This window comes from Pseudophryne corroboree, chromosome 11, assembly GCF_028390025.1.
Source record: "Pseudophryne corroboree isolate aPseCor3 chromosome 11, aPseCor3.hap2, whole genome shotgun sequence".
NCBI classification, from domain to species: Eukaryota; Metazoa; Chordata; class Amphibia; order Anura; family Myobatrachidae; genus Pseudophryne; species Pseudophryne corroboree.
Genome location: NC_086454.1, coordinates 343,848,532 through 343,920,620, shown reverse-complemented (window position 1 = coordinate 343,920,620; position 72,089 = coordinate 343,848,532). Strand labels below are relative to the sequence as shown.

At 47.2% G+C, this 72,089-nt stretch overlaps 2 protein-coding genes across 4 annotated transcripts in view; both read left to right on the top strand.

Moving 5' to 3' along the window:
* Nucleotides 1–2,074, top strand: part of DEF8 (differentially expressed in FDCP 8 homolog) — a 16,603-nt gene extending 14,529 nt beyond the window's left edge. For all 3 annotated transcript variants that reach the window (XM_063945934.1, XM_063945936.1, XM_063945935.1), the window contains one exon: nt 1,183–2,074. In XM_063945934.1, the coding sequence (XP_063802004.1) occupies nt 1,183–1,279 (97 nt within the window). In that variant the 3' untranslated portion in view covers nt 1,280–2,074. The remainder of the gene's footprint in view (nt 1–1,182) is intronic.
* A 27,987-nt stretch (nt 2,075–30,061) lies between these two features.
* LOC134969768 (AFG3-like protein 1) lies at nt 30,062–69,754 on the top strand. The gene is made up of 16 exons (XM_063945933.1): nt 30,062–30,240; nt 32,577–32,664; nt 32,849–32,946; nt 34,284–34,433; nt 36,452–36,520; nt 36,845–36,969; nt 42,215–42,485; nt 44,671–44,808; nt 44,904–45,057; nt 45,230–45,337; nt 52,354–52,479; nt 52,582–52,692; nt 53,775–53,890; nt 60,750–60,950; nt 68,336–68,530; nt 68,961–69,754. Exons 1-16 carry the CDS (start codon nt 30,148–30,150, stop codon nt 69,159–69,161), a joined length of 2,244 nt encoding a protein of 747 aa, XP_063802003.1. The 5' UTR covers nt 30,062–30,147; the 3' UTR covers nt 69,162–69,754.
* Nucleotides 69,755–72,089: the final 2,335 nt, after the last annotated feature.

Genomic DNA, 72,089 nt, shown 5'->3' with positions numbered 1-72,089 from the left:
CTGTACTTGGACCAGTGCTTTTCAATATCTTTATTGGTGACATTGCAAATGGGATTAAAGGGAAAGTATGCCTTTTTGCAGATGACACAAAGGTATGCAACAGGGTAGACACACCAGGTGGGGTAAAACAAATGATTGAGGATCTAGGTAGACTAGAGGAATGGTCAAGAGTCTGGCAATTACAGTTTAATGCCAAAAAATGCAAAATCATGCACTTGGGTCTCAAAAATCCTAAAGCTAAATACAGTATTAATGGCACTATACTGGAAACTACTGAGGAGGAAAGGGATCTAGGAGTCACTATTCCAGATGACTTAAAGGCAGGTAAGCAATGTAACAAGGCAATGAGGAAGGCTAGTCAGATGCTTGGCTGCATTGGGAGAGGAATCAGCAGCAGAAAGAAAGAAGTAATAATGCCACTGTATAGGTCATTGGTACGGCCTCATCTAGAATACTGTATTCAGTTCTGGAGGCCATATCTTCAAAAGGATATTAATACATTAGAAACTGTACAAAGGAGGGCAACTAAAATGGTGCATGGCCTACATCACAAAACATACCCAGAAAGACTAAGAAATCTCAATATGTATAGTTTGGAGCAGAGAAGAGAAAGGGGGGACATGATAGAAACTTTCAAATATATGAAGGGTTTTAACAAAGTCCAGGAGGGAAACATTCTCCAAATGAAGAGAAGCAATAGGACACGAGGACATGCACTGAGACTGGAGGGGGGGAGGTTCAGGGGAAATTTGCGGAAAAATTATTTCACAGAAAGGGTAGTGGACAAGTGGAATAGCCTCCCATCAGAGGTGGTAGAGGCTAAGACAGTAGAGCAATTTAAACATGCATGGGATAGACATAAGGATATCCTTACAAAGAAATAAGGAACAAATAAGGTTAGTGATAAAAAAAAAAAATAATATATAAAAAAAAAAAAGGGGCAGACTAGATGGGCCAAGTGGTTCTTATCTGCCGACAAATTCTATGTTTCTATGTTTCTATGACTCATCCTGGAATATGGGTCGTCTTGCAGTATAAATCATGGTCACACCCATACCTGGGAAATCTTCATTTGCTTCTTGGTAATGTTAAGAGCTGCTTTGCTAATGAACTGAACAGTAGGATTCTGATGTGTTCATTCTTGGAATTAGAAAAAATAAAACGGCTTCATTTCTGTTTCAGAGACTGCTACTATGACAACTCAACCAGCTGTCCGCGGTGCATGAGGCTAAACCAGCGGAAGCAGATACAGGAGCCTGGACAAGAGGCATGGCAGTAATGAGGCCTAGGCTCTGCGACGAGCAGGAGAGAGACATGAATTGCGAACAGTCCGCTGCTGGGATTTATAGTGCTTTGTGGTCACTGCTGTGCTGACAGAGGTCTCTGGAACTTAGCACAAAAAAAAGCAATTAGAAACCTAGATCTGAGGACTCTCATTTTAGCCTCTATGGTCCTGGGAGGTCTATGACACATTCCAGACTCCTGTACAATGGCCGCCTCCCAGATTATTCCTCCACCATACTATGGAGACCTGTCAGGCTTCCTTCAGACGTTCTACAGAGATGAGAATGTGCACTTATTCCTCATGTACACTGTCTGTGGTGCCTTATTGCCACATTACACATGGTAGTCCTACAGTGGAGTCTACTGCTACAAGACTTGCCTCTCCTCTAGCTTTTCTGCTGGGAGCTGAGGGCTCTAGTGATGAGGTCTTTCCAAAGACTGCAAAGCGGAGCAGGCGTAGTAGTAACCTGCTCATCCCCTTGAACTCTGTTTCTGGACCATGCAGTTTGGGTCTGCTTCTTCTACAGGGTGGACGGGCTCTGGCGTTTCCTGATCCGTGCAGATCCATCTGCAACAAGGGAAGTCTATAGGGCCTGCTCCAATGGTCTCATGGAACACTAGGTGCTGGGGTTATGTTCTTCTTCTTCTCTTCGTAGCACTTTACTGAGGAGGTGCTAAGATGACCCGGGGGTTATAAAGCTAAAAACGGCTAATGCACATAAAACCTCTATTTACACACTATGTTATACAATGGATGTGGCGACATGAATAAATTATTTCTTGCCACTTTTTTTCTTTTTGTCAAAAGGTTAAAATCAAAGAACCACACACACAGTCTCACACGCACATCATGGTGTGTTCTTGGATAAAGGGCCTGATTCTGTCCGGCGGTTATCAGCAGACTGGACAAGAGCAGCATCCGGCAGATGACGGAGGATACCAGAGCGGATGTTTGCGCCGTGTGTGGTCGCTCCTCTCTAGCCGTGAAGTGGGAGTTTCTGAGCGGTTGTTGGTACAGACCCGTGTTGTGGGCATATAGCTCGACTTCTGGGAATGTTTGCGGCGTGGGTGGGATGTATGTGCCAGACGGATCTTGTGCAACCCTCATGGGCTGGGTGTAAGTGTGTATGCCACGGATAATGGCCGTAGCACTGAGGATGCTCACGCAGGTGAGCGGATCCTGCATTGGCATAATGTTACTTGTAGCATTGGGGGGGGGGGGATTTGCATATGTCTGCACTTAGCGGCCAACACAAAATCAGGTCTCAAGTTGGTGCTCGTACAGATGGAGTCATCCTCATCTTGGCCTTTAATAGGATTGAGCCAGGGCAGTCGGACTTAATCCTCTGCTGTAATGACTTAATCCCCTGTTGTATTCTCTCTGTATTGTATTGCAGCTGAAAACAATAGAGGAAAGGTTTATGCTAATAAACCTTGGTGCACTTAGGCGCAGCAAAGAAGCCTAGATGAGCCTGGCTCCAGCTGTATATTATAGGTAAACCAGGAACTGTTGCATAATTTAAGATTGATCCCGTGGGCAATTTTCAGGGCGGTAAGGTGGCAATGGGGGTCATTCTGAGTTGATCGTAGCTGTGCCCAGCACAGGTGTCAGAAGCTGTTATTAGAGACGGTGCAATATTCCCTTCTATCTCTGTACAAGCCTCTTGTATGAGCAGAACATGAGATGGTGTTGCATGTAATTTTTTTCTATACTCCCCTGAAACACTATTCAGGTCCCAAGGTGTGCGAGACGGATCTGGCTACATCGTCCATCGTCATTCTACACCTAAATCACTTATCCTCCAGGGTCACCATTTCCATGGGACAGTTGTTAATACGGCCGATGTTTAATGTACCAATTGCATGAATATAAACCATGTCCATAGTGCAGGTAAATATACCTCCATACTGTCCTGCCATAGCCGCTTGCCCGGCATTACCGACAGTAAGGAAAGGTAATACCGTAAGGAAGACGGTGAGCTGACTGCGTCACCGATGACTGAACTGGGCGACGCGGCAGCAGGAGCAACCAATGATACTGTATCATTTCACTGTATCATTTCTCAGTATCCATTACCGGGAGTAGACTTCCTTTTATTCCGGAAATGTACAGCGCTGTCATGCGGAACATAGCAGATAATAAGCAGAATTGTTTTGGCTATCACATTTTTTTTTTAAATAAAGTATTTTTATTTCGAAGGAGAGTAGTTTGCATACAGACATTGCATAACAGGAACACATTAAACACGTAATGACATGTCCTCATCGGGGAACAGCATTCACTTTCGACTTATTTTCAAACTATGTCATTTGCTCATAGGCGCATAGGAATGTACAGTTATATATACCATTATTTTGCATTATCCGTACACTCTAGTATTCATGAAATCACATTATACTTTGTTTTGTTCCCCCCCCCCCCCCCCCCTCAAATATAACTCTTACGGACAATCCGTCCGAGTAAAACCCTTTAAAAGAGAAGAAAACAATCAGAAACCAAACACAGAGAACCCCAGAAATAAAAAAATTAAAAAAACAAAGAGACAAAAAACATTATGGGGAAGAGGACGCATTGGGGGATACTAGCACTCTAAATCCTACCCTGTCCAGATGGGCACAGAGCCACTCTCTCATTCACAACCCATTGGGTGAAAAGGAAGCCTATGGCCCTAGAAGATCATAACTTGGCAAATCCAGGACCTGTTAGTAACCCTATCACCATTAAGTTGTAGGGTCTGGGACGGAGTATATGGATTCCAGCCATGGAGACCAAATTCTTTCAAATTTAGCGGAGGCATTGTGTTTCATATAAATGTATCGTTCCTTAAAAACAGTGTTGTTTATTAGTGCCTTAAGAGCGGGGAGTGTAGGGCCCTTAGGGGCCCTCCATAGCCTCGCAATGCTCACCTTCGCCATTGCACATATGTTGCGAGCATATAGGCCCTCTGGACCAGACACAAAGTCAGAGCTACCCATTCCCAGGATGCAAAATTGCGGAGTAAGCATGGCCTCGTCCACCCCTGTGTTCCCCAGAATCGATCCGACCCCCGCCCAGAAAGCCCGCAGCACCGGACAATCCCAAATGAGGTGCCAAAAAGTACCTGCAGTCATCCCACACTTAGGGCAGTCACCCACACGACCCGTCCCGAATTTGGCCAGTCTGGCCGGGGTCATATATATTCTATGCAAAAGGAAGTATTGTATCTGTTGATACCTGATGGATTTGGTAACCGTGCACGGAGTTTCCAAAGCAAGGGCCCAGTTCTCTTCATCTATGGGGCCCAGATCCTGCTCCCATTTGACACGGAGATGTGTCAAAGGATCTATATGGAGTTTGGCGAGTAGATAACCATAAGCATGGGAAATCATCTTAACTCGACCCAGCATACTTACAAAGGTCTTAATGGGAAATGGTATAATTTTAGGGGGGGAATTGGGACTGCAAGGCATGTCTGAGCTGGAGGTATCTAAAAAAATAGGAGTTAGGCAAATTAAACTCATCTTTTAGTTGTTGGAAGGATTTGAGCGTATTATCCGTATAAAGGTGTGACAATGCTAAATTCCTTTGTCGTATAAATAACCCTTATGAAGCTAAGAACACTGTACGCTGCTTACTTAAGAAATACCGTAATGATACGCTATTTGCGTAACGATCGCTCAGCCGTAGGCGAGACGCTCAAGCGTCACGTTCGCTCACGGCCCAGTGATCACAGGACACGTTATTGGTTATGTCTAGGGGAAAGATTCGCTGTAACGTAGCATACGCTAGAGACCACGAGGAGGTCACTAGCGGTGCAGACGCTCACAACACTATACCTTGATATTAAACCTTATACCGATGAAACACACAGAATACCTTAATGTGAGTACAGGGTGTAAATGCAACCTTGTGTAACCTGACTATCTACAAAGCTGTTTGAGCGTCACCGACGCTCAAGTGAACACTTAACACTATAGTAAATACACTGATACTGGTTTAGGGTTCCAAAGCCTATAATCTGTATTATATCTAGTATACTTGTAAAAGAGTAACACAGTACAAATGATACACTACAATATAACAAAGACTTCCTAACCAAACACCTAACTAAGGGATAAACTACAATGCTATCCTGGTCTAACACAATACAATACAATAATACTACGAAGTATTTAAGAGAAAAAGAGGAGAGGAGAGATAGAGAGAGAAAGAGAGATATTGGCTCACAGAAAGACAATGATTACGGAGAGAACTTACGCACAAAGGGTATGATCGCCTGCGCCTCGATATCCAGCTCCCGATTATCAGCAGATAACCGTTGATGAGAGAGTGAGAGCTGGATGTGGTCGGTCTGCCTATTTATGCCCCACACACAATGCAATCTCCTAGTCCCTACAATCCTACAGTTTATTGGACACAGGAATTCGGCCCTGTACTGTAACCAAAGGTCATAGGTTGATTCATACAGGTGGGCTGTGCTGATTTCCAACAGCTCAGGTGGGTGGGGAACTGGGTTTCCCGCCGCATACCTGAGTATGTGCAAATCATAGAAATGGACATAAACTTCTTATGTCCATAACTATTCGCACGAGCGATTAATACGCTCCAAACCAACACCGGAATATTGCTAATTAAATACTCTTCCGATGGGTATCAAACACTGCTGTATGACTCCTGTTAGACCCTTCGTGCAATACAAAGAGGGATTCCTCCGCTCAGGGACATTCTATCTAAACCAAACTTACAGAAACTATTGAGGGGAACATGATCTATAAACTACATTAATTGTGAACTTTTGTAACGAATGAGTCGCACGCTACGATCACATAAACTCTACCGTAAATGCGCATACTGCGCGTGCGAGTGCACGCTATTGCGGGTATGCGCTTCCACGGGAGAGCGTACGCATGCGCAGCACGGACCAGTGTGCGGTGCAAATATGGCAGTGTGCACTAAGACATTTTTCTGACTTTGACAGTCCACCCTTTGGCAGTCAATAATAACTGCCACAAAATATTTAAGGAGAAAAATGTAAGTCAGGGGTTAATTGATTTCTATGGTGGGGAAAGGAAGAAGAAAGGAGTAGGTGTGAAAAGGGTATGACCTAGTGAGAAAGTAGAAGCATGTGTGTATGAGTCCATGTTTGGAGGGTCATGTATCATCGTGCCGTACGTGTGGTAAATCAAGCTTCGAGGTATTGCGAAGTATACATTTGAATTCCTTCTTATCCTGTGGTACAGGTCTGTGGATGGGCTGTCAAACTTTACCGAGCTCATTTCGGCTGTAGTTGTAACAAAATGGGGATGCACATTTTAGTTGATGATACATGAATTGGGGGGGGGTATGTGGTTGCTGCTATCTGTGCCTGTATTCCCTATCGACTATGTGTGTTATTGCCTGAGGGTTGCAGAGATGAAGATAAAGAACACTTACGAAAAATGCAATGATATTCTATGTCAGGGTAATGTACGTTCGTCGATTGAGGTCTTGATTGGTGTCGGTTGATTGGAGTCTTCTTCTTTGTGCTTTTGCTCATAAATCGTGAGTAAAGCATACAACGTCCATGGATTTACAAAAAATGTTGGGCTAGCGTGGTTTTAAAGTTCCTAGGGAAACTGGGGTACCCATGGCATTGTCCATCAAAATCTTGTTTATCAGGTCGTCTGCTCTTCTTCTTTCCATCTTTCCGTTGTCGGCCCCTTGGCTCATCAAATCCTTCGTCTACGTGGGTCTTTGTACCTCGGAGGAAAACATAGAAATGGGTGAAAGACGGACCGTATACTCATTACATCATTACGTCATGGTTTCTAGCATTGGGTCATAAATCAAATCCAGGTTAATTACAGTTTCCTCACTCCTTAAGCTCATCACTTTCGTACTTTGCTTGCACCTCATCAAAGCCTGCCCGCATCTAAATATCAATCCAATAGATATAACAACACCTAAGATACACAGGAGAAACTTTCCAACATCCATTATGACTCCTTGAGCCCACTCTCCCAAACCGGAGAACCAATTTCGCGGGTTCAACCATGACACCCAACCAGTCAGCTCATTACCTACAGCAGCAAGGGTGAGATTGTGTTTTCGACGAAATTCCCACTTCAATTGGAGAATATCATCCATCTTTTGGTCTATGACCTCTACCGGATCCTCGGTGCTATTTGTGATATACGTGCAACACTTTATGCCGTACTGTGTTGCCAATGTAACACAATATCCGCCTGTTACTGCTGTAAGATAATTAAGAACCATCCTATGCTGAACTAGTTCTGTTTTGTAAGCTTGAAGTTCTCTTCCAGTGTATCTAAACGTGTCATCATACATTTCAGTGATATTATCTAACAAATTGGCGAGTGCGGAAATGTATTTATAATTCATCACTCCTCGAGCGGTGCGAGTGAAATCTAACGCTACCAGAACCTGAATCCCGGTGGATTCATGGATAAGATCAGAGGCCGGATGCTCTAACCTTTCTGACAGTTGTCTTTTAACAAGGTGCTCGTAGTGAGTGTGAGTATAAGGAGTTTGGGCACCACGGTGTATGTCCTTCATTTTGTCATGTGTAACAGTCATTACTTCAGGCAATACTTTTCCAATATAACACAATCCTTCAGAGTTTGGGGCAAGCCACTTGTACGCCTTTCTCCCGCATATGAAATATGCATCATCGGGGAGAACATAAGGGACGGAGAAGGACATGACCATGTTACAAACCTTCCAGGTGAAATCTCCTGACCCTAATTCTTCCATCTGTCTAATGCACGTATCAGTTTGTACGATATGTGCACAGTATCCTGGTGATACCTCTCCAACTTTAGTAATCCTATTTCCTAAGGTATATCGATACCGGAATGATTTTCCTCTACTGGCTATGTGGCGTACGAGTTCTGTATCTGTAGGCATTCTATCTGCTCTGTGTGAAAAGGTCATGGTAAGGTTGCTCCATGACACTTCCCAATTTCCCGGCTTACGGGGATTGGAGATATTAAAACATAAGAGGGACCTATCCACATGGTATTGGTGGAGCTTCAAACTAGGAGGGCTGGAGATGTTAAACCTCCGGTCCACCGGTCTCCCACCACTTAGCTCAAGTACCTCCCCTAACGTTAAAGGAAATGGTACTAGCCCTGATTTACTGTGACCCTGAGGTACTTGAGAGCATACCCAACAATCTGTTTGGTTTAACACGTTACCCACTAAGGAGTGATAGTCACTCAATGGATGCCGGTCCATATGGATATTAAAACTGGATTGGCATTACTTTGTTACAGAGCCTACAGATACAACTTTCTTTTTGAACTAACATTCCTTCACAGTTGTTTACAGATAACATGGTTGTTAGATCGTGCCCGGTACTCGCCTTTGCTTGGTGATTGGGTTGCTATTGGAAATTTACACCTCCGTCTCAGTCATCAGGACCTTTCTGGATCCTTTCTCGACCTCACTGGTACTCTCACCGAAACAGACTGCTCTGGTCAACATCATGGTTAACGGGAAAAATCCATATCACAGTCTCTTGGGGCAAGTCCATCTTACAGGAGGAGAAAAGAAGAAATTTGTAAAGGGGGTATAAGAAAATCAGTTTGAGGGGGAGAGAACTTGTTACGATAATAAGTTCTCTCGTTTTGTTGTTCTTTTTGTTCTGCTGTCCTCTCAAAAGTGTTGTCTCTCAGTCTTCCAAACGAACATTCTGGTGATGCAATATTCCTTCCTAACCGACGATCTTTCTGTAAGGAGCAAAAATCTGGCATTACCATTGGTCCAACTGAGGGGTGACATAACATCTTTAAACCATGGAAACATGAGTGAGAAGAGAGAGAAAACAAAAAAAACAAAAGAGATAGAGAACAATTCATGTGCATATATACATTACATAACCCGACAATAACCACCAATAAGAGAAGAGAAACAAAGCATTTTTAAACATTGTAAGAAAACATTGTTAGCATTAGAAAAACATTGTCAGACTTATTAGGCTGTCATATCTATGTGTCTACTGGTCTCCTTGAGCAGTCCCTCCCCACCAGCACCTGCATTACTCCACTGTCTGTATCTGGCCAGAAATACATTGTGGCGGAGGTCATGCTGGGGTTTGGTAGACTTCTGCAAGGACCAAGTGGGTATGCAATGTGTGAATTCTTACCACTACTCGTCAGAGATGGGGATAGAGAGAGAGAGAAAAAAAAAACATTTCACAGATACATTTACAACGTTTCACCTGGTCATTCCTGTGTCTTCAGGGAATGACCTCCCAATTTATTAACCGTTACCTCAGGCTTTCCATCAGTCCTAATGATCACCTTTCCTGACTATATATTATGGGTGTGGCCCAAAATTCTTCCTATATGATCCCTGCTTGTAATTTGGTGTGTCATATTCATGCTCATTTTCATGTCTAGGGGGTCTAACTTTATGTGGGTTATTACAGTTACTGGCATAATGCCCTTCTCTTCTACAATGATAACAAACCCTGGGCTTCCTCCAAGTGTCAGTGAAATGGGGTCTTGGCTGATTTGATGCCTCCTCAAACGCTCGGATGCTCATCATCATCAATCGTTTCCCCTGTGCTTCCCTGGTTCCTTGGTTTTTATGATTATGGTGTTGTCTTTCTCGTGATCTACAATCTCTTGCAATGTGTCCCTTTCTATGACAATGGTAACAGACTACCATATCTGGATTTCTCGCAGGGGTGTGGGGCTTTTGTTGGGGTGGTCTTGTGGTTTGGGCCTGTATTTTTGCTGCCATTAACTTATCTCTTTGTGACCCTCTGTATCTGGTGATATTCTGATCCTGATTGATGACGGCCTCTCTTAGTGCAGTCACCGAGATATCTCTCCAGTTTGGGTTGGTGGTCTGTACCCTTGTTTTTAATTCATCTTTTAAACCATTCATTAATACCTTAACCGCTATTCTTCTATGTTGTGCATTTGTCTTGATGTCCGTGATCCCAGTGTTTCCAGCCATTATTTGCAGTGCTCGATTGAAATAATTAGAAACATTTTCCCTTTCGTTTTGTCTTATGGAGAAAATTTCATTCCACTTGACAGCAGCTGGGAAATATATTCCTAACTGTCGGTTAATCTGCCTAATACATTCCTGATTGTGTTCCTCCGTACTAGGTACCTCTGTGTTTAATTTACAATCAGCAATGAACTTTTCAGGGTCAACCCTGGAGGGCAAACATGCCCTCAGCACTGTCCGCCACTCTTTGTTGGTGGGTTCTGTGGCGTTTCCTAGTTCTTTTATAAACCTTTGACATTTGGCTAGATTTTTCCTAGGATCAGGAAATTCAGACACAATTGATCTCAATTCGGTCCGGGACAAGAGACAGCGCATTGCACTGTCCTTGACGGGAATGGTTCCCTGATCATCAGTCTTCCCATTGGGGACTGTGATCACCCTGACAGGACTAAACTCAATTACATCACCTTGTTTTGGTCTTACAATATGGGGTACATTTGTTTGTGCGTGATATAAAACATTGTACGTACCTGTGGACACGACCTCACCTGACCCTCCGTTAGGGGGTTTGATTATTGCCTTTACCAATTTGGTCGTGTCCACCTGGATGTCTTGTAGGATGGCTTCTGGAAGAGGTGCCGACATCGTTCTGGGCTCACTTTCTTGTTGGTAATCCTGAGGGAAGTTTAACATGGGGTGCGACTTGCACAGGTTAACATTTGTAATTTTTACACTTTCATTTTCATAAACATTATTACATTTAACACTTTCATTCTTAATACAGTTACTAAGTGCATTTTTATTGTTCCACCCTTGTGCTTTTCTCTCCGCAATCAACTCCTCTCCCGATGCCATGTCTCTCCTCTCAAGATAAGAGTCAGAAAAGTCAATAGACTCTCTTTGTAATTCACTTTCCTGTTGCCATAACTGTAAATATTCATAATGTTTATTTTGTCTCTTCGTTAGTTCAACGAGACTTATCCTCCTCCTTAAATTTTGTAACACCTCTGGACTGAAGCTACCTATTCTTGGGAACTTGTCCCTGTCTTGTACAGTCATTCTTTGCCATTCATCACATAAAACCTCTGTGTGACTACCGTATTTTTCACACATAATGTATCTTGCCGACCCAACTGGTCGGTCCTCCGAATCAACCTGAACCTGGGTTGATCGCCCCCTACCGGAACAAATGGCCCCCATAATCTGTAGGCGTTGCTTATTCCTCCTTGGATCTTTTATCTCAAGGTTTTCAGCGAACCCTTACAAACAAACCAAGATGTCCTTGGGCAGGCCGGCGGTGGTGGTTTATCAAGTACCCCACTTACTTCTCGCCCACGTTGGCCTGTGCCGCAATCACTGTAACCAGAGCTGTGGTACCCAACCCAGGGCCCCTGTAAACCTTTAGTTTACTGGAACATATGAGGGTTACCCGCAGGACACTTACTCTTTCCAGTAAAGTTGGGGTTGTTAGATAGTTCCTGAGTGACCAGCGAACTTCCCTTCCAAAAATAAAAAAATTACACAAATCACGTCAGAATGTACAGATAGCGTTTGTGACCACTTTACTCTAATGGTATTAGGTCAGATTACTAACTACTGCACACAATAACGTGCGGTCCAATCGTTCAGTATACGAGCACTACTTGTCATGTACTGAAAGATCAATGGAATCGATGTTTTCGGCTGCGATTCCTTCAACCAGAGCTTGTATGGCCTATATGGGTTCTGCACCAACACCCCAGGCGTTGTGCCACTGGACTTTTATAGCGGACCTTTTTGTCTATTTACCTGTTACCTTACGACCTCCTGGTCTGTTTACCTTATGACCTCCTGGTCTGTTTACCTTATGACCTCCTGGTCTGTTTACCTTATGACCTCCTGGTCTTGATACCTTATGGTCCGCTATACTCTAATGCTCAAATATTATTTTAACCAGGGATGCCTCCCTGGCCACCGTATATGTCACTTACACGTATGTTCCTTAACGAGTACCCGACTTTCCTTTTGGTTCCACCTTAAAGTTATATAAACTTTTGTATACAAAACACACTCACTCAACACATGTACACTTTTGTTTCTATATCTATTTCTGCGCAGAAATTGTCTTCAGGCCAAAAGTGTTACCAATTAGGAGCAGGATCTGTTAAACTAAATTTCAGTTTTCCCAAAAATAGATTTGCGTTATTTACCGCGTCGCGTTATCTACCGCTGTGCGTTACTTATCGCCTTTGCGCTAATTATCGCTTTGCGCTAAAATCCACTTTATCACAACTTGAGCTACGTGGGCGTAACCAGACGCTACGTTGCGTAATGTACGCTGCGTGCGTCTGCCTTTTGGATTGCGTACGCTAGTCTTTGTTAGCGACACGTGTACGCAATGCAAAGGATCCACCGTAACACAATATATATACTTTTATCAATGTAAATGATCCCTGATCATCTACCGCAATCCACACTGACTGCCTTGTATCTCAGACAAACCGTGTGTTTGTTCTATACTTTAACTATTACCTCTACTATTAAATAACAGCAAATCTCCTTTTAGCCCTTTCTATCAACTATAAAATTTGGCAAACAGGAATAGTGATATACGAAAAAATGAAATAGAAATGCAGATATATGCGTGCGTACGCAAGACAAAAGAAAAATAAACAGTTTTAAAAGACACAAGCGTTTTGTTCTTACTTCCGGTTACCGGATTCCTTCAGCACTCTTTACCCAAGCGAAGCAGACGCTTATCCCGTCAGCACTGTGAGACAACCTCCCACCCTTTGCTGGAGGGATAATGTCTGCTGATCTACCTAGTGCAGATATGAGAAGTATAGGACGAGCCCGCAATTGACAATGCTAAATTCCTTTGTCGTATAAATAACCCTTATGAAGCTAAGAACACTGTACGCTGCTTACTTAAGAAATACCGTAATGATACGCTATTTGCGTAACGATCGCTCAGCCGTAGGCGAGACGCTCAAGCGTCACGTTCGCTCACGGCCCAGTGATCACAGGACACGTTATTGGTTATGTCTAGGGGAAAGATTCGCTGTAACGTAGCATACGCTAGAGACCACGAGGAGGTCACTAGCGGTGCAGACGCTCACAACACTATACCTTGATATTAAACCTTATACCGATGAAACACACAGAATACCTTAATGTGAGTACAGGGTGTAAATGCAACCTTGTGTAACCTGACTATCTACAAAGCTGTTTGAGCGTCACCGACGCTCAAGTGAACACTTAACACTATAGTAAATACACTGATACTGGTTTAGGGTTCCAAAGCCTATAATCTGTATTATATCTAGTATACTTGTAAAAGAGTAACACAGTACAAATGATACACTACAATATAACAAAGACTTCCTAACCAAACACCTAACTAAGGGATAAACTACAATGCTATCCTGGTCTAACACAATACAATACAATAATACTACGAAGTATTTAAGAGAAAAAGAGGAGAGGAGAGATAGAGAGAGAAAGAGAGATATTGGCTCACAGAAAGACAATGATTACGGAGAGAACTTACGCACAAAGGGTATGATCGCCTGCGCCTCGATATCCAGCTCCCGATTATCAGCAGATAACCGTTGATGAGAGAGTGAGAGCTGGATGTGGTCGGTCTGCCTATTTATGCCCCACACACAATGCAATCTCCTAGTCCCTACAATCCTACAGTTTATTGGACACAGGAATTCGGCCCTGTACTGTAACCAAAGGTCATAGGTTGATTCATACAGGTGGGCTGTGCTGATTTCCAACAGCTCAGGTGGGTGGGGAACTGGGTTTCCCGCCGCATACCTGAGTATGTGCAAATCATAGAAATGGACATAAACTTCTTATGTCCATAACTATTCGCACGAGCGATTAATACGCTCCAAACCAACACCGGAATATTGCTAATTAAATACTCTTCCGATGGGTATCAAACACTGCTGTATGACTCCTGTTAGACCCTTCGTGCAATACAAAGAGGGATTCCTCCGCTCAGGGACATTCTATCTAAACCAAACTTACAGAAACTATTGAGGGGAACATGATCTATAAACTACATTAATTGTGAACTTTTGTAACGAATGAGTCGCACGCTACGATCACATAAACTCTACCGTAAATGCGCATACTGCGCGTGCGAGTGCACGCTATTGCGGGTATGCGCTTCCACGGGAGAGCGTACGCATGCGCAGCACGGACCAGTGTGCGGTGCAAATATGGCAGTGTGCACTAAGACATTTTTCTGACTTTGACAGGTGATTTATGGAAATCACTGATTTAGGGGCCCAAACTTCCCTCCCCTCGAGCGCATACAGTTCAGGGAGCCATTTAGAATACCAGAGGGGGGTGTCCGGGTCCAATCCATCAAATTTCAAAAGAATTTTTAGTGCCTGCCACACCTTCATGGCTTGGTATATAAGAGGAGGGAGGAACCGGGCCAAGCTCCCACTCAGCAACACCTGCAGGGGGGATAAGTCGGGGAAGTAGCATTGGACAAATACCCAGTGTAGAGAAGTGACGCCAGTATCCTGTACCCATGCACTAATATGAGACAGCTGAGCGGCATAGTAGTACATCTGAAAGTTTGGCAAGGCCAGACCTCCGTCGCTGCGCAGCCTGGTGAGAGTGTTCAGTTGTATTCTAGGACGTTTGCTAGCCCATATTAAAGAAGACAGGACACTATTCAATTTTCTAAAGAAGGATGGATGAATATATACAGGGGATTGCAGAACCACATATAGAATCTTAGGTAGTATTATCATTTTTACGAGGCTGACCCTGCCAGATACAGTCAATGGAAGCTTACACCAAGTCTTGGATTTACGAGTAATTTGTTGCATGATCGGATCAAGGTTCAAAGGTGTAAAGTCAGAGGGGTCATTGGTTACCTGAATCCCAAGATATTTAAATTTCGCCGTCCAACATAGCGGTAGGGAGATTTTAGGAGCAGCAGGGGGGGGGGGCAATCACAGGCATAATAGAGGACTTAGACCAGTTAATATGAAGGCCTGAATATACACCGAACTCCTCAATCAATTGCAACACTGTAGGCATAGACCTGGTGTAATCCTGCAGAAACAACAGCATGTCGTCAGCGTAAAGGGCAATCCTATCCTCACGAGGGCCGGTATGAATGCCCACCACGCCTGGGTGGGACCTTATTAGACAGGCCAAGGGTTCGATGGCCAGGGCAAACAAGGTTGGGGACAGAGGACATCCCTGCCTGGTCCCGCGAAACAGGCGGAACGAGGGAGAGATATAGCCATTCACTGAGATCCTGGCAGTTGGGTGCTGATAAAGCAATTTAATCCATTTTATAAAATTAGGCCCGAAACCCATAGCTGTCATGACCTCCCATAGATAGGACCACTCGATACTGTCAAATGCCTTGGCGGCATCCAGTGAGACCACTACCGAGTCAGAGGGGAAGTCATATGGGATTTGTAAGATGGTATATAATCTACGTAGGTTAATAGAAGTGGACATCCCTGGCATAAAGCCGGTCTGGTCGGAGTGGATAATGGAAGTAATTACGGTGTTGAGTCGAACTGCTAAAATCTTTGCCAGGATCTTAGCGTCAGTGGGAATCAATGATATCGGTCTATAGGATTCTGGGGATCTAGGGTCTTTTCCGGGCTTCGGGATCACTATAATAATCGCCTCCGCCATAGAGGGGGGAAGTTGATCATTAACAAAAATATCAGAATACAGGGCGTGAAGCCTAGGACCGAAGAAATCAATGTGGGTCTTGTATACCTCTGAGGGGATGCCGTCATAGCCCGGTGCCTTGCCGCTGGGAGACAAGCCAATAGCCGCCGTTACCTCTTCCAGAGTTAAGGGTGCCTCCAGCATCTCAGAGGCCTCCGGGGGGAGTGTGGGTAGGGGAATATTACTTAAATAAGCGGAGAGGTCTGATGTCGAGTCTACCAGTTGTGAACTGTAGACCTCAGCATAGTAGGAGCGGAATAGCTGCGCAATTTCCGGCGTGGTGTTCACAAGGGCGCCATCGCTACCGGTCATCTGAGCAATTGTAGAACCTGGGCGGTCACTGTGCACCAATCGAGCCAACAGGCCACCTGGCCTATCGCCCTGCATGTAAATATTAGTAGCCTGAAATAGAAGCGAGCGCAAGTTTTTATCAGACAGATGAGCCACCCATGCCGACTGGGCCGCCAGCCAGCCTACCTTCAGCGCAGGGGTGCCATCCACCAAGTATCTAGATTCCAAATCCCTGGCGTCACTCTCAAGGGCTCGCTCTCTCTCCCTGCAGGACATTTTGAGGGCAGAAATACGTCTAATATACGTTCCCCTTAGGAATGCCTTAAATGAATCCCAAACCACTGTTCCGGGGGCCGAGCCTACATTGTCAGTAAAGTATCCCTCCCACTGAGTCACCTGGTCAGAGCAGTCACCTATTTGCAGCAGCCAGGAAGGATGCAGTTTCCAATAAGATTGACCCCTCTGGCTCACCATAGCGAGAGTCAACACCATAGGGGAGTGATCAGATATACCCCGGGCCTCGTATTGGACGTCAACCACACTAGGGAGAAGAACGGGGGAGAGTAGGGTCAGATCGATCCTGGAGAACGAACCATGCGTGCCAGAGAAGCATGAAAACTGTCTAGTCGCAGGGTGCCGAGCTCTCCACACATCCACCCACTGCAAATTATTCAGAAAATCAGCAAATTTAGTAGGACTAGAGCGGACCCCAGCAGCCTGCGGAGAGTGCCATCTGTCTAAAGCTAAATTCATGACATTGTTAAAGTCACCCAAGCAGATTACCGGGGTGTCCGGAGAGGAGGCTATGAATGAAGCAGCTTGCTGTAGTACATCGTACGAGAATGGGGGGGGGATATAAACCGCCAGTATGTAGTAGGGTTGGAAACTTAGTCTACATTCAAGGAACACAAATCGACCGTATTTGTCAGTCTTGACCGATACCAGCTCAAATTGGACCGATTTCTTTATCAGGATTGACACACCCCTGGAGGAAGAGGAGTGAGAAGCGTGATAGGCCCAGCCCACCCAGGGTCTTCTAAGTGACAGTAACCTATTCCCCTCCAAGTGAGTCTCGCAGAGACATGCAACATCCGGGCCATATTTCCGAAGTGTAGTTAATACTAAGGAACGCTTTATCTTATTATTTAAACCTCGAACATTCCATGTCAGAAATTTCAAATTAGCCATAGATCTGGTAATATTCTATGTAGTAACCTAAAGATACAGTCCAGCGAATATTCCTGGAAATTGTTAGTGAGGGTAATAACAGTGCTATACTACTCAATCCCTGATTCTTAATCGACAGTATCCAATGCATCAGACATACTTCCCACATCAAAATGAATGTACTCCAAAACAAATTTAAGCATGAGAAAAATAACAAACTATAGAAAGAAAAAAACTTGTGTAAGGCACAGCAACAAGCTGTTCGCTGAACTCTCCCCCCCTCCCTGTATACCACCCCTAACTTCGGCATACTTAAATCCCAAACTATCGTTTCTATCTCTCAAGGGCTAAATACTAAACAAAACCCTTAACCAAAGTCAAGCGATCAAGAGAAAGAAAAGAAAAGTCCTGAGCCACCAACGCCAAGGGGGGGCTCCCTGGACAATGGGTAGATGCCTCTGGTGGTCCCAACCGATCATTAGACAGTGCAGGGCCTCAATCCGGGGCCATCTGGCGCGCTCCCGGAGCATATCTGTCCAGCCATTGGGCCGCCTCTCTAGGGGAATTGAAGAATTTGGTTTCCCCGTCCGCTACCACCCGGAGTCGGGAGGGGAATAGCATAGAGTAGGAGACGTTCAGGTCTCTGAGGCGCCTCTTGATAGGCATAAACTGGGCTCGATCCTTCTGGACTTCCGCGGCAAAATCAGGAAAAGCAGACACGGTAACCCCGTTTCTGGTAAGGGGGCCTTTTGTGCGTCCCAACCGGAGGACCGAGTCACGGTCCTTATAATGCAGAAATTTGGCGATGAAGGTGCGCGGAGGGGCGCCAGGAGGTAGAGGACGAGATGGTATCCGGTGTGCACGCTCCATCGTAAACTGTGCCGTGAAGGATTCAGCGCCGTACAGTTCCTTAAGCCATGACTCCAGGAAGACCTCAGGCTGGGAGCCCTCCTCCTTCTCCGGCAGGCCCACAAATCGCACATTATTTCTACGCAGCCGACCCTCCATGTCTAGTAATTTGGATTGAAGGGATGTTACTTGCTGGGTTACCGTGGAAATAGATTGTTTCATAGGACCGCACATATCCTCCAGATTCGAGACACGGGTTTCTGCCTCTCCCACTCTCTCTCGTATGCGCTGGACGTCCTGCCGAAGCAGTGAGAGATCACACTGCACTTTCTCCATCTTATCTGAAAGACGTTGTTCCGATCCAGCTATTGCCTCCAGCACTTGTTGAAGAGATGGAGCTGCGGGTGTGTTAGGGGATTCAGCAGCTGTTGCAGATGTGGAGTAGGAGTGGGACGGAGAGGCCCCCTGCGAAGCGGCCTGCGAGGCCCGTTGGTTTAGTGGGTTAGGTTGTCTGGCAAATTTCTCCAGCTTCGCCGCAGCCGTGCGCTGGCCGTCCCGAACCATGACGGACAATAGGTAGTAACAGACACTCCGGTATAATCTCAGGTCAAAAGCGTAGAAGGAGACTTCAGCAATGAGTGAATTTTAGGGTTGTAATAAGCAGAAACACATCCGCAGCTGGTCTCCAAAGTAGTAGGCAAATGTAAAAGAAAGTACTGGCAGCGTCCCAGAATATAGGTGAGAGCAGGAGCGATGCAGTTATTTAGTATGTAAAATAAGACAGCAACTGAAGTCAAAGTGTAATTTGATCCCAGGAGGTAGAAGTCACTCACCAGTTACATATCAGTCAGCCTTTAAGTGAGAGTGTTCCCTCTATGACTGGAAGCAGCAGTCCAGAGCAGTGGGGCCGGGAATCTCCAAAATTGAGGCCGGGGATCCGGAGGAGGTATAGGCCGCAAATCCGGAAGTATGTCTCCTCGGCCGTACAGACCCCGGGGAGAGCGGGGAAATCGCCTGCCGTTGCCCTGCAGCGTAGGGAAGAAAAGCAGGGTATTCAGGCACACCAAAGGGGCCAGGATATTACAGGAGGATGTTTAATCCAGGGAGCTCCCGGGATCTGCTTCCTACTCCTGTGCTGCCGTGGCCACCTTGGCTATCACATTTAGTAAATAGATAACAAGGTCTTCTCGCAACCTCCTTCATTAACTAACTACTAAACCTAGAGTATAACTTTATAGTAAAAAACACAAGGGGCAGATTTAACGGGATCCGTTCAGTTTGCCGGCTGTCGGGATCCCGATGGTCAAGATACCGACGTCGGAATTCCGACAGATGGCAACACTCCCAGCTGGAATCCTGGCAAAACAGGACGATTCCCACTTGTGGGTTTCCACAACACCCATAGCTACCGAGCCCACAAGGCGACTCTTTGTCCCTCCCCCCGCTGACGGCATTCTGGCGGGCGGAATGATGCTTTCGGAATATGGACAGCAGGCGTCCCGCCCGCCGGTAAATCGCATGTATTCTTCTTTGACGACGAGTGATATTCTTGTTATCGCTCGTTAGGAATGATCAATGGTGCTCCAGCCAATCACCTCCTGTCATTTTTCAAACACATGACATCAGTCATTAAATCTGCTCCATAATGTGATATATGCATCAGACTCTCTATCGTAGACCCTGAATGATCCCCCAGGGACATAAAGCTGGGTACACACCTAAACGACGTGCCGACGCAGCGATGTGATGTAACACTATATGGTATCACTGTACACATTACACAATCTGCCGTACGATGACGCAATATAACGTTACATGATTAATGGCACAGTCCCATCTCACATGCAGCGCATCAAATGGGACGAAGTAACCACACAATTCATCAAACAATTGGGTGGTTTCGGGAGTACACACTATACCAGTGATAGCTAACCTTGACACTCCAGCTGTTGTTGAACTACACATCCCAGCATGCCCTGCATCAGTTTTAGCATGGCCAAATAGCAAAACTGTAGCAGGGCATGCTGGGATGTGTAGTTCAACAACAGCTGGAGTGTTAAGGTTAGCCATCACTGCACTATACAGTGGTCTTCTTCCATGACATGCTGAGAGCTTGAATCTTTGTAGCAGACTAACTGAATCTTTATCTGGTAGCTGTACTTGTTTTCCCTACAGAGAGATTTTGAAAAGGAGATAGTCATTTATATTAGCTGACCTTTTACAAATCATTATCAGATTTATGTTTAAAATGCAGTTCACCTGCTACTTAGAGAAAGAAAAAAACCTGAGATTTGTTGCTTTGTAACCAGTTCAGAAGCCTGATGTAGTTTGCCTATCTAGGTATGTTATGGCGAGGGTCACTGCCATTGGACACTCTTACGTGTTGTGTGAGTGGGCCTGTAAAGTAGTCTGACAAGAGCCTGTTGTAAAATGCACCTGAAAAAACAAAAAAAGTTTTTTTCCTTGGAGATTTGTTCATTATTTTATTATTCCTAAACCTCACATTTAATAACGAGTGACTTCTGAGCACAAAGGGGGTCATTCCGAGTTGATCGCTCGCTAGCAACTTTTTGCAGCGCTGTGATCAGGTTAAATCTCGTCAAAAATGCGCAGGTGCATTGTACAGGTAAAAAGAGGATCGGTGCTGGGCGATGGATTTAACGAAGAATCCATTCGTACAGCCGAACGCAAGGTGATTGACAGAAAGAGGGCGTTTGTGGGTATCAACTGACCGTTTTCTGGGAGTGTTTGGAAAAACACAGGCGTGTCCAAGCGTTTGCAGGGCGGGGGTCTGACGTCAATTCCGGGACCAAAAAGACTGAAGTGATCGCAGCGGCTGAGTAAGTCCAGAGCTACTGAGTAACTGCAGAAAACTTTTTTGTGCCGTCGACTGCAAAAGCGTTCGCACACTTGCAAAGCAAAAATACACTCACTTATAGGCAGCGACTATCTGATCGCAGCGCTGCAAAAAGTTGCTAGCGAGCGATCAACTTGGGAAGTGTCTCTGTAGGAAACAAGAATGTTTATCTGGTAAAGCAGATTCTTCTGTTGCTAGGAAGTGACTGCTTCCTCTTCTGCTAAATGTTATCAGCGCCGAATGCTGTCCCCGCGTAGCCTGCAGACCGCAAATAGCCAAACTCTGTATTATAGAGAGATTGTAGCGCCAGCTTTTGTAGTAGCGGTGACTGTTACACAGTGTGTCCTCCACCAGCTGAACTAACTAGTAATAGCAACTACAGCCTCGTGAGTTTTCTTCATGATCTCTGCGTCCGGGAAGTGGACATGCAAAGGAACTAGGTTTACGTGTATTTTTGGTTTTCTTACAAACAAAATTCTCCATTGACTTCAAATGATACCAGCCGTAGCCGTAGCAGGGCAATTCCTACAGGGCACGAAAAATAGAATGTTTCATTATACTATTATTCTAAAGATGATGTACCCATATACAGGCAGCTCCAGCCTATCTGAGATCCACGTCACAGGAACCATTCTACATCCCAGGCAATGTGATGAAACTGCTGCTTTGTGTGAAGCATGACGCCTTCTGTATTCCATACGGTCCTCACTGGTATCCGTCACACCGGCGCTGTTGGGAGGACGAACAAAACATGATTGTTGTATGTTGTTTCTGTATTAAATGATGATCCGCCTTTTATTTATACCTGCGGCTTATTTATATTCTAACCTGAAATCTGTGTTACACATAATTTCATGTTACAGATGTACAATACTGATAATGTAATGTATATATTTGCCTTATTAAATTACAAAGCATTGCTAAAATAAATCTACATTCTCTTTTTCCAGCTGTATATCCAGCTACTGTGACTTCGTCAAAGTGGTGACGTTCTTTCCTCTTAATATATCATTCAAGAGCAGGTACCAGTTAGCTGCCAACCGTAGAGTCGGCCATTTTGTGGGCTACGGGCCTAATTCAGACCTGATCACTAGTCTGTGTTTTCGTACAGCCTGCGATCAGTTCTAAACTGCGCCTGCGTATGCACTGCAATGCACGTCGCATGGGTACAAAGCGGATGGGTTGTGTGAAGAATCCATTCACACGGGCGAAACAAGGAGATTGACAGGAAGAGGGTGTTTGTGGGTGTCAACTGAACGTTTTCAGGGAGTGGTTGGGAAAATGCAGGCGTGTCCAAGTGTTTGCAGGGCGGGTGTCTGACGTCAATTCCGGTCCCGGACAGGCTGAAGTGATCGCAGCGGCTGAGTAAGTCTTGGGCTGCGCAGAGACCAGTGGCGGATCCAGCAGGGGGCGATGAGGGCGATAGCCCCCCGTAACTCAGCGACCTAGACCCGCCCACTTGTTCCCGCGGGCAGCAGAGATGGGGGAAGTTGAGTGTGACGGCCGGGATCTGGCCGCATTGACAGGGCAACTGAGACGGCGCTGGGCTGGACCACCCAGTGTGCCCCAGCTACCAGTGGCAGCAGCAGCAGCACAACTCCCCGCACCGCAGCCTAGTTTGCTCCTTCAGGTGCGGAGGAGCTGCCGCTGCCATGTCTGGCAGATCGGGAACTGCAAGGACGCACAACAGGTGAGGGGCGGGGAGAGGAGGGGGAGGCGATTGGCTGGTGTGGAGAGAGCGGCCGGAGTTCTGTCCTGCGGAGAGACAGGGCAGCAGAGACAGGCGGTCTTTCCCGACAGATGGAGGAGCACTGGGTGGACGGGACTCTACTTTATCCTATTGTGTCTGTGTATTTACTGTATGGTACATCACTAGTGTCTATGTGCATGGAGTGTTACTAGGGGTTGTGTATGCCGTGTATCACTAGTGTGTGTGTGTGTGTGTGTGTGTGTGTGTGTTAGTAGTGTATGTATGGTGTATCACTAGTGTCTGTGTGTTAGTAGTGTATGTATCGTGTATCAATAGTGTGTGTGTGTGTGTTATAGTAGTGTATGTAGTGTATCACTAGTGTGTGTGTGTGTTAGTAGTGTATGTATGGTGTATCACTAGTGTCTGTGTGTCAGTAGTGTATGTATGGTGTATCAATAGTGTGTGTGTGTGTGTGTGTGTGTGTGTGTGTGTGTGTGTGTTATAGTAGTGTATCACTAGTGTGTGTGTGTCTGTGTGTATGTATGGTGTATCAATAGTGTGTGTGTGTGTTATAGTAGTGTATCATTAGTGTGTGTGTGGTGTATCATGTGTGTGTTAGTAGTGTATGTATGGTGTATCACTAGTGTCTGTGTGGGTGCGTGTGTGTTAGTAGTGTATGTATTGTGTATCACGACGGCCTAGCGGACTGGAAGGGGGAGGAGTCCAGATTAATTTTAAAACCGCCCCCCCTATAGGAGAAGTCTAGATCCGCCCCTGGCAGAGACTGCACAAAATTAGTTTGTGCAGCTCGGCTACACATGCGATCGCACACTTGCAAAGCGAAAATACACTCCCCTATGGGCGGCTATGCGAACGCAGGACCGCAAAAAAAAACTAGTGCGCGATCAGGTCTAAATTAGGCCCTAAGGCAATAACCTCAGGAATTTATATGCTGCTTTCGTGTGCGTATTGATCAGTTTCACAAAATAGCTAAGTCTACAGTAAGTAGGCAATAAATACACTTTCAGGACTCTGGGGTTCCCCAGATATTATTGATCTGCAGTGCTGAGTGCATTCTGGAAATTATCGTTCAGTCCTATAATGATCCACAGGTTCTCTATCTGACATTATCAATTTTGTTCTTAGATCAGAGTTTTCCAATACGCCCCTGGTTAACTCTTATCCTGCTACTATTCTAAGGTTCTGCTAATGACATTAAGTGGACAACTAATTAACCTGTGCTGTACACGGACATAGCATCTTGTGAACAGATATTAAACATTACGTTAAAACAAGTACATTGAAATATTGAAGCTGGTCCCTGAAACAAATTGTGTTTTATGTCAGTGGTTCTCAACCGCGGTCCTCAATTACCCCCAACAGTTCATGATTTCCAGGTCTCACAGGATTGTAAAATTTGCTCCACCTGTGGGTCTTTTAAAATGTGTCAGTGAGTAATGAATAAACCTGTGCACCAGCTAGGTGACCTGGAAAACATGAACTGTTGGGGGTACTTGAGAACCTCTGTTTTATGTGACTTAAAGTTAAAGGAAACTGATAGAAACGTTGTACCTATAATAAAACAGAGTATTTTCTAGTGGTGTGCTATATCTTGCCTATGTCTGTTTCTGGGTTCCAGTAACACAATGAGACCGACTTATCAGATGGGAGTTCATGGTGCGCAGCCTTTAACCAGCCGGAATAAAAAATGATCAGCGGCTTCACTCAGATATTTAAAGGGAAAATATAAAGACTGCTCCAACTGTAGAATCTGTGACATCCCACTAAATACTAGATGCACCAGAAACATGCTGACATTTGCATGAGGTAATTGGTTGAAAATTGCTCCAAAGTTTTGCACAAACATTCCCTAGTTATAGGCCCTACACACATGCCGATATTCTGAAAGATATGAACGATCTCGTTCATAAATGAACAAGAACTCGTTCATATCTTTCAGTGTGGAGACTCCAGCGATGAACGATGCGCGGCCCCGCGCTCGTTCATCGCTGATCTCCCGTCGGCTGTGCATGCAGGTCAATATGGACGATCTCGTCCATATTTGCCTGCACTTCAATGCAGCCGGGTGACGGGGGGAGTGAAGAAACTTCACTCCCCCCCCCGCCGCCGGGTTGCTCGTCGGCCGTATCGGCCGTCGGGCACCTCGGCGGCGCATCGCCGAGTGTGTAGGGCCCCTTACATCTGCGGCAGAGTCATCAGATGTTGGTAGAGTCGATCGTCCGATGACAGTATCTCATTGTATATGCAGTCATCATGCTCTCACGCTAATGTTACTCCAATCCAAACCTACAAATGCATTCACTTCTTTTTTCTCTGATGGTATTAAACACTAAATAGTACCGAGACCATATGTAGCTAATCAGAGCCGTAACTAGACTTTTTGGTGCCCTGTGCCAGAGAGAGAATTGCTCCCCCCCCCCCATTTTTTTTCAAAAGGGACATAAGGCACATGCCTTGTGTGGAAGGGGAATGGCAAGATTGATCCCAGAGAAAGCCCATGCTAAGTAATACATTATGTAAGTAATACACACATTTATAGACCACTCCAAGAAAATAGATTTGGACACAAATCCTCTTTGTACCACATTCATGCACTTAACTTGATTCAAACCTATAACCTGTTGAATCCTAATCAAACACCCTACTCATTGATCTATTGCTCCTGCATAACAATGATGAACACTATATGAAGCTACTGGTACTTTGTAAAAAAATAATCAGCATTGATATTGAGCAGATCTATGTAGTGTGCAGCCACACATCCAATCCCCTGCAGCCACACACTACATAGATCTGCTCAGCTGATCATTATTTCACAAACTACAATGTAAGCTTCAAGTAGTTAGAATTTTCTAGCTTAGAATTATCTACCTTTCAATTATCTACCTTTCTATGCAAGGGCAGATAGCTCAATGAATAGAGTATCTGACTGCAATGCCACAGATAATGGGTTTGAATCCTGGTATGTCAGCATCTTGAAATGTAATAAAGGAAAGTGTGACTGAATAACAAAGAAATCTCAAGTTGAGTTCATGAATGTTGTATAGGTATTTTCGACAAAAGGGGTGGGGGTAGAAAACGGGCAGAATGGATTGACCATTATTTCCCCAGCTCTATTTTAAGTTTAAAGATATGTAAGTGCGCAGCCAGCAGCAGCTGGTATAGGGATGGTCAGATCCCAGAATATAATGGAATAAAAAACACAAGGTACCAGCGCTGGCTGTAAGAATTATATAAGGACGGTTTGCTGAATAAAATGTCAATTTATTAAACCATTTAAAAAGACAAGTGTGAAGTCTCGTTATTATCTAAATAACACTTAAAATGTATAGTATAATAATTCCCCCTGGGTATAATCACTTTTACATCCACTCTCCTTTGGGACATGTATGGATTTTTTCACGGCTAGGACAGTCTCCAGATAACATTCACTGTAGCAGCAGATAATTACCGGTTTCCACAGAAAGGATGTTTGATGGCATCAGCTTTAGGAAGAGTCCATTGCTAGCTGTTTGTGTGGATCCGGTTCTTTATCCTTGTGGAATGATTCCCAGTGATAGGAGCAAAGTCTAAATGAATGCCGGAAATGTCAGAGTCCCAATGTGTCGTGGAGTAGTGCCCAGGTGGGGTATAGGGCTCAACGCGTTTCGCTGGCAACAAGGTGATCCAGCTTCCTCAGGAGCAAACAGCTAGCAATGGACTCTTCCTAAAGCTGATGCCATCAAACATCCTTTCTGTGGAAACCGGTAATTATCTGCTGCTACAGTGAATGTTATCTGGAGACTGTCCTAGCCGTGAAAAAATCCATACATGTCCCAAAAAAGAGTGGATGTAAAAGTGATTATACCCAGGGGGAATTATTATACTATACATTTTAAGTGTTATTTAGATAATAACGAGACTTCACACTTGTCTTTTTAAATGGTTTAATAAATTGACATTTTATTCAGCAAACCGTCCTTATATAATTCTTACAGCCAGCGCTGGTACCTTGTGTTTTCTATTTTAAGTTTGCTGACTCGAAACGTAATTCATCATGGAATTTAATCATTTTTTTTTTTTTATTTAACCTCTATATACCAGTATGGATAAATCTTTCACCTTTAATACTGCTGACACCTGTTGTTTTCAGAACAGCCCATTAGGCAGCAGTACTATCAGTATGTTTAAACTGAGAGGTAGTGGCAGCAATGGAAGTAAACATTTATTCTGCAAATAAAAGCCAATGAGTTGCCAATAAGACGGGCAGGCACTAATTTCTGGAACAGCCGCATAGGCCAGTGACTAGGGGTCTAATTCAGAGTTGATCGCAGCAGCAAATTTGTTAGCAGTTGGGCAAAATCATGTTGCAGTGCAGGTGGGGCAGATGTAACATGTGCAGAGAGAGTTAGATTTGGGTGGGGTGTGTTCAAACTGAAATCTAAATTGCAGTGTAAAAATAAAGCAGCCAGTATTTACCCTGCACAGAAACAAAATAACCACCCAAATCTAACTCTCTCTGCACATGTTACATCTGCCATACCTGCAGTGCACATGGTTTTGCCAACTGCTAACAAATTTGCTGCTGCAATCAACTCTGAATTACCCCCAAGGATGGCGGATTTACGTAGTTGGCATACTGCTCACTTTGCACATTTGGGAGGTGGGGGCCATGACATGGGATTTGAAACCATGGAGAGTGCTGCTGGTAGTTAGGAGGCCGAAGCACAAGGTGTAAATCCTTGTCACAAAATCTCAGGGAGATCCTAATGATAAATCCTGCAACGTGCTATGCAGTAGGTATGAGTCTGAAGGAAAGTACACTGGACAACATTAGTTTCCCTTCTCTCAACAGTCCTGTACGTGTGTAATAAATACCCAAGAACAAGACCCTCTGGTAACTGAAATGAATAAGGCTCTCAAAGAAGGTCCAGTCCATAAACCCTTTCTCACAGGGGCTGCCCCACAGCCTCATCCACTTCCCAGAGGAACCCTGTCCTCATGCATCTACACAAACTTAATAAATACCCCCAAAGTCTCTTGACATGTCCCAAAGCCCTTTATATAGGGATGGCCATGGATAGGCAATGGTTCCTAACCATCAATGATTTTGTTGTAATGGCAGTAATCTTTCTAGTCGATGGTCGGAAGTGGTCCTACACCCTTTTGTCTCCCTGCTTTGAGTTGCCTGGCTGCTCATTGGGGCAGATGTATTAACCTGGAGAAGGCATAAGGAAGTGATAAACCAGTGATATGTGCAAGGTGATAAACGCACCAGCCAATCAGTTCCAAGATGTAAATTAACAGTTAGAATCTGATTGGCTGGTGTGTTTATCACCTTGCACATATCACTGGTTTATCACTTCCTTATGCCGTCTCCAGGCTTAATACATCTGCCCCAGTGTTTGCAGGTGTTCACTGAAGACTTGTTAATGTCGGACCCGAATAGTTATTCTTTGTGGCTCCAGTTAAGGGACTAAGGGGGACATTTACTAAGCAGTGATAAAAGTGGAGAAGTGAGCCAGTGGAGAAGTTGCCCATGGCAACCAATCAGCATTGACGTAACATTTATAATTTGCATACTATAACAGTATACAGAGAAGCTGATTGGTTGACATGGGCAACTTCTCCACTGGCTCACTTCTCCACTTTTATCACCGCTTAGTAAATGTCCCCCTAAGGGGTCTATTTACTAAGACTTAGATGGAGATAAAGTACCGGCCAATCAGCTCCTAACTGGCATTTTTTAAACACAGCCAGTAACATGACAGTTAGGAGCTGATTGGCTGGTACTTTATCTCCGTCTACTTTATCTTCGTCCAAGTCTTAGTAAATAGACCCCTAAGGCCAGAGTACAGCAGGAACCAGTTACAGGTCGTTTGTTTCAGCCACCGTGTCTACAGGTCTCTTGCACCTTTGCGAACCATGGGTCACGATGGTTCTACCTTCGAATAACTTGGAAACAGCAGTAACTAACTATGACCATGGCGTGATTCTATGTCAGCAGCTCTTCCAGCATTCCATGCCAGGCTCCTGATGTCCATCCCTATTTATACACTTTGATTTCCTCATCTGTGTACCTCCTATCTTGTGTACACTGCATATGCGGGAATCCCTCGGCATGCCGCTAGTATCCATCATTAGGAGAAAAATAGTAGAACCAATGGTTTCTGGAAAGCAAAAAAAGTTCCCATTAATAACCTTTTACAAACCTAAGATGATAATTTCATATATTTCTTCTTGTAGATTAATGTGAGATTATAGTGCATACAATACACTGCATACAATTCTCAATCTTTTTACATAATAAAAAAGGAACCCAGGGCACACACTCCAGGGCACATATAACTCTGAGCACACACCCCAGAGCACATATAACTCAGGGGACATATAACTCAAGGCACACACCCCAGGGCACATATAACTCAGAGCACATATAACTCAGGGCACACACCCCAGGGCACATATAACTCAGAGCACACAACCCAGGGCACATATAACTCAGAGCACACAACCCAGAGCACATATAACTCAGGGCACACACCCCAGGGCACATATAACTCAGAGCACACACCCCAGGGCACATATAACTCAGAGCACATATAACTCAGGGCACATATAACTCAGAGTACACAACCCAGGGCACATATAACTCAGGGCACATATAACTCAGAGCACACAACCCAGGGCACATATAACTCAGGGCACATATAACTCAGAGCACACAACCCAGGGCACATATAACTCAGGGCACATATAACTCAGAGCACACAACCCAGGGCACATATAACTCAGAGCACACAACCCAGAGCACATATAACTCAGGGCACACACCCGAGGACACAAATAACTCTGAGCACACACCCCAGGGCACATATAACTCAGGGCACATACAACTCAGGGCACAAATAACCCAGGGCACATATAACTCAGAGCACATATAACTCAGGGCACACACCCCAGGACACATATCACTCTGAGCACACAACCCAGGGCACATATAACTCAGGGCACACACCCCTGGGCACATATTACTCAGGGCATACACCCCAGGGCACATATAACTCAGAGCACACAACCCAGGACACATATAACTCAGAGCACACAACCCAGGGCACATAGCTAAAGTGATATAAGTGACAGTCATTATAAACAAGGAACTCTCAAATGGGGTTCGTGTTTCTGGCCGGAAACCTATAGCTGCAGAACAACTCAGGCCTGATCGCGAAGGAGCCAACGGAGTGCCTCCGCAGCTGCCTGTTCTGAATGCCGCTTTTCTATTGGCGGGAAGTTGGCAGGCATAGGGAGGGGCAGAACGAGCCTGGCAGTGTCAGTGACATTGCCTCAGCCGCTGCCTGGGAGATGAGTCCCGGGCTGGGGCGCTTACTCTGCGCCGGAGCTGTGCGATGTGGCCGCGCTGTGTGGTGGCGGGGGGTGTCAGGCGGGGCACGCCGGGTGAGGGTCTGAGTGTGACAGTGTCCTGCTCCTCTAATATGTGTGTGTATAGGATCTATGGCTTACCATACTGTCCCTTTACACCGGGACTGTAATAAGTTACACAGGGTCTGGGGCTGCCTACATGTCAACTGGTTTTAACAAGCCCCAGAACCTGTGTAATCCATGAGCGTCCCGGTTTAAAGGGATAGTGTGGTGTGCATATATGTGTGTATATGTATGTGTGTATATATATGTATGTATGTGACTGTGTGTGTGTGTATGTATATATATATATATATATGTGTGTGTGTGTGTGTGTGTGTGTATATATATATATATGTGCCTTATGTATTAGCGACCAGCTGGCTATACCTGGAGCCCGTACAGGCAGTGTTATATGTGTGTGGGCTATATAATACACACCTATCAGCCATAGCATTGGTGCCACTGACAGGAGGCGTGAGTGACCCTGATTATCCCGTTACCCGGGCACCTGTCAGGGCTGGGATATGTCAGGCAGTGAGGGAACGGTTGAGGCGAAACTCTACCAGGCTAAAGGACCGCTGACGACACAACTAGCCGGGGGAGGAGCATGGTGGGAACACGGCACTCCACATGTACCCTCTGGGTGGGGGGCTGCTTCACTCACCACACTAGTGGGTCGCTCCACTACTCTCTCAGGGGTGTGGGGTGTTGTCAGCATGTAGTGGTGAGTGCCTACCAAACGTGGTCCAAGGAAGTACAACTGGTGAGCCAGCGACATGGTCACAGGCGCCCAAGGATCTTTGTGGTGGGGATGAAGGATAGCCCATCTGGAAGAGCTCTACTGAAACACAGATTGCTGGAAACGTTAATGCTGGCTGTGATAGAAAGATGTCAGGCCACACAGTGTATCGCAGCTCGCTGCGTAGCCGCAGACCGGTGAGATTGCCCATGCTGACCCGTGTCCACCGCTGAAAGTGCCTATAATGGATATTTGAGCGTCAGAACTGGACCATGGAGCAGTGGAAGAAAGCAGCCTGGTCTGATGAATCACATTGCCTTTTACATCATGTGGACAGCCAGGGGCATGTACATTGTGTACCTGGGAAAGAGATGACACCAAGATGTACTATGGGAAGAAGACAAGCCGGCAGAGACCGTGTGATGCTCTGGGGAAACCTTCAGTCCTGTCATTCATGTGAATGTTACTTTGACATGTACAGTACCACCTACATAAACATTGCTGCGGACCAAGGTCACTTCTTCATGGCAGCGATATTCCCTGGTGTCAGTGGCCTATTTCAGCAAATACACAAAGTGTTGAGGAATGGTGTGAGGAACATGACAAAGGGTACAAGGTGTTGACTTGGCCTCCAAATTCCTCAGATCCCAATCCGATGGAGTCTCTGTGTGATGCACAGGAAAAACAAGTGCAAGTCGTGGAGGTCACACCTCACATCTTACAAAGGATTGCTGCTAATTTCTTGATGCCAGAGGGTTGGGTATGCGTGACCGGCAGTCCGCATACCTCCGCTGGGATAATGGCAGTGGAATGCTGGGGGAGGGGGGGGGGGGGGGGGGGGGTTGAGTGGGGGAAGGGCAGGTCAATCACAACATGCCCCTTGCAGGCTCGGACTCTGTGGGTGTCGTGGGCACACACGAGTGGGAATAGTCCCTGCTAGTCGGCATTCTCAGGGGGTGGGATGCAGGGGGAGTTGTTCTAATTGGTGGTCTCCTGACCGCCAGTCACATTACTACATCCTGGTGCTAGATACCAAGGGACATCTTCAGAGGTCTTGTGGAGTCCATGTCTCGATGGGCTAAGGCTGTTCTGTAGCATGAGGGGGACTTACACAATATTAGGACGATTGTCTTGATGTTATGTCTGATCGCTATATATTTCTTAGAGGCTGTGTGTAGAGCTTTGCAGGATAATATGCATAAAATAATGCAGCAGCTGCAACTTTTTTTTAAAATACAAGTTCATATATCGCATTAATCAGCACAGTCTCCTCGTGTTTCCTAATCGCATTGTGTTGCGACAAAACGCATTTTTTGTCAAAAAACCCCTGACATTATCATAGTTGCAGTGGACCTGGCGGCTACCGCACACCAGGCATCTTGCGCTGCATGGTGTATTGAGGCTAGATGTGAGGCATCTCACGCTGCATGGGTATTGAGGCTAGATGGATGAGGCATCTCGCGCTGCATGGGTAATGAGGCTAGATGGATGAGGCATCTCGCGCTGCATGGGTATTGAGGCTAGATGTATGAGGTCAGATCTGTACATTCATTTATTATAAGGGAATCAATGTGTAACTCCTGATCCCAGTAGATTTGTCTGACATACCGGTGATATCTCTTTCTTTCAGTCAGTAACTGGCAGCCTTGTGTTACAGCAGAGTTCTGCATGGAGGCCGGCTCCAGTATTATCCTTTCTGGGCTCTAAACCATGGAAAGGTATGTAGCACTCCCTATATACAGATTTCCTTTATGCTTTACAAGAGGTTTTTACTTACACAGGATCTTAGAACCGCAAGGGGGGGGAGGGGGGGGGGGGGGGTTGGTGATATAAATAAAAAAAATACAAAGTTTAAATTTTCATATTATGCGTCTATTAATTATGTCCACATTTCTCCTACAGAGAAGTCAAAAGAATCTGGCTCACAGGGCAGCAGTGGGGACAAGAAGAAAAGAGATGACAAGAAGAAAGAGTCTGCCTGGTGGCAGAGGATACAGAAGGTGAGACAGGAGGACGCAGGGAGGGCCGTACTGCCACCTGTCTCTCCTTGCGTGTAAATGAATGAGTCCCATAATGCAGTCTCCTGGGGCCTATGTTTGGGGGAAGGGGATCTTGGACTGCACACCCTACCTACTTATATAGCAGGAGGTGCTACCATGCTGGGACTTGTAGTTGCACAGAGAAAGTAAGTATAGTGCTGGTGCACACTCCAAGGTTCTTGGTATACTTTTTGGCCAAAAAATACTAGCCCACCAACCAGCGTCTAGGTGACCTCGTCTCTGGTGGGTCCCTAACAGTAAGTTTGAATCCGGGGAGCAGGACCCCAGCAAGACGGCGAGAGCCAGTCACCCCAGGCCGGCACACAAGTGAAAAAGTAAGGTGTTAGTGATTGTTAATAAGGATGAAGCAACAAGCTATGTAATAAAAAGTGTTATACAAGTGAAAGGGGTTAAAAAATTAATAATAATAATAAAGTGTAGTATAAATAGAAAAAAATAGTTGAGAAAAAAAATATTCAGAATGTGAAAAACTGCTAAATTAGATGTAATAGTGCGCCACCACAATACAACCCAGGCCCACCATCCCAGGGGGCCCGCACCCCAAACTGGCAAATTGTACAGATTTGTAGGGCTTACCTTCATTGTGCCTTTTAGTTACGTTTACTTTAGCTTATTTTTGTTTGCATTACTACAGGGTGACTTGGGCACTAAGCAAGAAGCACAAAAAGTAATAGCAACACCAGGGTACCTGCCCGTAGCCAATCAGATTGTAGGAATGGTGGCAGATTATTCTAGCTCCTCCTACTTCCAAGAAATTAGGGCAACACGCAGCCATTCTGAGCAGCTAAACAGTAACGTCAGCACACAGCAGTGATGTCAACCTAATGTCAGCCTGGGGTGAGAAGACTGTGGGCTGCAATATGAAGCTCTATTAATACTAGTGTTGCCCTTGAGTGTAGTCATAATTTCAACATTACAATGTTGACACCACCATGTCAGCAGATATGATGGCAACATATGAAATGTCAACATCCTTCCCAGGCCGACGGTGGAGTGTTAGGCTGTGGTGGGGGAGGGGGTTAAGATTAGCAATAGTTACGTTTTGTTAACATTCTAATCATGTCTACGCGATAAATGTTGACATTAGGACCATAGAGTCATTCTCATGTCGACAAAAATATACCCAAAACATTCTCATGTCGACAGATACACCGTTGCTGTGACTGGCGGAAAGAGATTGCTTTCCCTATCTGAATGGAAGTTGTGACCTGATGATTCCAGACGTTTTCATACATAGTGGCTAATGTTATAGTAACTTTCCGTCTTCTCGCCCACAGGGCGACTTTCCGTGGGACGATAAAGATTTCCGCAACCTGCTCTTTCTGGCAGGTGGACTTGTCTTTGGGTTTGCGGTGTTTTACCTGAAGGATTCGGGAAAGGAGATCAGCTGGAAAGAGTTTGTGCAGCTGTACCTAGAGAGAGGGCTGGTGAGTGAGGCTGAACAGCAAGAGTTTTATTACTATGTACTATCAGGATTTACCTCGGAGTGCTGGGATATGCCCCATTCATGTAGCTGTCAGACATCCATCCGTTGTGTGTAGTTCCTGACCACACCCAGCCCACCCACCTGCCATAATGGGAGCGTCCTGTTCCCTTTCTTTGAAAAGGCCACATTGCTGTGAAAAGTTATTTACCAATGTGGACATTGAATTAGAAGGGGCCTAGGTACTGAGCTGTGTGGCTCTTGTCGTCTGAAGCCTCATCCAGCCACTGACAATAACCAGTATTCCTCTCTCATTATACTAATTCCTTTCTGAGCAATCAGCAATCCACTGATGGGGGGGGTTTGCTGGATAGGTGTCAGGAATCGACTTACTGCAGCTGCACCTGTCCGTCGGTGCAACCTCCGTACTCCTGCTGCCATATTGTTTATATCAATTGCTAAATAAACAACAGAGTGCACATGCGCAGGAATCTTATCCAGCCTCCTCGTTTTCTTCATCCCATCTCCACTGACCCACTAGTGCCCTCTCCGGGAACACAAACTAGACAGAGCCTGACAATAGGCTATTACTGTCCTTATTGTTAGAGACTGATGATCACTGTGATTTGGATTTTGGTGGTTTTGCTTGTCCTATCTAAAATCTGTTTAGAATATAGGGGTCAATTCAATTCACCGACAGTTGAATAGCGCCGGGAATTAACTCCCGGCGCTATTCAATTCAGCTCAAGTTAAGTCGGCGAATGCCCGTTCTCGCGGACTTAACAGGTTGATTTCTCGGGAGAACGGGCATTCTCCGACTTAACTCCCTGCCGCGATGCTGATTCCCGACAGAATCAGCCTCGCGACAGCACTTTTGTCGGATTTCTTCTCTCATCCCCCAGGGGGTGAGAGAAGAATTCCCGACAATTGAGTGTCACTTGGCACTGTATTGAATAGCTCCCGGCGCTATTCAACTGTCGGTGAATTGAATCGACCCCATAGTGTTAAAAGAAAAGTTTTGCTGTTATGTATTCGTGCCAGGACATAAGAGGACAGATTGTCAGGTGGTTACGTGCGTCACCGACGATGGCTCATATGTAATTGAATCCATCGCAAAGGGTGCCATGTGCGCTAGGTAGTAAGTGATAGCCCACTCCCTGAATGGGCACTAACTAGAGAAGTAAATGCCCCGTAGACCAGTGAATGTACTATGTGCCTCTTTTCAGATGTAGGAAGGTTTGTATGAAGAATAATAATCAGATTTTTTTTTTGTTTTTTTTATTGGACCAAAGCAGTTAAAACTGAATGTAGAGTTTACCTTAAATTGAGGTCTAGCTTTGCCGTTATTAAGAATTGCCACAAGGAATGTACCCCCAGTCCTTTGTGTTTGGTTGTCTTGTGTTGTACCTGGCTGTCCTGGGGTTCAGTAACTTGCTATTACTGACCACAACTAGGACGGAGAGATTCTTTAATGAACAACAGTGAAAAAGCAAAGGCACTCAGCAGACCAGCCGATACACACCCATGACACTCCCAGGACACGCCCACGACTCCTCCCCTTCTTGTGACGACTTCCGCTCCCCTCCCACCCTAACCACCCATGGTTCGCAGAAGCCGGCTTAAGTAATAGCGATGCTGTATGCAAATACGTACGCCATTGTACACTTTGGCTACACGGTGAGGGTTTACTAGATTCTTTGCACATTCGGGCATCAGCAAAAAATCATTTGACTGCGCAGACATTGGTACTGCGTCCATTTCTGGATCAGGCCCTTATGTCACTACAGCAATCCGTTGTGAACTGGAGATACCCAGACAGATGGTTTACTCTGCAGCGTTCCAGTCAGTGCCATTGTCAGCCTTGGTTTTTGCTAGATTGTTGGACAAATGAGGACCCTGGGTAAAGATGGAGTCTGCCTGCTGTCGGGAGGAGATGACCCGGTTTAGGGAGTCTGATAATTGTGTTGATGATACAGGATCTCCGTTGTCTTCTATCCTAATTCTCCTTCCTACTCCCTGCAGGTGGAGCGGCTGGAGATTGTAAACAAGCAGTACGTAAGAGTGATCCCTGGCCACGGAGCCACGGCCGAGGTGTGTAGTAAGGCTGGTCTGTGCTTCTCAGACCAATCGCATGTAACTATGGGCTCTGATAATGGATCAATACTGCCAATGCTAAGACGTACCCATAGACCAAGCCATTGACCAATCAGAGTGTCCCTGTTATAGTACCCTATGGAAACACCCTGTAAGTTTGCTACAGGACTGTGATTGATAATTGAGGTGACTATTGAGAACAAAAGTTCCCCATTGTCCTGTCGGCAGGGCTTATTGCTAACCAGCAGCTGAATACCGCGGTGCAATGTAACATGAACATTCCTGTATCACAGTACAATGTCTCATTACTGCCACCTACAGGCACACGCGTGGTTTAACATCGGCAGCGTGGACAGCTTTGAGCGCAACCTGGAGGTTGTGCAGAACGATCTGGGAATAGAACCGGCTGATCGCGTCACTGTCGTGTACAACACGGAGAGCGATGGGTGAGTGGAACTGTGGTATGAGTTTGGTACTTTAAAACAGAATTTCCATTAAATGTGCCTGCTTTCAGTGGAGAAGAGACCCAGCCCAGGGAGTAACTAATCCTACGGGGTCAATTCAGTTACCTGTGGTGTGCCGCACATGGCGGAATAATTACATCGCCGGTTTTCACTCACAACCATAGCGGTGCACCAAAAAATTGGCGATGCAGTGGCTTCTGTTACTGCAAAAAGGTATTGTGTAACGTGTGGTCCGCTATCATATCAAATTGAGGTGAGAATGTTCATTGGGTTGAACTGTGGATATGCGTCATGTCAGCTTGCTCTGTGTCTACCCGGATGACCATCCTTGGTGGCTTCTTGGTTTCCCCCAGCTGCTCCAGCGTTGATTTTCTGGGTCCTGGTGGCGCCGTGGCAGTCAGTTCTGGTGTAGACCTGTGATGCTGTGAGTATCTCTCCCTAACACTAACCTCCCCCAGCAGCCGAACCCCAACTGTCGCCTGATGACAATTTGAACCGTGTCGGTGTTCTGATGTCAGCGCTGGTGTTTGATGTGGCTACTGTTGTCCGTGCAACAGGATACCCTGGCAAATGTGCGCGCAGCCTAATTGTCGGCCCCAAGTGATTCGGTCGCGATGTGATGCGAATGGTATTGTTATAGGCGCGGTTACATTGCGGTATTTAGCAAACATCTTGTCAATGGGCTTTATTCAGACCTGATCAAACGCACAGCGGCCGATCAGGTCTGAACTGCGCATGCCAAACAGCCGACGGCTGTCTCAGCCCTGCGATCGCCTCTACCTGATTGACAGGCAGAGGCGGTCACTGTGCGGGAGGGGGCGGTCCAGCGGCGTTTGGCCGGCATTTAGGGGGTGCGGTCCGCGCTGTTGGGGCAGGCTGCGGCGGCTGCGTGATGTCACACGCAGCCGCTGCGACCCTCACAGCGACGAGTAGTTCTTGTCAGTGCGCAATAGTTGCGCTGGCAGGGAGCTACTCCTAAAGTACATAAGCGGCGATGCTTTTGTACTTGTGCGACGTGGTAGGGCCTGACATGTGGGGCGGACTAGCCCTGTGCTGGGCGTCTTTCCCCCCCCCCCCCCCCTCCCCCGCCTGTCTGTGTGAGTGATCGTAGATGTGCTAAATTTAGCACATCTACGACCAGGTCTGAATTAGGCCCAGTGTGCGGGCACAGCAGAACCCCCGTGACTGCACACGGATAGCTGGCATCCCAGTCACCCACAACACACGTGTACTTGGCTTCCAGTACTCTGATTGTATTTATATATAATCACTATAGGCAAAGAATAATCTCTATTGTTCACAGAGTACAGGGCAACCCACCAGTGTTATGGCCCCTTGGGGTAATTTTGAGCAAAGGTACTGACGCAGAATCTGTGTCTTGTCAGTGTAAGGTGCTGAGTTTGTTCAGCACTGTACTGACTGCCGTATACTGTATATTAAAGCTTGCCATGTAAATTGTGTTCTCAGAGGTACTGCGCAGATATTTAGGAAAATAAGTAACGTTCTGCTGTTATACTTGGCAATGATCCCTGGTTGCCGGAGAGTTGGCAAGTGCAAAGGATTATTAGGGTCATGTCCTTTGGGTCCATTGCAGTCTATTAGATGAGCTCCTACATTATCCTTGTGTATGGCAGAATATCTCTACGCTTAGCACCTTAATTGATGGACTTTAGTTCCTAAATTGAAGCCTGTCAGACAGACACTCGTGCCATTCGCTGCTGCTCTTCCGCTGTGTGCCCAGCTGCAGCTGGAGAGGGTCAGAGTCATCTCTCTCACTTCCTGTTCTGTGTCTGTCACTGCGGAGTTTCCCTATTCTCTGTACTCCGGAGATTTGTTCGCCTCTTGGGAGTCATTACGACCCGATCGCCCGCTGCAGTTTCTCGCAGCGCAGCGATCAGGTCGGAACTGCGCATGTGCCACAGTGCGCCGGCGCATGCCATCCGTCGTTGCCTAGCGATCGCCTCTAAGACAGAGGCGGTCGCTGGGCGGGAGGGGGCTGGACGGCGGCGCGGTCCGGCTAAAGCAGACGTGGCCGAACCGTTGGGGGGGCGGGCCGCGGCGGCTGCGTAACGTCACACGCAGCCGCTGCGGGCCAGGGAGCGATGAGTAACTCCCGGCCAGCACGCTAAAGCTGCGGTGGCCGGGAGCTACTCTTGAAGTGCAAAGGCATCGCCACTGTGCGATGCCCTTGCACTTCTGCGCGGGGGGGGGGGGGGGCTAGCACTGACATGCGGGGCGGACTATCCCTGTGCTGTGCGTCCCCCCGCATCTCAATGTGAATGATCGTAGCTGTGCTAAATTTAGCACAGCTACGATCAACTCGGAATGACCCCCCCTTATCTGTTATGTCTGATACAGAGAATACTTCCAGGTCTAAGCCGGCGAGGGGTTTCACTAATAACTATTTCTACTTTGCCCAGTGGACAGTGTGGCACAGATGCCTCATACGTTTTGCGGCTGACTGCTGCACACACCGGCAGTGAGCGCTGCTGCCCTGGCAGAACCAGTGTGTGCGAAGTCCCTTGCTCAGTCTATTTCTCAGCTCACACAGTTCGCTGAGCGTCCTCTGGTTGTGAGTGGACCACGAAACCTCCCATGCATCTCAGTGCACTCAGCCAGCAGTCATCTTGTTCCTCAGTGACAATACTAGGGGAACCTGTTTGGTACAAGCCCTGGCTAAGTTGGTGCAGAGTCTGGTTTAAGTTTCGCCAACAGGATTCTGGAGAGCTCTTCTGGGACTAGGCCCCGAATATATCAAAGTTCTGAGTATTTCTCCCAGGAAGAGTGTTGGATAGGATCATTACCCAGGCAGCACGTGGGAAGGGTTCTGGCCTGGCTATCTGGCTAAAGCACAGAGCTCTCGCCTTTAGTCCTTTCTGATGTGCCTTATCAGACTCCGGCATCAAGAAGTTACTCCTGTGTTACTAGTGCAGGCCAGCATAGAGGAACACGGGCCTTATCCTTATAGAAACCCTGTGGCCAAGCCTTCAGACAGTCTGCATGGTGGCAGCTTGCTTCCTAGGCCCAACTCGCAGTTGTACGCAATCCTGATGGTTTGCCTACAACTACAATGGCTTCTGTACTGCGCATATTGAGCGCGGGTCGTACGCTGTCGCTCGAAGTTGTGCCAAGTCACAGCATGAACGATGTGCTGCGGCTGTTTGGGGGACCCCCCGTTTTGTAGGCGACTTCCTCCCCACCTCATGACAATGGCTTTTGGACTTACCATTGTACCCAACTACTGTTAAATCCCTCTCTCTGAGGCTGTAACACACAGACCCACCCACCCGTTATATGTGCCAGCTGTCCTGCCCTGCGCCTTTTCTGGTCTTCCTGCTGGGCTGGTTGTGCAATGAAGAAATGCAGGAGCGTTTAAGGAGCTGTAATTTTTAGATAGACAGGTAGGGGGAGCACATGAGTTACATGTATTTCCTTTAAAAGTATAGTTTAATTTGCAATGAATTTGTTGTAAGCGTTTTGGTTAATAACTCTGACCTCTGACGTACGGTGCTTTGCGGCAGTATTTGCCGGGTGCACCAGGTGACGCGGATCGCAGTAACCAGAAAGGTGGAGCTTGGAAACGTATTCAGGGCTGGGGAGCATACGTCCTGAGGCCAGGTGACACCATGATGTGTTATTCAACAAACCAGAAATGTATTCCATAGATGAAAGACAGCAGATAGGACTAATTAATGCATTCCGCTATGGGGCGGCTGTTAGTTGCTTTCCGTGCTCTTGCTGGTAGATATTTTGCTGCGTTGCATTTACGTACTCATTATCAGCCTGCTCTTCTTAGTGATTGAAGATTTCAAAGTTTGTTTGGAAGGGTCACTAGCGGATCACAAGGTATCCGAACGTCTGTGACAAATAACATCTGTGCTGGTGTTTCAGAACTGACGTACGAGTTGTACGACCAATGTAGAGTGATGTTCCTGCTTCACTGCAGAGTCTCCACACTGGTATGAATAGTAAGAAGAAATACAATAAGTCTCAGCTGGAATGATGTTCTATCTCCAATAAATGTTATATGTACTCTATCAAAGGGCAACATTGATGGGTACCTTTGCGGTTCTTCTACATCTATCTAACCATCCCCCGAATGCTTTTCCCTGCCTCTTTATGAGGTTAACAAGGGGGGTTGCAAAGCTAGGACTGTGATCTGTTTTATGGATTGTACATTTGCGCACTAGGTACAGTATATAATCTCTTAAACTGTGTTACGTTTCAAAGTTGTCTTTACTGATTTTTTTATTAAATTAATTTCACAGTTGAATTTTATAAAATATATAAATGGCACAGCGTATTAATGTATATGGGGGTTATTCGGGTCTGTTGGCAAACCAAAAAAGTTAGCGATTGGGAATAACCGTGGTGGTCATTCCGAGTTGTTCTCTAGCTGCATTCGTTCGCTGTGCAGCAATGAGGCAAAAAAACGGCACTTCTGCGCATGCGTATGTGTTGCAATGCGCACGCGCGACGTACTATTACAACGAACGTTGTCGTTTCACACAGGGTCTAGTGATGCATTTCAGTCGCACTGGTTGCGGCAGAGTGATTGACAGGAAGTGGGCGTTTCTGGGTGTCAACTGACCGTTTTTAGGGAGTGTTCCAAAAAACTCAGGCGTGCCAGGAAAAATGCAGGCGTGGCTGGCCGAACGCAGGACGTGTATGTGACGTCAAAACAGGAACTGAACAGTCTGAAGTGATCGCAGGCGCTGAGTAGGTTTTGAGCTACTCTAAAACTGTACAAAAAAACTTTGCCCCCGCTCTGCGATCCTTTCGTTCGCACTTCTGCTAAGCTAAAATACACTCCCAGTGGGAGGCGGCATAGCGTTTGCACGGCTGCTAAAAACTGCTAGCGAGCGATCAACTCGGAATGACCCCCCCATGTGCACTGCAGGGGGGGGGGGGGTCAGATGTAACGTGCTGAGTGAGTTAGATTTGGGTGGGTTATATAATTTCTGTGCAGGGTAAATACTGGCTGCTTTATTCTTACACTGCAATTTAGATTTCAGTTTGAACACACCCCACCCAAATCTAACTCTCTCTGCACATGTTACATCTGCCGCCCCTGCACTGCACATGGTTTTGCCCAACTGCTAACTCTTGGTTTGCTAACAACCCTGCATAAGGCCCTGTGTGTAGAGCGCCTGTAAGAGGTACTGTGCCTGCACCGGCGTAGTACGAGTGATGTAACCGCTGTCTATTTGCTGTGGTCTCCCTGCAGGTCCTTTCTGCTGAACCTCATTCCCTCGCTGCTCATCATAGGCTACCTGTTCTATAGCCTGCGGAGGGGTATGATGGGCTCCGTCAGAGGCGGGAAAGGGGGTGGAATTTTCGGTGTCGGAGAGACCACCGCCAAGATGCTGAAAGAAAATATCAACACCAAGTTCCGGGACGTGGCTGGGTGCGAGGAGGCCAAGCTGGAGATTATGGAGTTTGTGAATTTCCTGAAAAACCCCAAACAGTACCAAGTGCTGGGGGCAAAGATACCGCGGGTAAGGCCTGGGAGCTGGGAGGCCGCTGCGATGCGTTTCATATGCGGAAATAGGTCTAAATAGCCTTCATAAGGGTAGTATTCCTTCTCCATCATCCACATGGGACACTGGAATCATTAGTATTATTCAGGATCTAGCACCAGCATATAGTGCGTTACATTTGGGAACAAATACAGTATCAGGAGATTGATAACTTGTTTCTCTTAGGGGGATATCCAATTAGCACCGGTGATTTACCGGGGCTAATTGTCCCGCCAGGGGCTATCTAATTAGCCCCGATAAGCCACGGCATGTGCCGGCTTATCTGGGATTTTTTTTCACCTGCCTCCGGCAGGCAAAGCAGCACCCCCGGAAGCAGCCCCGTTTTCGTCCGAAAACGGGGCTGTTTCACACGAAAACACACAGGTTTCACTGAACCTGTGTGTTTTCGGAGGAAAAGGTTTTTTTTGTTTGTTTTTTTTTTTTTTTTTTACAGGCGATCAATCTAAATAGCCTGTAAAAAAAATAAAAAAAAATAAAAAAATAATAATCGGTGAATCATCGGAAAAAAGTCTGAAAAACTGCAGTTTTTCGTACCCAATGTTTTACCGGGGATAATTGGATATCCTCACTAGAATTTATGTGTTTATCTGGAACTGTGGTTAATCACCATCCCTTATGTGTAGACCTATTACACTATAGATGGTCCGGTTACAGCAAGTTCTGTACCTATTATCTGACTATTAGGCGCAGAACAGAATCTGTACGGATAAGGGAACGGTCTTCTCATGTAGATCATCTTGTGTATTACACATGTACCATAAGTACAAGGGTTTTTCTTTCCTTTTTCCCTGTGTCAAGCTTGTAATATATGTAATTCCACAAGGGAATATAGAATCCTGTAACTTGGTGCTCTCCCTGGCACGCACCAGATCTTTACATAAAGGTTTAGCAACTTTTCCCCCCACGCCAACATGTATTATCCATGTGCTATGTTTTTTTTCTTTTCTACCATAGACAATAATGCAAAATCTAAATTAGATAAAGCATATTAATTAATAAGGAGTGTTCCACCTTGAGATGACTTTGCGTTAGAGACTTCTGCACGCCCTGGTGTAACTCTTTACGCTGTATGTTGCTTGGTTTCCGACTGCCCTCTGGTCTACCCCATGTCATTTTGTTTCTGTTTGGCCTAAAAAACAGGTCCGTGTTCTCTCTGTGTGGCCGGTATCCAATTAGCCACAATATTCTCTTGTGGCTTTGGATTTACCCAGGGCTATCTGATTAGCCCCGAAAAGCCGGCCCAAGCCACCGCTCATCTGGGATTTTGTTTCACCTGCCTCAGGCAGCAGAAACAAAATCCCCTTAAACGACGGCTGCAGCCACAAAACCACGCGTGTACGCTGCAACTGTGCTTTTTCAGGAGAATTTTTATTTTATTTTTTATTCGGTGCATTGGCTGAAAAAAATATTGGCAAAATATTTTTTCGCTGCTGTTTGGAAACCCCCCCTGTGAATCCATTTGTGTTCTCCACACACTTGTGTTGCTTCCAAGGGTTTGATGATATACAGACTCAGCTGAGAGGCGTGCAAAGTATTTAGCAAGAGTTACAGTATGTACAAACCAATACATCAAAGTTGCCAGTCGGTGGATGTGTATCATGTAGTGCTGTACACGATATACCTGCTGTGCTTAAAATCAATACAAATATTGATGTCTAGTTTAAAGGGGCTTATGCTGAGATTCAGTCCTAGGTCTCTAGAACGCCTCCGCTTTGGTGCGCTGCAGTCACTTAACCCCTGAGTAACAGTTTTTGGAGTGAGACGGAAATATCATTAAAGTGTTTGTAGAATGCTGCGCCAACCTTTAAAACTGCTCCGTGTCTGTAGCACAGGCTACCGGGAAATACTGCCCTTCTAAGTCAATGCTGTGCCCACTGAGATTCCTGAGCGTTAAACGGGTCACTATGGATGTCTTGCCTATATTAGTGCTCTTCAGTGTAGGATCCAGCGCTCGCAGCCTGTGGAGGTGTGAGCAGATTAGCCTACTGCCTAGTAACTGCAACTCATGTGTCATTGTATCTGCCCCTCGCCGTACAATAAGCCCTACTGTAGGTGGGTAGGTAGGTCTTGTTATATCACTGACCTGTGCACTTCTCCAAATGCCCCGTCGGTAAAGTATGGACTTGTCTATTTTCTTCTGTAGGGGGCAATGCTCACTGGACCCCCAGGCACTGGTAAGACCCTACTTGCTAAGGCCACAGCTGGGGAAGCCAACGTCCCGTTCATCACTGTGAATGGATCAGAGTTCCTGGAAATGTTTGTCGGCGTTGGCCCAGCCAGGGTAAGAGGGCAGCGGGGAGGCGGAGGCAAGTTACTCTTTCAGAGTGATGTATAGAGGTTGACCTTTGCCCTTCTCTCTATTGCCATTTTCTGTAGGTGCGAGACATGTTTTCTATGGCCCGAAAGAATGCCCCGTGCATTCTCTTTATTGATGAGATCGACGCTGTTGGCAAGAAGAGGGGACAAGGGAGCTTTGGTGGGCACAGTGAGCAAGAGAACACCTTAAACCAGCTGTTGGTGGAGATGGATGGTGAGTAAGAAAGCACGGGGTAACCCGTCGTCTGATAGAGTATATTTTTGTTCACCATGAGAGAATAAATTTATAAGAAATCCTACAGAAATATCAAGGTCTTTCCGTAGAGCGCACATTATCCTATATATAGATATAGATATGATCCTAATTTTCTTCTCTTTATATTTAGGTTTTAATTCAGACACAAACGTGGTTATCTTGGCCGGCACAAACCGCCCGGACACCCTAGATCCAGCTTTGATGAGACCGGGACGATTTGATCGGCAAATCTTCATAGGTAAAGTGAAAAGTCACAAACCATACGTATGCGATGGGATTATTATTTTGCTCTATTTGATAACACATGTATGATACTAATGGAAGTATATGATAACTGCTGTGTGTAGCTTATTGCTGGGGTTTAGAAGCTTTTTATGGGAAGAGTTTCTAGCAGTCAGAGAACAGATGGACAATACATTCCTTACAAGCTAGTCTAGTCAGTATAATGTCAGATATGTTTTACATCTAGAAAGTGCAATGGTACGGTTGTGTGTAAATGTTTAGTGAATACCTAGGGCTTGGTAAAGCCATGCAGTTAAAGTTCACGGTCATTTGGCCAGTGGGACACTTCTTATTATTTTAGACCTATTTCTGATATTGCTTTACCTGGACATACCAAGAATACATCTTCTATACACTGCGGATCCAGCTATTGTATGGGATGTAGCTTCACAGGGCCACTAGGAAACTAGTTGATTGCGGAAAAGGGAACTGGATCATAGCATGGGATTCCTAACTCCTATTGCCGTGAAGCCGTCCTTTACCAAACTACATGAGTAGGATAGTCTTTCCCCATTGCTGTTCCCCTGTACTGTCCAAAGCAGGGGTCAGGGAACTTTTTTTACCTGTTACCCGAAAATATATTTAGGTACGCCGACGTTACCCCCTCGATTTGAAAGGAAGGAAATCACATATTATAGTGCATATATACTGGTTATTACTGTTTATATGGCATTTCTGAGGTACTGTGTTTATGTTATATATATTATATATATATATATATATATGTATATATATATATATTTTTTTAATTCATTTATTTATTATTATTTTGGCAATGAATGGGTTAAGTAACACTTTCTCCCCAAAACTCCAGAATGAATGTAAGAAAGATGGATGAAGGGGGGGGGGGGGCGGCACGACTTTTAGGAGACAGATAGTCACATCCTCACCTCAGTAATGTCAGTGGGAATTTCACACTGTTATGTCGGCCACTGTCTGATCCTACGGAACTCCGTCAGCGGTCAGCCACCGAACACTTCAAGTTCTGTGTGTGGGTTGGCGGGCTGCGGGCAGGAGGATAGGACAGCGCAGGGCGGGCGTGAGGGAGCGCGGTGGGACGTCCGTGAGCCGGACGGGGCTGTGTCTCGGCAGCGCGACCATCCATTACCCAGAGGAATTTCATTTTTACCCCATTTGGGGTAATTTACCCCTGTTCCCTGACCACTGGTCTAGAGGTAGCTGCTAAGTCAGAATCTGTCTGTGCAATGGGTCTCTCCAGCAGCACATCCTGCAGCTAAATAGAGATTGTCCACTGTACAGGTGACTACAGCAATCACTCACATAACCAGCGAGGAAGCAAATAATGGATTGTCCTGTAAAAAGGATAAAAATAAATATGCAAAACCGGTTTGATAGAAAATAGATTTGTACATAGTCTTTGTTCTGTTTTAATTTCTCTTACGTCCTAGAGGATGCTGGGGACTCTGTAAGGACCATGGGGATAGACGGGCTCCGCAGGAGACATGGGCACTATAAAGAACTTTAGATGGGTGTGCACTGGCTCCTCCCTCTATGCCCCTCCTCCAGACCTCAGTTTGATACTGTGCCCAGAGGAGACTAAGTGCATTACAGGGGAGCTCTCCTGAGTTTCTCTGAAAGTAAGAATTTTGTTAGGTTTATTATTTTCTGGGAGCTCTGCTGGCAACAGGTTCCCTGCATCGAGGGACTGAGGAGAGAGAAGCAGACCTACTTAAGTGATAGGCTCTGCTTCTTAGGCTACTGGACACCATTAGCTCCAGAGGGAGTCGGAAAGCAGGTCTTTCCTAGCTGTTCGTCCCGGAGCCGCGCCGCCGTCCTCCTCACAGAGCCGGAAGATAGAAGCCGGGTGAGTATAAGAAGAAAGAAGACTTCACAGGCGGCAGAAGACTTCAGATCTTCACTGAGGTAACGCTGCGCGCCATTGCTCCCACACATCACACACACGGCAGGCACTGTAAGGGTGCAGGGCGCAGGGGGGCGCCCTGGGCAGCAATTTAAACCTCTGGGCTGGCAATATCAGGACATATATGGGCTCTGCACTGTATATCTGAGATCCCCCACCAGTTTTTAAAAGAAATCAAGCGGGACCGAAGCCCGCTGCTGAGGGGGCGGAGCTTGATCCTCAGCACTCACCAGCGCCATTTTCTCCACAGCACACCGCTGAGAAGCTGGCTCCCCGGACTCTCCCCTGCTGAACACGGTGACAGAGGGTTTGAAAGGGGGGGGGGGGGGGGCACATAATTTGGTGCAGTGGTATGTATGTGTATATATATATATATATATATATATATATATATATATATATATATGTGTGTGTGTGTGTGTATATATATATGTATATATATATATATATATATATATATATATATATATGTGTATATATATATATATATATATATATATATATATATATATAATAAAAGCGCTATCTGGGTAATTTTTTTCCCTGGGTCATTGGCGCTGGGTGTGTGCTGGCATACTCTCTCTCTGTCTCTCCAAAGGGCCTTGTGGGGGAACTGTCTCCAGATAGAGAATTCCCTGAGTGTGTGGTGTGTCGGTACGCGTGTGTCGCATGTCTGAAGCGGAAGGCTCTTCTAGGGAGGAGGTGGAGCAAATGAGTGTGCTGTCTCCGTCGGCAACGCTGACACCTGACTGGTTGGATATGTGGAATGTTTTAAATGCAAATGTGAATTTATTGCACAAAAGGTTGGACAAAGCTGAGTCCAGGGAATGTACAGGGAGTTTAGCCCTGCCTTTCACTATGTCACAGGGACCTTCTGGGTCTCAAAAGCGCCCACTATCCCAAATAGTAGACACTGATACCGACACGGATTCGGACTTCAGTGTCAACTACGATGATGCAAAGTTGCAGCCAAAATTGGCTAAAAGTATTCATTGTATGATTATTGCTATAAAAGAGGTGTTGCATATCACGGATGACCCCTCTGTCCCTGACACGAGGGTCCACATGTTTAAAGAAAAGAAACCTGAGGTAACCTTTCCCCCATCTCATGAGCTGAACAAGTTATTTGAAAAGGCTTGGGATTCTCCAGACAAAAAACTGCAGATTCCCAAAAGGATTCTTATGGCGTATCCTTTCCCGACTAAGGACAGGATACGGTGGGAATCCTCCCCGAGGGTGGACAAAGCGTTGACACGCTTGTCCAAAAAGGTAGCGCTGCCATCTCAAGATACGGCAAGGATCCGGCGGATCGCAGGCAGGAGACTACCTTGAAGTCTATTTACATATGGAGGTTTTACCTTACAAGGGTGAGGAATTGTTTGGGGAAGGTCTCACGGACCTAGTTTCCACAGCTACGGCAGGTAAATCAACTTTTTTGCCTTATGTTTCCTCACAGCCTAAGAAAACGCCACATTATCAGATGCAGTCCTTTCGGTCGCATAAACCCAAGAGAGTGCGGGGATCTTCCTTTCTTGCCAGAGGTAAGGGCAGGGGGAAAAAGCTGCCAGCCACAGCTAGTTCCCAGGAGCAGAAGTCCTCTCCGGCCTCTACAAAATCCACCGCATGACGCTGGGGCTCTGCTGAGGGAGTCCGCCCCAGTGGGGGGCACGTCTTCGACTTTTCAGCCACATCTGGGTTCACTCACAGTTGGATCCCTGGGCAATAGAAATTGTTTCCCAGGGTTACAAGCTGGAATTCGAAGAGGTGCCTCCTCACCGGTTTTTCAAATCGGCTCTGCCGACTTCTCCCCCAGAGAGGGAGATAGTTTAAATGCAATTCAAAAATTGTGTCTTCAACAAGTGGTGGTCAAAGTCCCCCTGCTGCAGCAGGGGATGGGGTATTACTCAACCCTGTAGTCCCGAAACCGGACGGTTCGGTCAGGCCCATTTTGAATTTAAAATCATTAAACCTATACTTAAAAAGGTTCAAGTTCAAGATGGAGTCGCTCAGAGCGGTCATCGCCAGCCTGGAAGGGGGGGGATTATATGGTGTCCTTAGACATAAAGGATGCATACCTTCATGTCCCCATATATCCGCCTCATCAGGTGTTCCTGAGGTTAGCTGTACAGGATTGTCATTACCAATTTCAGACGTTGCCGTTTGGGCTTTCCACGGCCCCGAGGATTTTCACCAAGCTAATGGCGGAAATGATGGTGCTCCTGCGCAAGCAGGGTGTCACAATTATCCCATACTTGGACGATCTCCTAATAAAAGCGAGATCAAGAGAACAGTTGCTGAACAGCGTATAACTCTCCCTGAGGGTGTTGCAACAGCACGGCTGGATTCTCAATATCCCGAAGTCACAGTTGGTTCCAACGACTCGTTTGCCTTTCTTAGGCATGATTCTGGATACGGACCAGAAAAGGGTTTATCTTCCGATGGAAAAGGCCCAAGAACTCATGTCTTTGGTCAGGGACCTATTGAGGCCAAAAAGGGTGTCGGTGCATCACTGCACTCGAGTTCTGGGAAAGATGGTGGCGACTTACGAGGCCATTCCATTCGGCAGGTTCCATGCGAGAACTTTTCAATGGGACATTCTGGACAAGTGGTCCGGGTCACATCTACAGATTCATCAGATGATCACCCTGTCCCCCAGGGCCAGGGTATCTCTCCTGTGGTGGCTGCAGAGTGCTCACCTTCTGGAGGGTCGCAGGTTCGGCATTCAGGACTGGGTTCTGGTAACCACGGACGCGAGCCTCCGAGGTTGGGGTGCAGTCACACAGGGAATAAACTTCCAGGGTCTCTGGTCAAGCCAGGAGGCTTGTCTTCACATCAACGTCCTGGAGTTGAGGGCCATATACAACGCCCTTCGACAAGCGGAAAATTTGCTTTGCGACCTACCGGTTCTGATCCAGTCAGACAACATCACCGCAGTGGCGCATGTAAACCGCCAAGGCGGAACAAAGAGCAGAGTGGCAATGACAGAAGCCACCAGGATTCTTCGCTGGGCAGAAAATCATGTAAGCGCCCTGACAGCGGTCTTCATTCCGGAAGTGGACAACTGGGAAGCAGACTTCCTCAGCAGACACGATCTCCATCCAGGAGAGTGGGGACTTCATCAGGAAGTCTTCGCAGAGATTGCAAGTCGGTGGGGACTGCCTCAGATAGACATGATGGCGTCACGCCTAAACAAGAAACTACCAAAGTATTGCGCCAGGTCGAGGGACCCTCAGGCAGTGGCAGTGGACGCCCTGTTGACACCATGGGTGTTTCAGTCGGTCTGTGTTCCCTCCTCTTCCGCTCATCTCAAAGATATTGAGAATCATAAGATGAAGAGGAGTGCAGACAATTCTCATTGTTCCAGATTGGCCGCGAAGGGCCTGGTATCTGGATCTGCAAGAAATGCTCACAGAAGATCCGTGGCCTCTTCCTCTCAGAGAGGACCTGTTACAAGAGGGGCCCTGTCTGTTCCAAGACTTACCGCGGCTGCGTTTGACGGCATGGCGGTTGAACGCCGGATCCTAGCGGAAAAGGGCATTCCGGATGAGGTCATTCCTACTCTGATAAAGGCTAGGAAAGACTTGACAGCAAAACATTATCACCGTATATGGCGAAAGTACGTATCTTGGTGTGAGTCCAGGAATGCTCCTCCGGAAGAATTCCATTTGAGCCGTTTCCTTCACTTCCTACAGACGGGAGTGAATTTGGGCCTAAAATTAGGCTCCATTAAGGTTCAGATTTCGGCCCTATCCATTTTCTTTCAGAAGGAATTGGCTTCTCTCCGAGAAGTCCAGACTTTTGTGAAGGGAGTGCTGCATATCCAGCCTCCTTTTGTACCTCCAGTGGCACCCTGGGACCTTAACGTGTTGTTGCGGTTCCTTAAGTCTCACTGGTTTGAACCACTTAAAACAGTGGAATTAAAATATCTCACTTGGAAAGTGGTCATGTTGTTGGCCTTGTCATCGGCAAGGCGAGTGTCGGAGTTGGCGGCTTTATCTCACAAAAGCCCCTATCTGATTTTCCATGTGGATAGAGCAGAGTTGCGGACTCGTCCTCAATTTTTGCCCAAGGTGGTTTCTTCTTTTCATATGAACCAACCTATTGTGGTGCCTGTGGCTACACGGGACTTGGAGGATTCCGAGTCCCTTGATGTGGTCAGGGCATTGAAAATTTATGTGGAGAGAACGGCTCGGGTTAGGAAAACAGAGGCACTGTTTGTCCTGTATGCAGCCGACAAGGTTGGCGCTCCTGCTTCGAAACAGACTATTGCTCGCTGGATCTGTAACACGATTCACAGGCTCATTCTACGGCTGGATTGCCGTTATCAAATTCTGTAAAGGCCCATTCCACTAGGATGGTGGGCTCTTCTTGGGCGGCTGCCCGAGGTGTCTCGGCATTACAGCTTTGCCGAGCTGCTACTTGGTCGGGTTCAAACACCTTTGCGAAGTTCTACAAGTTTGATACCCTGGCTGATGAGGACCTCATGTTTGCTCAATCGGTGCTGCAGAGTCATCCGCACTCTCCCGCCCGTTTTGGAGCTTTGGTATAATCCCCATGGTCCTTACGGAATCCCCAGCATCCACTAGGACGTAAGAGAAAATAAGATTTTAAACCTACCGGTAAAAATCTTTTTTCTCCTAGTCCGTAGAGGATGCTGGGCACCCGTCCCAGTGCGGACTACATCTGCAAGACTTGTATATAGTTTTTGCTTACATAAGGGTTATGTTACAGTTTGATCAGTCTCGGGCTGATGCTGTTTTGTTTCATGCTGTTAACTGGTTTAGTATATTCCATGTTATACGGTGTGGATGGTGTGGGCTGGTATGAATCTTGCCCTTAGATTAACAAAAATCCTTTCCTCGTACTGTCCGTCTCCTCTGGGCACAGTTTCTCTAACTGAGGTCTGGAGGAGGGGCATAGAGGGAGGAGCCAGTGCACACCCATATCTAAAGTTCTTTTTAGTGCCCATGTCTCCTGCGGAGCCCGTCTATCCCCATGGTCCTTACGGAGTCCCCAGCATCCTCTACGGACTAGGAGAAAAAGATTTACCGGTAGGTTTAAAATCTTATTTTCTCTCTCCCCCTCGCCAGGTCCTCCTGATATTAAAGGCAGGGCCTCCATTTTTAAAGTTCACCTGCGTCCTTTGAAGTTGCCTGAAAGTCTCAGCAAGGATGCCTTATCCCGGAAGTTGGCGGCTCTAACTCCTGGCTTCACAGGTGAGGGCATCGCAATAGTCTTGTGGACCACAATTCAGTCCGTGTAACGGGCTGGCCCTCTGCTAACCTTTCTCCATCCTGACGTCTCGTTGCTCATCTCAGGTGCTGACATTGCCAACGTCTGCAACGAGGCAGCGCTGATTGCGGCAAGACATCTAAATGAGTTTGTGGTTGAGAAGCACTTTGAGCAGGCCATCGAGCGGGTTATTGGAGGTGAGAGCTCTGGGGAAGAGTGTAAAGTATAGTGAAATGCTTGCAATGTACTATGTTCAGTAGTAGACATATAGATTGGTAAATGCTCAATTAGCTTAGTGATATCATTCAGGTGCTCGAAAGGAAGGGGTATTTCTGAGCAAGAAAAAAAGCAATTGGTTTCCCCAGCACCCTGAATGATAACAGTAACCAGATATAAATCCCACATGATAATAGAATTCAGAGATCTTCATTACACATATTTGCGCAAATGTGTGGTTAAGCCCCAAAGCCGCATCAAGGCCTCTCTGTATATTTGGGGTCCCTAGCGCTATATCTAGGTGCAGGGTGTGGCACCCCAAAACACCAGAATGAGCCAGAAAGCCCAGCGTGGCATACCAGTGTAAAAAACTATAGTGTTAATAAATTAGTATTTAGGAAGCCGAAGCTATAGAGAGGGTGATACAAACATGAAATGTAATTAAAATAGAGAAATAGTGTTAGAAAATTAATAAGTGAAAAGTGTTAATAGAATGTAAAGGTATGCCACACTAAAGCCATCCAGCTCAGCCAGTCCAGAGGCACCACACCTCACACCTCCATTACCCCAATCTGGGTCTAATATTAACCAGCAAGGAGCCACATGATAATGGCTCCTTACTAAAATATGTCTAAGCTAAGAGCTACCTACCTTGGAGCAACCCCATAATGCTCCATGTGGCATGTCAGGGCCTGCACCTCCTCCTAATGCAGAAACCTCTCTGCCTCTCACAACAGACATATAGATTGGTAAATGCTCAATTAGCTTAGTGATATCATTCAGGTGCTCGAAAGGAAGGGGTATTTCTGAGCAAGAAAAAAAGCAATTGGTTTCCCCAGCACCCTGAATGATAACAGTAACCAGATATAAATCCCACATGATAATAGAATTCAGAGATCTTCGTTACACATATTTGCGCAAATGTGTGGTTAAGCCCCAAAGCCGCATCAAGGCCTCTCTGTATATTTCATTAGTAGTGATCTTTTTTCTGTTGCTCTAATCACATATTGCTCTTCATAACAGAATTGGGCTTTTGGACTTAACCATTTCCTTCTACTTTCAGGACTGGAGAAGAAGACTCAGGTCCTTCAGCCGGAAGAGAAGCGCACGGTGGCCTACCATGAAGCTGGACATGCTGTGGTTGGCTGGTTCTTGGAACATGCTGACCCTCTACTCAAGGTATCGCGTAGATATACCTTATACATGACACTGCACAGAGGACCTGATGCCTACTGGATGTACAGATGCCCATAACGTGTCCCGTTTCTGATAGCCATGATGCATGTTGAGTTAATATTCATTGATTCCAGCAATGTGCAGCTGTCTGAGTTTAGGATCTGCTCTAGATTTAGTATACATAAGACTCTTTGGTGCATGTAATAATGATCCCTTAACTAGAGTTGTTTACTGAATATGTACATGACATGCTCCCAGGCATAGAGGTACTAGGGGGAGAAGACTGAGGGTGTACATAACATACTCCCAGGCGTAGAGGTTCTAGGGGGAGAAGGCTGAGGGTGTACATGACATACTCCCAGGCGTAGAGGTTCTAGGGGGAGAAGGCTGAGGGTGTGCATAACATACTCCCAGGCGTAGAGGTACTAGGGGGAGAAGACTGAGGGTGTACATAACATGCTCCCAGGCATAGAGGTACTAGGGGGAGAAGACTGAGGGTGTACATAACATGCTCCCAGGCATAGAGGTACTAGGGGGAGAAGGCTGAGGGTGTACATAACATGCTCCCAGGCATAGAGGTACTAGGGGGAGAAGGCTGAGGGTGTGCATAACATGCTCCCAGGCATAGAGGTACTAGGGGGAGAAGGCTGAGGGTGTGCATAACATGCTCCCAGGCATAGAGGTACTAGGGGGAGAAGGCTGAGGGTGTGCATAACATGCTCCCAGGCATAGAGGTACTAGGGGGAGAAGGCTGAGGGTGTACATAACATGCTCCCAGGCATAGAGGTACTAGGGTGAGAAGACTGAGGGTGTACATAACATGCCCCCAGGCATAGAGGTACTAGGGGGAGAAGGCTGAGGGTGTACATAACATGCTCCCAGGCATAGAGGTACTAGGGGGAGAAGACTGAGGGTGTGCATAACATACTCCCAGGCATAGAGGTACTAGGGGGAGAAGGCTGAGGGTGTACATAACATACTCCCAGGCATAGAGGTACTAGGGGGAGAAGGCTGAGGGTGTACATAACATACTCCCAGGCATAGAGGTACTAGGGGGAGAAGACTGAGGGTGTGCATAACATACTCCCAGGCATAGAGGTACTAGGGGGAGAAGGCTGAGGGTGTACATAACATACTCCCAGGCATAGAGGTACTAGGGGGAGAAGGCTGAGGGTATGCATAACATACTCCCAGGCGTAGAGGTACTAGGGGGAGAAGGCTGACGGTGCACATAACATGCTCCCAGGCATAGAGGTGCTAGGGGGAGAAGACTGAGGGTGTACATAACATGCTCCCAGGCATATAGGTTCTATTGGGAGAAGACTGAGGGTGTACATAACATGCTCCCAGGCATAGAGGTACTAGGGGGAGAAGGCTGAGGGTGTACATAACATGCTCCCAGGCATAGAGGTACTAGGGGGAGAAGACTGAGGGTGTACATAACATGCTCCCAGGCATAGAGGTACTAGGGGGAGAAGGCTGAGGGTGTACATAACATACTCCCAGGCGTAAAGGTTCTAGGGGGAGAAGACTGAGGGTGTACGTAACATACTCCCAGGAGTAGAGGTACTAGGAGGAGAAGACTGAGGGTGTACATAACATGCTCCCAGGCATAGAGGTGCTAGGGGGAGAAGACTGAGGGTGTACATAACATGCTCCCAGGCATATAGGTTCTAGGGGGAGAAGACTGAGGGTGTACATAACATGCTCCCAGGCATAGAGGTACTAGGGGGAGAAGGCTGAGGGTGTACATAACATGCTCCCAGGCATAGAGGTACTAGGGGGAGAAGGCTGAGGGTGTGCATAACATGCTCCCAGGCATAGAGGTACTAGGGGGAGAAGGCTGAGGGTGTACATAACATACTTCCAGGCGTAGAGGTACTAGGGGGAGAAGGCTGAGGGTGTACGTAACATACTCCCAGGAGTAGAGGTACTAGGGGGAGAAGACTGAAGGTGTACATAACATACTCCCAGGCGTAGAGGTACTAGGGGGAGAAGGCTGAGGGTGTGCATAACATACTCCCAGGCGTAGAGGTACTAGGGGGAGAAGGCTGACGGTGCGCATAACATACTCCCAGGCGTAAAGGTTCTAGGGGGAGAAGGCTGAGGGTGTACATAACATGCTCCCAGGCATAGAGGTACTAGGGGGAGAAGGCTGAGGGTGTGCATAACATGCTCCCAGGCATAGAGGTACTAGGGGGAGAAGGCTGAGGGTGTACATAACATGCTCCGAGGCATAGAGGTACTAGGGGGAGAAGACTGAGGGTGTACATAACATGCTCCCAGGCATAGAGGTACTAGGGGGAGAAGGCTGAGGGTGTACATAACATGCTCCCAGGCATAGAGGTACTAGGGGGAGAAGGCTGAGGGTGTGCATAACATGCTCCCAGGCATAGAGGTACTAGGGGGAGAAGGCTGAGGGTGTACATAACATACTTCCAGGCGTAGAGGTACTAGGGGGAGAAGGCTGAGGGTGTACGTAACATACTCCCAGGAGTAGAGGTACTAGGGGGAGAAGACTGAAGGTGTACGTAACATACTCCCAGGAGTAGAGGTACTAGGAGGAGAAGGCTAAGGGTGTACGTAACATACTCCCAGGCGTAGAGGTACTAGGGGGAGAAGGCTGAGGGTGTACATAACATACTCCCAGGCGTAGAGGTACTAGGGGGAGAAGGCTGAGGGTGCACATAACATACTCCCAGGCGTAGAGGTACTAGGGGGAGAAGGCTGAAGGTGTACGTAACATACTCCCAGGAGTAGAGGTACTAGGGGGAGAAGGCTGAGGGTGTACATAACATACTCACAGGAGTAGAGGTACTAGGGGGAGAAGACTGAGGGTGTACGTAACATACTCCCAGGAGTAGAGGTACTAGGAGGAGAAGACTGAGGGTGTACATAACATGCTCCCAGGCATAGAGGTGCTAGGGGGAGAAGACTGAGGGTGTACATAACATGCTCCCAGGCATATAGGTTCTAGGGGGAGAAGGCTGAGGGTGTACATAACATGCTCCCAGGCATAGAGGTACTAGGGGGAGAAGGCTGAGGGTGTACATAACATGCTCCCAGGCATAGAGGTACTAGGGGGAGAAGGCTGAGGGTGTGCATAACATGCTCCCAGGCATAGAGGTACTAGGGGGAGAAGGCTGAGGGTGTACATAACATACTTCCAGGCGTAGAGGTACTAGGGGGAGAAGGCTGAGGGTGTACGTAACATACTCCCAGGAGTAGAGGTACTAGGGGGAGAAGACTGAAGGTGTACATAACATACTCCCAGGCGTAGAGGTACTAGGGGGAGAAGGCTGAGGGTGTGTATAACATACTCCCAGGCGTAGAGGTACTAGGGGGAGAAGGCTGACGGTGCGCATAACATACTCCCAGGCGTAAAGGTTCTAGGGGGAGAAGACTGAGGGTGTACATAACATACTCCCAGGAGTAGAGGTACTAGGAGGAGAAGACTGAGGGTGTACATAACATGCTCCCAGGCATAGAGGTACTAGGGGGAGAAGACTGAGGGTGTACATAACATACTCCCAGGCATAGCGGTTCTAGGGGGAGAAGACTGAGGGTGTACATAACATGCTCCCAGGCATAGAGGTACTAGGGGGAGAAGGCTGAGGGTGCACATAACATACTCCCAGGCATAGAGGTACTAGGGGGAGAAGGCTGAGGGTGCACATAACATGCTCCCAGGCATAGAGGTACTAGGGGGAGAAGGCTGAGGGTGTGCATAACATGCTCCCAGGCATAGAGGTACTAGGGGAAGAAGGCTGAGGGTGTACATAACATGCTCCCAGGCATAGAGGTACTAGGGGGAGAAGACTGAGGGTGTACATAACATGCTCCCAGGCATAGAGGTACTAGGGGGAGAAGGCTGAGAGTGTACATAACATGCTCCCAGGCATAGAGGTACTAGGGGGAGAAGGCTGAGGGTGTGCATAACATGCTCCCAGGCATAGAGGTACTAGGGGGAGAAGGCTGAGGGTGTACATAACATACTTCCAGGCGTAGAGGTACTAGGGGGAGAAGGCTGAGGGTGTACGTAACATACTCCCAGGAGTAGAGGTACTAGGAGGAGAAGGCTGAGGGTGTACGTAACATACTCCCAGGAGTAGAGGTACTAGGCGGAGAAGGCTGAGGGTGTACGTAACATACTCCCAGGAGTAGAGGTACTAGGAGGAGAAGGCTGAGGGTGTACGTAACATACTCCCAGGCGTAGAGGTACTAGGGGGAGAAGGCTGAGGGTGTACGTAACATACTCCCAGGCGTAGAGGTACTAGGGGGAGAAGGCTGAAGGTGTACATAACATACTCCCAGGCGTAGAGGTACTAGGGGGAGAAGGCTGAGGGTGTACGTAACATACTCCCAGGCGTAGAGGTACTAGGGGGAGAAGGCTGAAGGTGTACGTAACATACTCCCAGGAGTAGAGGTACTAGGGGGAGAAGGCTGAGGGTGTACATAACATACTCCCAGGAGTAGAGGTACTAGGGGGAGAAGACTGAGGGTGTACATAACATACTGCCAGGCGTAGAGGTACTAGGGGGAGAAGGCTGAGGGTGTACATAACATACTGCCAGGCGTAGAGGTACTAGGGGGAGAAGGCTGAGGGTGTACATAACATACTCCCAGGCGTAGAGGTACTAGGGGGAGAAGGCTGAGGGTGTACATAACATACTGCCAGGCGTAGAGGTACTAGGGGGAGAAAGCTGAGGGTGTACATAACATACTGCCAGGCGTAGAGGTACTAGGGGGAGAAGGCTGAGGGTGTACATAACATACTGCCAGGCGTAGAGGTACTAGGGGGAGAAAGCATGCTGTTTCTGAGGAGGTGCTGGGAAATGCTGGCATCACCATTGTAAATGGCTACTTTTTATTATAAGGGACAAAAGAATAGTATAAGCATAGACTGGAGAAGCCAAGAATATGATAAGAAAATGTTATTCCTCCCCTGTGAGACCCGTCCCCTCTGTCACTGTCCTATCCAGCGTGAGAGAGATTGTTGGGCCATGGTTTGGGGTAAATGATTGTTCTCATATTACTGGACATAATCGACCCAGATGGGAGTGTTTTGAAGCGCCGTACATTTGGATACTGATTTATGTATTTTGTTGTTTTGGGAGAAGGGGAATATGTGAATTGCACTATACAGAGCTTCCTATCTGTATATACTTACACACTTGAGGCGTGTAAGGTGCATGTAAATATACAAGCTTCAGGTGACTGCACGCCGTCACTCTACTTGGCTTGTGTATTTGTCTGTGTTCTGTTGTTAGACAAGTCATACAGGTTCAGAGTAAACACTATAATGTCTGTGCACTGCCTGCAAACATTGTGCCTTTTTAAAACCGCAAAAGCAGCTTTAGTGATTATTTGGTATATAGTGTCACATACAGGGATTATTTGGTGTATAGTGTCGCATACAGGGATTATTTGGTGTATAGTGTCACATACAGGGATTATTTGGTGTATAGTGTCACATACAGGGATTATTTGGTGTATAGTGTCACATACAGGGATTATTTGGTGTATAGTGTCACATACAGGGATTATTTGGTGTATAGTGTCACATACAGGGATTATTTGGTGTGTAGGTACACATACAGGGATTATTTGGTGTGTAGGTGCACATACGGGGATTATTTGGTGTGTAGGTGCACATGTGGGGATTATTTGGTGTGTAGGTTTACATATGGGTATTATATGGTGCATAGGTGCAAATATAGATATTATTTGGTGTGTAGGTGCAAATATAGGGATTATTTGGTGTGTAGGTGTACATGGGGGGGGATAATTTTGTGTGGAGGTGCACATGGGCGGGATCATTTGGTGTGGGGGTGCACATGGGGGGATTATTTGGTGTGTAGGTGCAAATATAGGCATAACCTGGTGTGTAGGTGTACATAGGGGGATACTTTGGTGTGTAGGTGTACATAGTGGGATAATTTGGTGTGGAGGTGCACATGTGGGGATAATTTGGTGTGGTGGGGATAGTTTGGTGTGGTGGTGCACATGTGGGGATAGTTTGGTTTGCAGGTGCACATGTGGGCATAATTTGGTGTGGAGGTGCACATGTGGGGATAATTTGGTGTGGTGGTGCACGTGGGGATAATTTGGTGTGGAGGTGCACATGTGGGGATAATTTGGTGTGGTGGGGATAGTTTGGTGTGGAGGTGCACATGTGGGGATAATTTGGTGTGGTGGGGATAGTTTGGTGTGGTGGTGCACATGTGGGCATAATTTGGTGTGGAGGTGCACATGTGGGCATAATTTGGTGTGGAGGTGCACATGTGGGGATAATTTGGTGTGGTGGTGCACGTGGGGATAATTTGGTGTGGAGGTGCACATGTGGGGATAATTTGGTGTGGTGGTGCACATATTCCATGTATGATAGGCACATGCTTTATTGTTGCTCCCAGATAGACTACAATCTATTACATTGTGGTGCTTACTGTTTTATGTCACTTACATCGCACCCTAATTAGCGTTAGAATCAATATCCAGCTGTTTGTGCAGATTTGCACCTGAACAAGGCATGCTGCAATGGAATTGGTGGAGATGCATTCATTCTATTTTCTTTTATATTTTATTGTTACTAATCACCATCGTTACCTTTTTTTACTTTACTACTTTTTTGCATCCAGTTTTTCTGTTGTCTCAGAATGGATACCTCCCAGGTGTAATCTCAGGAGAGCCTGCACTGTATTCTGACCCCTTTCATATCTGGCTGATTAGGGTAATAGATATATTAGTGTGGGGTATCTTCTGTTCCTGTGTTTGTAGGGTAAAGTGCTGATATGTCGGGAATAGCTGCGTGTGTTTCTGTGAGTACACACTGAACCCTTTACTCTCCTGTGCTCACTATCAGGTGTCAATCATTCCGCGTGGGAAGGGCTTGGGTTACGCCCAGTACCTCCCTAGGGAGCAGTACCTCTATACCAAGGAGCAGCTATTTGACCGCATGTGTATGATGCTGGGGGGCCGCGTGGCCGAACAGATCTTTTTTGGTCGCATTACAACCGGCGCACAGGACGATCTGCAGAAGGTCACACACACCGCGTACTCACAGGTGAGGAATCAAGCACAGCGCCAGAGTATAGCAGAGTATAGCGGCTCAGTGGCTGGGGGTAGAGGCTCAGTGGCTGGGGGTAGCGGCTCAGTAGCTGGGGGTAGCGGCTCAGTGGCTGGGGGTAGCGGCTCGGTGGCTGGGGGTAGCGGCTCGGTGGCTGGGGGTAGCGGCTCGGTGGCTGGGGGTAGCGGCTCAGTGGCTGGGCGTAGCGGCTCAGTGGCTGGGCGTAGCGGCTCAGTGGCTGGGCGTAGCGGCTCATTGGCTGGGCGTAGCGGCTCAGTGGCCGGGTGTAGCGGCTCAGTGGCCGGGCGTAGCGCCTGAGTATAGCGGCTCAGTGGCTGGGCGTGGCGGCTCAGTGGCTGGGCGTGGCGGCTCAGTGGCTGGGCGTGGCGGCTCAGTGGCTGGGCGTGGCGGCTCAGTGGCTGGGCGTGGCGGCTCAGTGGCTGGGCGTGGCGGCTCAGTGGCTGGGCGTGGCGGCTCAGTGGCCGGGCGTGGCGGCTCAGTGGCCGGGCGTAGGATATGGTATAGAGCAAGGATGGGGACCTTCAGCCCTCCAGCTGTTGTTGCACTACACATACCAGCATGCCTTGCTACAGTTTTGCTATTAGGCCATGCTAAAACTGTTGCAGGGCAAGCTGGGATGTGTAGTTCAACAAAAGCTGGAGGTCGGAAGGTTCCCTATCCCTGGTATAGAGGAATCAGGCTTGTTGCTGTATGGGCCCCTTATATCGCTAGTGGTGGTTATTATGGATAATGTAGCGGAAATAGCTCTCGGGGATAATTATGGTTCTAAGTAACTTTATTAAACGGGAAAATATAAACTGTGCGTCCTATAGTGACAGTACATATCACCTGTAGCTGCGGGTATCTAATAAGGTTCAGTATATTGTAATAAGTGATCTTAGAAGCTTACATTATATTAAGAGCAGTGAGCCGGATTCAGGTTTGTTTGCAAAGCAACAAGAGCACATAACTGGGCAAAACCATGTGCATTGCAGGTTGGCAGATGTAACATGTGCAGAGTGAGTTAGATTTGGGTGGGTTATATTGTGTCTCTAGCATCCATAAGGGATATTGGGGAGACTTAGTACGATGGGGCTATAGACGGGGTCCAAATGAGCCGGTGCACTTTAAATTTCTTCACTGGGTGTGCTGGCTCCTCCCCTCTGTGTCCCCTCCCACAGGCAGTTTAGAAAAATGTGCCCTCAGGAGAGGATGCACACTCTGCAGCTCCAGAGAGTTTTCTTCAATTTCTTTTAAACGTTTGTTATTTTCGGGATGCTGTTTGGGCAACACCGTACCTGCACCGTGGGAGTTAGGGAGGGGGGGGGGGCGGTCACCGGCCTTGCGAGGTGCAGAGCCACTTCCCCGCTGCAGGACCACCGTCCTGAGGGGTTGTTGTTCAGTGGGTCACTGCACCTTGGCTGCCGCAGCACGCCGCACTGCCCTAACTGTGGTGAGTACAAACCGGGGGCCTTGTGGTTCAAGGTGTGGCTGAACGCAGGCGCGGCATATGGGACCCTCCTGGGGGGGGACCCACTAGATTTCCCCCCCCCCCCCCCTCCCATGTAGACTGGCTTCAAACAGTTTGAACTAGCACTTGTGTGATGTTTTTAGGCAAACAGGAGACATTGTATTGCCAGTATAAAAATCACTGTAGCTCTGGCGCCATTGGAGGGGGCAGAGCTACCTCAGAGCGGGACCAGAGGCATTTTGGCGCCTTCGTCTGCTTAATGCAACCACAGACAGCACACTCAGCGTTTCCTGCCTCACAAGACACGCTGATATCTGGTACAGGGTGTAGCAGTGGGAGAGAGCCGCTATTGTACACTATCTGGGTCCTCTACTGGACAGAAATCATTGGTGTTTACTGTGATAAAGTTAGCTGACAGCCTCACTGGGGCTATACTGCTAGGGGTGTGCTGGTGTCTCTCTGTGTCTCCTCTCACATACAGTAGGGCAGGCTTGCAATATATTACTGTCTGTGTGTATGTTCTTGTGCTTACTGTGAAACATGGGTAAACACAAGCTGTGCAGTGTATGTCACACTAGATTCTCTCCAGTATCATCTGATTCTGTTACTTGTGAACAATGCAGCCAATATTCACAAATCAGTGAAGGGGCTGGGGGAGAGGGTCCAGAGCCCTCCTGGCTAGAGTCTCTTAAAACTATGATGTCTGATATGTCATCATAGCTCACTGCAAATGTACAGAAAACTCGGCTACTACAACAGGCTGTTGCAGACTTAGCTGCTAGGGCAGATGTTACACAGCCCCCCCGCCCCTCATGCAGCACCACAGAAGCGTGGTTTACCTGCTCTACTCTCTGATACAGATGAGGAAATACAGGAGGATGGGGAGGACTGATCCCGTTAGTGGGGATTCCGATTCTGCTCAGGGTATTGAACCCCTCATACTGGCTATATGGAACGTGTTAAAGCTCCCTCTGGAGGACGCTGCATCACAGCAGTCGTTTTTCTTTACACAAAACAAGCCTAATGTCACTTTCCCTGATTCTGCAGCGTTAGATGATCTATTCAAATTAGCCTGGAAAAATCCAGACAAAAAAATTCCAAGTGTCAGAAAAGTTTTGCGCACTTTCCCATTTGCTCCTGAAGGTAGGAAATTTTGAGAATAACACCCGGGGGTTGATGTATCAGTCTCTCGACTGTCCAAAAAGGCGGTGCTGCCTGCCCCGGGCTCCTTTACCATAAAGGATTCTGCGGACAGCAAAATAGAGGCTACATTCAAATCTATTTACATGGCAGCTGGTGTATTGCAAAGGCCGGTCATAGCGAGTTGCTGGATTACCCATGCTATTCATTCATGGGCCACTCAAATTCAGGAGGGCCTCTCCAGGGCTATGCCCCTGGTCACTACGGTGACCCTCCTAAGGCACATTCAGGACACTACACGCGTCCTGTGTGAATCGCTCAAGGAGATGGGGAATATTAATGCTAGGACTTCTGCCATGGCAGTGTTGGTGCGCAGGGCTTTGTGGTTGCGTCAGTGGATAGCGAACGCAGAATCAAAGCGCAGTGTAGAATCCCTCCCTTTTTTAGGGGAATTGCTCTTTGGGGTTGAGTTGGATACGTGGATTTCCAAAGTCACTGCTGGGAAATCCACGTTTCTCCCCTCTAGCGCCCCAGCGGCTAGGCGTTCCTACCCGGGGCGGTCTTTTCAGTCCTTTCGGTCTAACAGATTTCGTTCTAGGGCCAGAGGTGCCTCTAATGCAAATAGAGGCACCAGAGGTATTTCAAAAAGGCCTGCAACCACCGGTTCTCAGGAACAGAGCACCAGTTCTGCTTCCACTAAGTCCTCAACATGGCTGTGTTCCACCCACCCCGAGGAGATCTCGAGGTGGGAGACCGACTGCGTCACTTCAGCCGCGTCTGGGAAGTTTCCTGCCAGGATACCTGGGTAAGGGACCTCATTTTCTCAGGGCTACAAGCTGGAGTTCGACGGTGCTCCTCCCCAATGCTTTTTCAAATCAAGCTTACCAGCTTTAGAGGATATGCAGGTTACGTTGCAACAGGCCATCCGAAAGTTGGTCCAGTCCCATGTCATTGTCCCAGTACCAATACCACAACGAGGCAGGGGTTATTACTCCAACCTGTTTGTGGTTCCACAGCCGGACGGCTCGGTATGGCCCATTTTGAACCTAAAGTCGTTGAATCCTTGCCTAAAGGTTTTCAAGTTCAAAATGAAATCCCTGAGGGCAGTGATTGCAGGTCTGGAAGAACAGGAGTTCCTGGTTTCCCTGGATGTCAATGACATCTACCTTCATACTCCAATTTGGCCACCTCATCAGGCTTTTCTGAGGTTTGCCCTACTGGATGATCATTACCAGTTCCAGGCACTACCCTTCGGCCTGTCCACGGCTACGAGGGTGTTCATGAAGGTGATGGCGGAGATGATGTTCCAATTCCTAGTCCAGGGGGTCAATGTTGTCCGTTACTTGGACGATCTTCTGATCCAAGCAGCTTTTATTGCTCCATATCGACCACACTATCCAACTTCTGTCACGCCATGGTTGGATTCTCAATCTAGAGAAGTCCCACCTGGAACCGACTCAGCGGCTCCTGTTCTTGGGGATGTTACTGGATACGGTGGCCCAGAAGGTGTTCCTCCCAGAGGAAAAGGCAAGAACACTTCAGGAGATGGTCCGCATGGTGCTCCGACCTGCTCATGTATGCATTCATCTTTGCATCAGATTGCTGGGAAAAATGGTCGCCTCCTACGAGGCGATCCAATATGGGAGGTACCATGCCAGAAAATTTCAATTGGCTCTCCTAAGCAAGTGGTCCGGATCACATCTACAGATGCACCGGATGATTCGGCTGTCACCTCAGGCCAGGATTTCCCTCCTGTGGTGGCTGCAGTCCTCCAATCTCCTGGAAGGCCGGAGTTTCGGGATTCAGGATTGGACCCTCCTCACGACGGATGCGAGTCTGCGAGGATGGGGTGCTGTCACCCAGGGAGTGTAGTTCCAGGGCAGGTGGTCAGCCCACAAAGTCCTCCTTCCGATCAACATTCTGGAACTTTGGGCGATCTACAGTGCTCTGCTTCAGGCCTCTCCTCTGCTTGCGAATCACACAATTTAAGTTCAGTTGGACAACGCCACGGCAGTGGCGAACATCAGTCGACAAGGAGGGACAAAAAGCAGAGCCTGCATGCGAGAGGTGTCAAAGATACTCCTCTGGGCAGAAAGAAATGCAATAGCAATGTCCGCAATCTTCATTTCGGGACTGGACAACTGGAAAGCGGACTTCCTCATTTGTCAGGTCCTCCACCCGGGAGAGTGGGGACTCCAACCCCAGGTGTTTCAGCAGATCACCCACCGGTGGGGCTGCCTGCAGATAGACTTGTTGGCTTCTCGTCTCAACAAGAAGCTTCACTGGTATTGCTCTCGAACCAGGGACCCTCAGGTGAGGGCAGTGGATGCACTGACGTCGCCTTGGCCTTACTGGCTGGTATACCTGTTTCCTCCGATTCCGTTGCTCCCAAGGGTGCTCAAGCGAATCAGAAATCAGGGAGTCCTGTCAATTCTGATTGCCCCGGATTGGCCTCAGAGGGTGTGGTATGCAGATCTTCTGGACATGTCCGTCGAAGACCCTTGGTCTCTACCACTAAGAAGCGATCTTCTTCAACAGGGAACGTTCGTCTACCCGGACTTACGGCGACTTCGTTTGATGGCATGGAGGTTGAGCGGAACATCCTAGCTCACAAGGGCCTTTCCAAAAAAGGTTATTGCTATCATGGTTCAGGCCAGGAAACCTGTGATGTCAAAACACTATCATCATATCTGGAGAAGATATGTCTCTTGGTGCGAGGAACGCACCTATCCACCTGCAGAGTTCCACTTGGGATGTTTCTTACATTTCCTGCAGGTTGGTGTGGATAAGGGCTTACGTCTGGGTTCCATTAAGGTCCAGAATTCATCTCTCTCCATTTCTTCCAGAAGAAATTGGTACTGTTGCATGAAGTTCAGACCTTCTTGCAAGGGGTGCTCCACATACAACCTCCTTATGTGCCGCCTACGGCGCCCCGGGATTTGGATGTGGTGTTGGAATTTCTACAGTCCTCCTGGTTTGAGCCTCTGATGACGGTAGAAGACAAGTACCTCACGTGGAAGACTGTGATGTTACTGGCCCAGGCTTCTGCTAGACGTGTCTCAGAAATACTTGGTCTTTTACGAGGACAGAGCGGAGCTCAGGACAAGGCAGCAGTTCCTGCCGAAGGCTGTCACCTGAATCAACCTATTGTGGTTCTGTCCAGTTCTGACACTTCTGCTCCTCCGGAGGCATTGGATACTGTGCAGGCCTTGAAGATCTATGTCAAGCTGATGGCTCGGATCAGAAAGACGGATTCCTTGTTCATGCTTTATGATGCACAGGAGAAGGGCTGTCCTGTTTCGAAGCAGTCCATTGCTCGTTGACTTAGTCTTACTATCCAACAGGCCTATGTGTTGGCAGCCTTACCTGTTCCTAAGTCTCTGAAGGCCCACTCTACAAGATCGGTGGGCTCTTCCTGGGCGGCTGCCCGAGGAGTCTCGGCCTTGCAACTATGCCGAGCTGCTACCTGGTCGGGGAAGAACACCTTTGTGAAGGTCTACTAATTTGATACCCTGGCCAAAGAGGATACCATGTGTGGGCAGGCGGTGCTGCAGCAGTCTCCTCACATTCCCGCCCGTTCTGGAAGCTTTGGGACGTCCCCACTGAACTAAGTCTTCCCAATATCCCTTATGGATGCTAAAGAAAATAGGATTTTAATTACCTACCGGTAAATCCTTTTGTCATAATCCATAAAGGATATTGAGCGCCCACCGTTGACTTTTCTGCAGGTTCTTGTTATGTGGTTACCTGTTCAGCTGTTGCTGTTGTTGTTCCCAGCTGTTGCTGGTGGTTGTATGTTAGTGGTGTGCTGGTGTATAAATCTCACCACTCTTTGTTATCATGTTCCTTCTCTCATATATGTCCTTTCTCCTTCGGGCACTGTTTTACCTATAACTGCCTGTGGGAGGGGGCATAGAGGGGAGGAGCCAGCACACCCAGTGAAGAAATTTAAAGTGCATCGGCTCCTTTGGACCCCATCTATACCCCATCGTACTAAGTCTCCCCAATATCCCTTATGGACTACAAGAAAAGTATTTACCGGTAGGTAATTAAAATCCTATTTTCTGTGCTGGGTAAATACTGGCTGCTTTTACATGTAGCCAACAAATGTTAGACCGCTTTATTTTTACACTACAATTTAAATTTCAGTTTGAACACACCCCACCCAAGTCTAACTCTCTCTGCACATGTTACATCTACCCCACCTGCAGTGCACGTGGTTATTAAGCAGGCACATCCATATAGTATGTCACTGGGGGCACTGTGGACACGTTCAGTGGACCATTGCAGTAACGGTGGGTATGTTTATCAGCTGATACCACCGCCGCCACATGCATCCAATCATTTCACTAGGATCTAGCAATCTCCAAGCATCCCACGAAGCAGCCGTTTTGTGGCCTTATCCAGTATTCATAAGGGGTGCTATTTGATGTGCCGGCTGTTGGGATTCCCGACAGCGCTGGAATCCCGACAGCCGGCATACCAACAACTATTCTCCCTCTTGTGGGGTCCACGACCGCGCTACAGTGCTTGCAGCGTGGAGAGCGCAGTGAGCCCACAAGGGTCTCTTTTGCGCTCACCGGCGGTCGGGATCCCGGCGCCGGTATGCTGGGCACCGAGATCCTGACCGCCGGCATAACATACTACACCCTTCATAAGAATGCAGCCTTCCAGTTCACTAGGAACACTTTGTAGGTGACCTATGCATTTTTTAGGAGGTGCGAATTGTAAATGATTTTGGTATTTAAACCCTCTCCATTTTCTCCTGTAGGTTGTGACCTTCGGGATGAGCAAGAAGGTGGGGCAGGTGTCTTTCGACCTTGCACGTCAAGGGGAACTTTTTGCAGCAAAACCGTATAGCGAGGCAACTGCAGAGCTTATTGACCAGGAGGCCAGAGAATTAATCGTCTCTGCGTACGAGAGAACCCTGCAGCTGCTAACGCAGCGCAAAGAGCAGGTGGAGAAGGTAAAAGATGCTTAGATGTATTTGCCAGGTACCGTCTATCCTGCTACTGTATACAGCAGCTGTGACTGTAAAACAATGTACATAGGGTCTGAGTCTGATGTTTCGCTAGTGCGATCACAGCTGCATTTTCTTTACGCAGCTACCGCGCTAAAATACGTTTTTGTCGCCACTCCCCGTTACCTCCACCCAAACGGTCCCTGGCGATCACTTTGCAAATACATCCTCGCTGCAAGCGTCATCGAGAAGGTACCTTAGCACGTGCGCAGTGCGACTGTTGTAGTACATGTGCAGTCAGCCAATAATCGCTCAGCAGATATCGCCATTGCGCATCTCTCTGAATCAGGCCCAATGTGTAGTTGTAGAAGTTTTGTTTTTTTCTTACAACGTTACTTACTTTCAAACAACTAAGTGCAGCCTTTGTCACCGATAGGTCGGGGAGCGTTTGCTGGAAAAGGAGGTTCTGGAAAAATCGGACATGATTGATCTATTAGGTCCTAGACCTTTCGCTGAGAAGTCCTCCTATGAAGAGTTTGTAGAAGGGACTGGTAGCTTTGAGGAGGACACGTCTTTGCCAGAAGGTCTGAAAGACTGGAACCAAGAGAGAAGCGAAACGCAGGACGCAAAACAGTAGAGTCGCTCTTACCTCTTAATGAGACATTTATTCTCCTAATGAATTTTAATCTCAGGGAGGACGACCAAGAAAATAATGGGCCAAGTTTCTTCCTTTTTTGTGTGTGTGTATAATATCTACCAGCAGTGCCTCCGGAATAGCCACAACGAGGGGAATTCTCTTCTAGGGACTTGTCAGCCAAGCCCTGTGTGATAGAGCTTTGGTCTGAGGCGTTCAGGAGACTTCCCCCGTGTTACATGCAGGGTCTGTCTGTCTCTGCGCTCCTTAGTGATTGGACGGTACGGTGTGGACACGCCTCCAGTCTCACGGGAACTCCCCCCCCCCCCTGCTAGCAGTGATTTCCAGGCATCTTCACTGCAGTCTCCCGACTTAATGGCTGCACAAGTGTCTGTCCAGTTCAGCTGGAAGTTTCAGGTACAGTAGGTGATGCTGTATAAAATCTATTTAACATTTTCTATTGGTGCGTTACATTTTACGAGTAGGAGAGGCGATGCTAGCGACTGGAACATCACATTTCCCAGTTAAAGATTATTATGGAAGTCTTCTATTACTGGTGGTGTAAATCACACGTGATTAAATAAGATTTCCTCATATTATGTGTAACCATTTGTGAGTGTTCAGTGTCCACGGAGACAAAAGGGCATCATTGATGCATACATGCCTCCTAAAATAGAAGGCTGGACCTTCACCCCCCTCTGCTGTCCGTGGAACCACAGCTTTTCCTACTTTATCCCACTGGAACCTGCAAGGCCTGGGACAGAGTTACCGTTTGCACTGTGCAGCAGGTTGGTTCTGTGTGCTCTGCAGCAGCAGCAGTATGGTTCTGTGTGCTCTGCAGCAGCAGCAGTATGGTTCTGTGTGCTCTGCAGCAGCAGCAGTATGGTTCTGTGTGCTCTGCAGCAGCAGCAGTATGGTTTTGTGTGCTCTGCAGCAGCAGTGTGGTTCTGTGTGCTCTGCAGCAGCAGTATGGTTCTGTGTGCTCTGCAGCAGCAGCAGTATGGTTCTGTGTGCTCTGCAGCAGCAGCAGTATGGTTTTGTGTGCTCTGCAGCAGCAGTATGGTTCTGTGTGCTCTGCAGCAGCAGTATGGTTCTGTGTGCTCTGCAGCTCTAGTAGAACGAAATTATCATCAGTCTGTGTGTTGCCATCACCCGAGTGTAATCCGCGCTCTGCCTGAGATGCTACTGTCGTGGCTGTGGCCCTCATTCCGAGTTGTTCGCTCGCAAGCTGCTTTTAGCAGCTTTGCACACGCTAAGCCGCCGCCTACTGGGAGTGAATCTTAGCTTATCAAAATTGCGAACGAAAGGTTCTCAAAATTGCGAAAAGACTTCTCTGTGCAGTTTCTGAGTAGCTCGAGACTTACTCTTCCAGTGCGATCAGTTCAGTGCTTGTCGTTCCTGGTTTGACGTCACAAACGCACCCAGCGTTCGCCCAGACACTCCTCCGTTTCTCCAGCCACTCCCGCGTTTTTCCCTGAAACGGTAGCGTTTTTTCAAACACTCCCATAAAACGGCCAGTTTCCGCCCAGAAACACCCACTTCCTGTCAATCACACTACGATCACCAGAACGAAGAAAAATCCTCGTAATGCCGTGAGTAAATTACCTAACTGCATAGCAAATTTACTTGGCGCAGTCGCAGTGCAAACATTGCGCATGCGCAGTTAGCGGAAAAATCGCTGCGATACGAAAAAAATTACCGAGCGAACAACTCGGAATGACCACCCGTGTCTGGTCATTCAGACTGCAGTTACATACAGGTTGTGGGCGGAGTAATAGTAAATATGGGATAACATTTTGGGAACTGAATGGGAGGCTCTCTGATATGTTCTTTACCACCAAGATTAACGGTGCACTCCACATGGGATTAATGAGGATTAGAGATTGCAGATCCACGATGGGGCAATTCTGCAACAGCAGCACTGCAATATGATTTACCATCAGATTTACAAGGGATGTGTTGCCTGCAGCAAATAAAATTTTCAACTTTAAACCCCCAATAAAAAAAATGCATTTTATTTTGCTTTCTGCCTACAGAGCGGCGCTAGCTGGAGAACACCCTACTCCTAACGGTAGGCCATCGGCCATTGCAGTTCCTGATTAGTATGTGTGGGTGAGGCCTCCCTGGACAGTGGCCATTACCCTCCGCTGCACTCCTGCCCTGACGGTGGCATCGGTGGTAGAAGAGCAGAGGAGGCATATACGGCACATACAGAACAGGTCTCCGGAGCGTGCGCTGCATTATACATGAACCCCTTCCACCTGGTGAATAATACATAGCAGAGTTCCCTGCATCAGATCTGTGCCTCTGATAACCAGTCAGCTCCACTTTGTAGGGGAAGCAGATTTCCTTTATTGCAGTGTCACTGGGAACTGAGCCCGCAGCCTGGGCCTTAAAAACATCCTTCCTCTCCTGTTGCGTTATTCATGGATAAATCATCCCTTCCCCTCAGATACAAGAAATGCTCCTCTCTCTGTAACTCTGGCAGTAATTATGTATGAGACCCCATAGATCTGTTTTGTTACCCCCCCCCCAAAGTAAAGAAATAAATAAATAGTTGATTGGAACAAAGGAGAATGTTGTGGATCTGCACAGCACAGTGCATATCTTGCAGGGAAAGGGAGACCAGGGACCAGGGTAAAGCTCCCACAACGCCACCATTGTCTGCGAACCAAACTGCGCCTGTCACGGCCAGGCTCCCCGTGGAGACAAATCAGATTTATTCAGCGTTAATGTTCACAGATTTCTCGAACTGTTCCGTCCGATCTTGCTGTAGAGACGTGCCACGTCCGTTCCTCATTACAGGTGCTGATGCAGACTGCAAGATCAATTCTGCCGACACCCTGCTGGGAGAGAATGAGCTGTTGACACACGAAGCTCCCGGTAATAACAGCAGCTCCAAGTATGCAGTATGGACATAAGTCCTGTGTA

What these genes read in the sequence shown, in the direction of transcription:
- LOC134969768 (XM_063945933.1), top strand. Translation starts at nt 30,148, where the DNA reads ATGAGTCCCGGGCTGGGGCGCTTACTCTGCGCCGGAGCTGTGCGATGT. An exon ending in TACAACACGGAGAGCGATGG is followed by an intron (nt 36,970 to 42,214) that starts GTGAGTGGAACT and finishes GTCTCCCTGCAG; the next exon opens with GTCCTTTCTGCTGAACCTCA. An exon ending in TGATCGGCAAATCTTCATAG is followed by an intron (nt 45,338 to 52,353) that starts GTAAAGTGAAAA and finishes CCCCCTCGCCAG; the next exon opens with GTCCTCCTGATATTAAAGGC.